Consider the following 72,089-nt stretch of genomic DNA (forward strand, 5'->3'; position numbering starts at 1 on the left):
CAAGCCACACCGTATGTCTTGAAGTTAGGATTATAAAGTGGACCCTGGTCCTGTGTATTTATCTGTTGGAATATGGCTGAGAACACAGAGCTGTGTGGGACATAGTGACAAGGATAGAAGGAAGACAGAGTAGCAGCCACTTTTGCAGCTTCGAGGGAGAGTGATTAGAGATGTGTGGGGACCAGGAAGAGGATAAGTATTAAAACACCAAGCCAAGGAATTTTAAAACTGTTCCTAACAGCAAATCCATACCAGGAAGCACACTTAAACAGTGGAAATAAAAAAAAAAAATTCAAGACAGAATATTTTATGAGCAGAATCTTTCTTTAAAAAAACAGGGAGAAAACTACCATGAGAGTTGATTTTGGGCAAGACATAGAACAATATATATATATGTGGTTTATTTCAGGATACATAATTTATGTAGTAGAAGCATAATTTTAAAAGTCCTACGCTACCAGCTCCTTGAGCAGAAAGAGAAGCAATTTTGTCTATTTCTTCCATTTTGACCCATCCGCCCATCTTTATGACAAGGACTCAAATTGAATTTACCATGACTTTCTCATGCAGACTTAATTTTGCAGACCGGTGGAAACCAATTCACTTTTCATGTGATAATATTATGTTATTGTACACGCAACAGAATGTCCTATATTTGAACAAAAAAAAATTGCAAAAAAACCTTAGAAAATTTTTATCTTTTAACTCTAGATTACTTTTTTCTTTGAAGGAAACATTCATTTTTAAGAAACATTCCTGGCATTAGGATATGTAGTATGATTCATTTCTAGGATTCTGATTCCATATGGCATAGAATATACCTTTGGTCAGATGGCTTTAACTGTTCCTGCCATGTCCCCTCCCAGCTACTTGCAGCCCCCCAGCCCTCTTGCTGTCAGGATGAAATGAGAAACACAAAAGTCCTTTTTGCTGTGCAAGCACTGCTCAGCAATGACTCCCCCCTGCCTGTCTGTATTAGCAACACAGTTCTCAGCACAAACACAAAATATTTCCTCATGCTAACTACTTTGAAGAAAATTAACCCTAAGCCAATCAAAACCAACACAGACTATTACGATATCTGAATTTTTCCCCCAAGTGAAAATATGCCAAAGTCAACAAAATTAATCAATTTTTGGTTTTGGTTCCAAATTTATTCAGTCTTCACTAGGTAGAAGTATCAACAAATTGCTGAATGTTAAATTACTTAAGTATAGTGTTGTTCAGTATTTCCAGTTACTAAACTCATGGAAGTGAGTACATTATTTTCTTAGATGGTTTGCTTCGGGTATTTGGCAACTTTTTGTTTCTCTAGTGTTGGTTAGAATATTGTAGGTTAGTTCAGCTGAGACCAGCAGCTGAGATGAAAAGAATTATTCGGCTTTTGCCTATGACCTTTAAATGTGCACTCAATCATGGAATTCTCTGTACTGAAATAGAGGGAAATTGATGGTAACTACAACACGTCACTAAATGTTGCCTATTACAAGATATGCACTGAGATTTTAAAAAGTTCATAGCAGATATAGTGAAGTAAATCTGAGGCAAAGGAACTTTGTTGTAGCAGTTCTGTTACCATCTTTTTGTGTTCTAAGGACACATTCAGATTTTGTGATCTAGTATCTGGATGGGTGGATGCATTTTCTTTCTTTGGCAAAGGAATTAAGTGCTGCTATATTTTGACATGAAAATTAGGTGTAAATACATTTTCCCGAATGTAACACTTATTTGCATTTCTATGTGTCTCATTTAAACAGTTAAGATTTTCAGAAAACACTGCTTTATCATATCTTTAAATATTGGGTATAGAAAGTTTTCAAGGGGCATTTTGAGTCACCATTAGAAATTGACTAATTGTTAAAACCTTTTACAGACTGATATTAAGCATGCATATCTTTATGCTCAAAGACAGCTCAAAGACAGCTATGGAGCAATTATTTCTTTCTGATAAAGTTAAGTGAAGTCAGATTGTTCTAGATTTCCTTTTAGCTCTACCACACTTTGTTCCTCTGGAAAATACTACTAACATTTCTTCACCTAGGTCTATTACAAAAGTTATTTACCTTAACCCACGTTTTTTTTATCTTCTCTATTTGGCTTGCACTTCTTTTTTTGGAAAAAGATATGGGGTTTTTTTTTCTTGTTTAAGTTCAATATTTGGCAAAATTAAATCCTTCCCTTTAATGGTATTCTTTAAATAAAACCATAATAATAATAATAATAATAAAACCATAATAATAATGTGTTCAATCATAAAGGTTATATATAACAAGGTTTTGTTATATACGAATCTAAATTCATCTTTTCTTATCATCTACTTTATCACATTATCAGCTCTTTTTTTTCCCAGTATTTCTTCACAAATTTAAAAAAGGATAAAAATATAAATGTGGTTTTACAGTTTAGTATTAAAATATCATTATGAGTATTAATATTCATAAATTTGAGTACATTCATATGTTAGGAAGAGTAAAGAATGAAAGTAATGCTTTTTGCGGTTGCACTTTCTGCAGATTTATGAAGTTCAAAAAGTAAGGTGATGCCACATAGTTTTAGAACGTGTTTTAGAGCTCCATAGCAATTCACTTCATCTAAGTAGCAATCAGGGGGCTAGACTTTATTGCTCAGAAAAGAGCTGATACTTTTTTATTATTATTATTATTACTAAACTTTTATCTGAAAGCTCAGATTTTGATTAGGCCTCAGTTATTCCTAAATCTACATCAGTTCAAATTTTGCCATAAATTCCAATTGGAATATATGCGCATAAACTAAGAGATTTTAAATCATGAGTGGAAGCAGAAGGAAGAAACCATCCAGAGTCATCATCTGATCCTTGTAACTAGCTCACATAGTCACATAAAGGTATTCTTTAATGCATCTATTACTTTTCAGGGTGTGATCGTTGAATCTCCATTTTAAGTGGACTGCAAGGGCTTCCAGACAGGAAATATCTTTGCTAATCTGTGCAATTTCAGTATTACAAATAGCATTGTCAGAATGTTATGTAAATGTCAAGCATATAGGTGCAATATTTTTTATGAATAATTATTATTTCTAGTATTTTCAAACAATGTTTTCTTATTTTTCCAAGGAAACATACAATATTTTTTAAAATAAATATTACTGTTTGGATTAGTATTCACCTTGAGAAGTAATATTCATAAATTATTACATGTTCAGCGGTAACCTTTATATTACGAAGTAGTCCTTCGTATAACTTCCACTAAATATACTGATTATATTCAGATTTCTAATTAAAATTCTTTTTGAGGTTTAATAATACTCCATTTGGATAGCTACTTCAGAATGTTAAAATGTTCTGTGATCTCAGCTTCAGTTTAAAAGTGCTCAGACTCTACAATCATGCTTCTTTATGCTCTTTGGACTGCTGCACCATTTTGTCACTTCTAGACATATAATTTGAATTCTGTATGACTCAGCATCTCAGGAATTTTTCAAGGCAACCTATATATCTGAAGTTCCAGATTCTCAAAAAAGACATTGAAACTGCTGATGATAAGAGTCATGGTGGAATCCAAAGAGAAATAGATTTAACTAAACCAAATGCATTACTTCCATTATCTTTGTCATAATTAGATGTGTGAAAATATTAATAAGTAGCAGTGTGGAAAAATACATGGATACAAGTGTGAATATGTGTGTGTAAATATGCACACATATATGCACATATGCATATAAATAGATGTGTAATTTTGTGCACGTGGTATTTATGTGCAATTGCTAAATAATTAAGTTTTTCAGAGACCTTGAAAAGTCTTGGAACCGGATCTTAAAAGAATGGTAATCGTAACCCTCAGCTGGCTCAAATTTGAATGGATTATCTGAGATGGGATGACTCATAAGATTTAGAAGATATCTGTAACATTTTATGGTTTGATAAACAATCATAATTAGAAGAAAAATGAAACAACGGCTTTCTTTGCAAAAATAATATGTTGTTAAATTTATACAGGTAGAAAATATGAGTCTGAAAGCCTGAAGTCACAAAATCATCTTTAATGCACTCAATAGTCTACAGTTAGCATATTTATGAGGTTAAGGTTCCCCAGCACTTAAATCAGAAACTTTAAAGAGGCAGAACACAATCAAATTAGCTAAAAGGATGATGGGGAAAATAATATTCATAACATTCATAATATTAATAAGAATAAGAATAGCAATTAGTAGTAGCAGTGGCAGTACTAGTAGTAGTCAAAATGGTGATGATGATGATGATGATGATATTTATGATGTTGAGGAGCCTGGGGGTCCTCCACAGGGTGCAGGTGAATCTCTGCTCCACCATGGACCTCCATGGGCTGCTGGGGCACAGCTGCTTTGCCATGGTCTGCACCACGGGCTGCAGGGGAATCTCTGCTCTGGCACCTGGGATACTTCTCTGACCTTTATGTCTGCAGGGTTGATTCTCTCACATATACTCTCTCCTATCTTCTCTGGCTACATATACTGCTCTGCAATAACTTTTTTCCTCTTCATAAATGTGCTATCATATATTGGCATTACTACCATCACTGATGATGGGCTCATCTTTGGCCAAGGGCAGGTCCATCTCAGAGCTGACTGCATTCACTCTGGTGGACAGTGTGGAAGCTTCTACCAGCTTATCACAAGAACCACCCTTGTAGCTCCTCTGCTCCCAAAATTTTGCCATGCAAACCCAGTATGGTCTTTGTTGTAGGTATGTGAAGAGATCTCTTCTGTCACTGTGCTTTCTTGAGTGCCTATACATCCTACTGCTCTGAAATGTCACTAATTGCAATTAATACTTGATTGGATGATACAGTTCCTATCCCTCTCTTTTTTTGCTAGGAGAAAGTATGAGCAGGGAGTTGTTAATATTTTAATATCAAAATATTAATTTTTGCCTTTATTCCTTCTCTGAACTGTCACACCTAGAGGGTATTAATGATTCAACTCAGCACTGGATTTTAGTGTATTTGTAACAAACTAATCTAAATTTATGATTTTTAAAGGATTTTAAAAATCTTTGACATTGTCAATATGCTCATTTCTAAGTATGTTCATATCACTCCAGTAAACTAATTTTTTGTCAGGGTAAAGAAAAAAGAGAAAAGGTACACTCTCTGGTTGAATCTTTATATGGGAGAAGGAGGTTGAAACAGACATTGGAGAGACTTATGATTCCTGTGAAGTGTAGAAATAGCCAAAGTATGCACTCCTAGCAGTGGCAGCAAGAATACAGTATGTTTTGACAAGCACAGTGACATCTTTAGCCTGAACTCTGTGATATGACTTTGGAGAGAACAGTTGCTTATGTCCCACTATTAAATATGTTTAATTTTAATAAATTATTAGCCTTGTGTATACTCAATATACTTATACATAAGTATGCAATTTCATTCATTTAAAATGCACAGCTATGGGGTCTTCTCTGCAACAAAACATCTCATACATTTTATGGACCCTGTTAATCATGAATTACTGGGATATGCCAGAAGGTTTGTTATATAAAATAGAGTGGGTTTATGATAGCAGTCAGCTGGCCTGTCACACAATAAATGCATGTCATGGGTAGAGGACATAAGGACATTTTCAAGGATTCTGACAAATCACTCTTTACTGTAAGAATATGATTTTTGAATGCTTTGTACTTTGAAAGGCATGCTAAAACTAAGGAACTCTTGATTCCAGATAACAACCAGGCTATTTTCAAGAAAAGGAAACCAAAAAAACATGAATTAGATACACAAATACTGAAGGGGAGAGTGCTTGTTTTAAAAGGTGATTGATAGGGATTTTTGCACAGGGTACCGGCATTCTCAGAGTGATCAGTTGATGGCTGGAGAGTGACAGAAGTCTATGACCAATATCATCTTCAGCTGGATAGTATGTTCCTGGTCTTTCTGGATGTCCATGAATATCCACAAGACAATGGACACTGTTTGATGGAAGATCTATGAAGTTGCATCTTGAAAACAGGAAGGATCCTGTGTCAGTAATAGCAAGCCTATACACAAATCTCAAGTATCCTAGGACATCAAAAATTGCTCTAAATGTATATGTTTTGGCATTTTAATTTCATTCCTATGCTTATGCATCTAAATTTAATTCTATATAATCTGATACTGAGAAATACCATGAGGTATTCATCTATTATTTTCCTCTGGAGGTTTCATTTAATCTGGACTTCTTTTTTTAACTGTGAGGGATGTCAGGACGAAATGAACCCAGTCCTAAAATGCTGGCTTTCTTTTGCATTTTAGCACTAAAGATGACCACATGTTTTGACAAACAGAGCATTTAATCTCAGAGGCTGTAATTACAAAGGCGAATGTGGCATTACTTATGGCAGTATACAAATCTTTTGCAGATTGTGGAAAACATAAATATTTCTAGACTGCCCTGAAGGAAATAATGTTCCAACACTGTAGTGGGAACGTAGCTCAGTGTACAACCTCATAGGAAATAAAGATGAACATATTTTAAACTTCAACTGATTTCAGTCTCCCACGCTCTCATACCCACAAGGCCCAAGGCATGTATAAACAAACTGTGAGTGTCTAAGCACTAAGATGCCAGTATAGAGGTACTTTTCACAGGTTATTAAGTGTGTTGATTGTGAAGCCCTTCCCCACACTTCTTGGTTCCTCCTAAGGCCTTGCTGGTTTTAAACGTCTCCTTCTACTCTTTAGGAGCTGGCCATGATTGATCTCTATTCTGCCATAATTGTTTGAGTCATCAGGATTTAGTGTCTGTCTCCCTTCTAGAACTTGCTGTCTTGAGCAATTGTAGGTAGCAGTGTGCTAAGATCTTCTTGCCTGGTCCCGTAAATGTTAGCAATGTAGGATGATTTTATAACCTTTATCTCACTCATGTTCTGCTCCCATGTGTTCATATGCACTATCAGACTCTCCCTTGCATTTTCCCTTGGTTAGCTCCTTTGGTGTCACTGTCAGCTTCAGCTATTGTGGATACTCACTTGTTTGCCTCTCCAAGCCACAGCACCACCTTCATTGTTTTTCCTGTAATGCCAAAGGCACCCAACTGGTGCTCTGCCTTGAGGGACACCACCACCATGGTGTGGACACAGGAGTGTGACTACTGTGTAAGGGGAGACCTGGGTCCACCCAGAGCCCCTCAAGCCGGAGCCCGTGGCCGGGCAAAGCCTGGGTGCTCAGAGTGTATTTGGCAGTCTCTCTGCCCATGAGAGGACGGGGGGCACCATTCTGGCCTCCCTTGCCCATTGTGTGTGGGACAGTAGTGCTGACCTTCCTGCCTCTCCAGCACAGGGTCAGAGCTGGCCAGCACCACCACAGCCAGTCACGCTGTGCCCTCCCACACCTCTCCAGCTACTGAGTAATGCAGCAGGTCACACCAAAGGCTGGGTCACCACCAGCTACAAGGCTGGCCATAAAATCTTTACAGATGATCTTAAAGAGCTGGCATTCTTTTTATCTCAGTTCCTGAGTTTTCTCATTTTTACCCTTCTGACTCTCCCCACATCCCATTGAGCAAGTGGCTGTGTCAGATCTTACCATCCTCTTTGTTGAATGAATTCATTTTCTTAGTCAGCTATCATGTCAGCATCTTGTGGAGAGAAGATTTAGTTTTTAGATTTTTAGTCTGATTTTGATTTATCTTGATATTGATTTTTTTTGCATACACAGATTCTAGAAAAAGATTTTTGCCTGTGTGTACACTCCTCTATATAAACAAGTGTGGGGATGAGTCTTTGGTGTACAAGTGTTATTTTCCAAACATTATTGTGATGTATATAAAAACTGTGTCACCCACCTAAAATTCCTTCTGAGAAAATACATGCCATGCTTGGCTGATTGCTTACCTTAAGTCTCCTGTCAGAGAATAAATGGAAATAGATCTTTTCTATAACACAGAGCAAATGTTGCCTCTAGCTATAATACTATGACATTTTATAAAGACCTGTTTTTTCTCCAAGATGTCAGATTCTCAGTGATTTATTATCTGAAGTTTTTATCCCCATGTTCCTTTTCCTTTGTTGAATCAATTAGTATGTATTGATACTCCAATACTTTCATTTACCTAAAGTAGAGAAACCTGGGTTTACTAATAGTAATAAGGAAGAAACCTTAATAGTAAACTACTCATGATGTTCAAAATCATTTATACATGCCTTGATATTGAGAATATTGGATTTTAACCAATCCCTGTTAGCTCAACTACAGTTTAAAAACAAGGGCTTCAGAAATGAAAGATGGGCAAAGATGGTGAAGTCTATTGAAAAATAGCTTTGGCACTGTCACATAAAATCTTTCTAAATCTGGGGTTCTAGAACACTAAAACAACAGTGAAAGAATCATAAAATCAAAAGCAACAGAGCAAACCGTTTTCCTTGATGTAAGTATTAGGCAATGTGACTTCGTTTTTTACGAAGCTGCTAAGAACTCTTGATTTGCTAGTAAAAATGGAAGTAATAAGTGGGAAAGGAAGTGTTATGCAGAACTCAAGGTAGTATCTGTGCTTCTACACCAATATCTGAAATAAGCATCCACAAAAGAAATAAATTATGTAACTTCACCTGGAATCATCATAGAACTCGTTTTGGAGGTATTTAGGCCAGGCATTTCCCTAGTTTCTTTCCAGGAAAATGTTTTGAGATATTTCAAGTAAATGCCCAGAAAGCAATATGATGGCAATAAAAAATAAAAGCATTTATAAGCACTTTGTTTTAAAAACAGGAAGAATTATCTGTTAGAATAACGGGCCTCAAATGGGTGACTTGCTGTTTCATGAATTTCAGCAAAGTTAGCAGTTCCAAATAAACTCTGCTTTCTTGGTGTGACTGATCAATAAATCACTACAGTGGAAGAAATATAGACAAGGACAATATGCTCTTTAATCTCAGGGGAAATTGCAGGAAAAGGCTACTCACAGCTGCTGGAAATAAAGCCAAAATTATATCAGAACAAAGGGAATCAGACATGGCTCTTATTTTAGCTAAGTGGCTACAACCACTGACTGGATCAACCGATTATATTAGCTGACCTAATCAAGCAATTATATGAGCTCAGTGAATCAACCAGCTGTTACTGTTTGTCCTTGATTTAACCAAAATATGATAAATGTCTTCCTGAGTTAGTCAGACCATTGGAGGAGTCCTGCATAAATTATATAGAAAATAAATAATCGACTAATATTTAAATATTAAAGGACAGCAATAGACTTAAGCTGGTTTAAGTTCTTATATCTCTTTCCAGATTTTGGGAAAACCCAACATGTTGATAGTGAGTATATTACAGAGACTGGCAATAAGAATCACATTTATATTGTAAACTAAATATGTATTGCAATTAATATGTTCTGCTACATACAGTTTGTACTTGTATTGTGACTTATGTTCAGTGTTGTATTGCTCTGCTGAATCAAAACGCTATGTAACATCAATTACTTAAAGTAAGCAAATTTCATATTAACCTTTAAATCCTCTACATGCAGAATGTCTAAAAGAATTTGGTAAGAGAGTATTATATTCTTGTATTTGGTTTGTTGATATTTTGTCTTTCTGTGTATACAGCAAGCCTGTATTTTTTTTAATTTAAAATACTTTTATTAAAAGCTTATCTCCATGGTCCATATTTTTTTCACTATCCTGTTAAAGGTCAAATGTAAGGCAGAAAAGGAAGACAAAATTTCAAGAAGATGGAGACAGATCAAGTGAAAGAAAGCATGGCTAACCCATAGTTACAAATGTAGCAGGAAAGGAAGGACCCCTGACTGCATCAGGTGTTTCCTTTTGTATTTCAGTTAATAATTGTTTAAAATATTATCATTCTGAGGGGAAAGAGTAGGAAAGGCTGTGAGCATAATTCTGACATAACTATCTGCATCACCTTTAAAATTGAAAAATTTCATGCTCTTTTCCCAATGAATAACCATAAAGACTTCCAGAAAGGAAAACACAGCTCTAGTTCTTTATGTATGAACCAGGTGCTCCAATATTAAAAAAAAGTCTGAGATTTCGAAATAGAATTTCCCTTGAAAGCTCTCTTAAGTAAGTCTTCACAGCTTCTTGCTTTTTGTAAGTAAGTATAGCAATTTGTTTTTTACTCCTCTGGAGTTATAATGTGGATACCGCTTTCCAAGGTGGAGAGATATTTCTTAATACATAGTGTTTGAAGATGTGGTTTCTTTATTGCATTTAAGATCTGAATATATTTTTTTCCATAAAATTTAGGCCCAACATATATAAGGCAAATAACGCCTTAATCTTATAACCAGAAAAACTCTTGAGGAACAGGTAAAATACACTATTTTGAACGAAAACTTGTCTGACTACTTACTCCAACAGTATTGTCTTTGTATCTTTTAGATGTAACATATACTTCAAATAATTAATTTTTTTAGCTCTCTTTTTCAGCTGCTTTGAAACTTACTTTGGATGTAGCAGTTGTTCTACATCTACACAGTTCCCTCTTGAATTGCCTTTGCTTCACTGCAGAAGCTGAGAGGTTCTTTAATTGAGGCCCAATGCTTTGTCCTCCCCTTTGTGGGAATTTTTCTTTAAAATAATATTATGGCAGCCATTTATTCTTCTCATTGTAGTTGGAATAATGAACATGAATAACCTATGGACTCCTAACTGATAGAGTCTATAAAAATTTATATGAAGGAATTTTAATGTTTTATTAATGCTTTAATTTTGAGAAAAGCAGCAAAATCAAGCGGTTTTAAAGCTTCTGAAAACTGAGCAGCTGCAGCATCTTCCTTTTGAAGATGTAAAGACCACTCTGAATAACAGATGAAAGGTGGAGGAATTTCGTAATGTTGTGAGCCTTTAATCTCTCAGTTAATAATTCAAAACTAACTTATAATAAAATTGACCAGTAAAATATGTAAAGTGCTTGTTTAAGATATATTATGACCTCAATACTTGCCTTGCTTACTCTTACAACATCATGATGTTAATATGTTATTTCATATTCTCGGTCATTAAAAATGATTTTAATTATTTTCTTAAAGCAGTCAAAATAATATAATATTTTAAAACAAAGTATTACATTAATTTCCCCAACATATCAATAGCAATAATAATAAAAGTAGCATAAAATACTTTTTCATTTTCATAATATTTTTCTAACAATAATTAAATAATAGAGGAAAACATTTTTCCTTGGAGAAAGTGAATTATTAAAAAAGTCACAAATTCTCTGTAATATGTAACAAATACTACATTTGATGGAAAGGAAATCCCTTACATTGATTAATGAGGAACAAAAGAACAGGCTATTTCAGTCAGGAGGAACATAAAGCCATTATCTAGTCCAACTGCCTGACCTCTTCAGGGCCAACCAAAACTCGAAGCACGTTGTTAAGAGCAGTGTCAAAATACACCTTAAATGTCTACGGGTTTGGGGCACCAGCCACCTCTCTAGGAAGCCTACTCCAGTGCCTGGCCACCCTCTCGGTAAAGAAGTGCCTCTTTTGTGCTGGTAGTGTTTGATGTGAGCTTGAGGAGCTGTTGACAGCTAATAAAATGGTCATGTTTTATGTGACAGGAAGAAATGTCCCTTTTTTGTCCTTGTCAACTGTGCTAGGTTACCGACAAAACTAATAATGTTTCTATAATGCTGGAGAGGAAGTGACAGAACAGCTGTTGAGCATAAAAACAAAGAAGCATAGGCTTCTTTGCAACATATGGATAAAAATGAATTTAATTTCATGATGCATGTACCTAAAAATATTCAGATGACAGTCATTTTCTTACCAGAGCCAATTTAAGTTACTCAGAAAAATAAATGAGTATATTGACGTAATTTTAGGAATGAAAAATTTTTATATCTGGAAAAGTAGAAGATAGAAATGTTCTCTCTTCTCCAAACATTTTCATTAATATGTCATCTAGATAAATACCATTATGTATTAATTATGATTTGTTCATATGATTGTTGTTCAAGGGTGAAAGAATATGTTCAAGACACATATGACAAGTTTTACTAAAAAAAAACACCCACTGGACCCTGATACGAGATATTCTTCATTTGGAAGAGTAAAGGTTCTTCTGACCAGACTAGCTCACAAGGACTACTTCCCTAAGACAAATTATTGACAATTCACCAATGTGTGGCAGATCTATTTTAGCCTGTCACATGGCCACAGCATTGACTATTTATCTAATGATATCTTTTGTTTCAGAGGTATGCTGACTCATTTCAAACAGGTGTGAAGAGAAGAAAAACATTAATGTGTTAATTCGGGTTTGCTTCAGGAAGTACTGCCTAGGTAAGTTGCCAAAATACATCCAGACTCTTAGTGTTTTTTTGTCTTGAGAGTCATTGGACAACATGTTTTCTTCCTGTAATAGTACTTCATCTTTAAAAGGCAGGTCAAGTTAGGAAGTAGAAATTTTCCATTTACCTTAAAGAAGGTGTAGTCCTGCATAGACAAAATAATTAAAAATTAATTAATTCTTGGAAAAGGAAGAAAGTTGAGTTTGACATTCTAACTATTAATATTTATATATATTTTTAATATTTATAAATTAAAGAGAAGACCTGTTTGCACTAGTGCAAATGAATATCTCAGTATGGAAGAAGGGAAAAAAGTTGCTCTGTCAGAAAGTTTCCCCTAGTTCAGATGTAGAAAATGACATGCAAGATCACTAAAAGAAAAGGATGCAGAGACAAATCAAAAACACTATGTCATAAAGAATTCTCTTTAGATAATTCTGAAGAATAGAAAGAATGAAATAGAAAGCATAGAGTAGAAATAAAAGAGGGAAGAATTTGTTCTGATTCCCTCCAAGGCTATAAAAATGGTTTTCTATATAATCACAGGTATATTATTATTTCTTCAAAATGCATAACAGCATTGAAATTTACCTCCAGACAAACCTTAGTAAGCAACTGGAAAACAAAATTAAATAGCCTTTTATATAACTAATTTGTTATTGGAAATATTCAGTCCTTGCTTCCTTCTTAAATTATATGTCAAAGAAAAATATTGCCTCAAACAAAGCTGTTACTCACCTATCTGCTAAATACTTCAATTTCATGTTTAGCAGGGACCTATAGAGTTTGCTTATGAGTAGGCTATAGCTTTTTAAAATCATGTAAGTGAGGTCACTCCAAATAAACTTACTTTACTATAAAGTGTGAGTGCATATCTAATAACTCATTCCACAGTTTCAGAATGCTTTGAATGCTGTGGTCTCGTACATTATTTACTGATTAATTAATTTGATTATTGTGAGAGGACATGGACCATGGAAATTATGCTCTATACATTAATAATGAAAACAATTAAGCTTCATTTTGCTTGAATGAATCTCGCATTACCGAATCCAGTATTTGTTTTTCTCATATAAGCTGAAGTTGAATAGAACTGAACTATCAGTTTTTTGAACCACAGTTACTGTAAAAATACAGATTTTTCTTTTGAATTCTTGCCACATAAATACTAATGACTAACAAAAAAACCTGCAAAATTTTTAATTAGCTTTCATTGGAATTTCCTACACATCAGATATGTGTAGGAGCAAACCCAGAAAATGTATTTGAAAGAAGAACACAATTTTTAAAATAGACAATGGCCACTCACAGTGTTTCTTCATGCCCAGAGATATTTTTTTTCCCATGATTGTAGTGTCAGAATTTTGTGATGTGAAAATATTTCCCTTTTATTAAAGCTATGGTACAGATTGTATTAATAAATAATGAGGCAGAAAATTGTATAATCTTTTGACTGAAGTTGAAGTACAGAAAATGATTAATAAATGCACTGTAAAATGTGACACAGGAGTTAGAGACAAAGCAACAGACATAACAATTCTAAGGAGTGTTGTAGAATAAAATGCCAATACACTACTCAGAGACCTCACAGCCACCCTTTTCTTGTAGAATTTCAGTTCCACTTCACTGAAGTGTATTTCAGTTTTGATTCCAATTCCTTTTATCTTCTTATTCCTGATCTTATGTGCTTCCAATCTCACAAAGTGCTAGAAATCTTTCTCAAGAGGCATTATGCATATTTTTTTTTTGTCATGGATTGTGATAGTTTCTTTTGATGCAACTTTTTACTGAAATAACTGATCACAGTTTGTTTTTGTGTGATTTTTGCATCACTGAAGAGTACCAAATCTCTGACAAAGGAAGAAGACTCCTGTAGGAGTAATATATTCCAGCTGTAGTTTTCCAGAAGTCTAGTGGGTTTCATTTTTTTACACATGACAAGATTCCTGTATAGCATGGTAAATATTGGTTTGATTAAATTTGCAGCTCTAGATATTGATATAGGAAGAAAAGGAAAGAAGAAATAACTTATTATGCAGCTTTTTTATTTAAGCAAAATGAAGCCTAAATTCAATAAAAACATAACTTCGTTTGTGGTCATGCTCAAAAAAAAAAAAAAAAAAAAAAAAAAAATCTGTCTTTTTTATAAGGTCTAGCACTCTTCCTAACTCTACCATTTTTGCAAAGTGCCTTCTGGCAGAAGTGCAGATCAATACAAATTGCTGGTCTTTAAAAGCAATGTCTCCAATTTAGCCCTGGAGTCTGACACAGACTTAATAAACTGTTTTCTTCAGTTTTGCCTTTATAGCACAAACCCTGGCATTAATTACAGCCAGATATATTTAACATGTAGCAGTTGTCAATAAATCCATGAACTTTTGGACACCTCTTCATGCACCTTAGATTCTAGGTCATGTGAATGTTAAGGATTAAAATTAAATATGGATTTCATATTTTATGAGGATATAACCATAAGAGAAACCGGAATTTCCACCCTAATTTTAAGTACAGACAGGTCTCTAATATGTAGAAAGTAGAATGAAATACCATCCTAACTTTTTGGCAACACAGTCCTGCTATAGGTCTATAGGAATACCAGTGTTTCTCAAAAAAAAAACCTATGTACATTATATAATATATTTTAAAGGTCTATTACTAATCTTAATTATGCCTAAGCAAAATATAAATTTTCATAACATCAATACTGACCCTTAATATTTTTGGGTGTCACTTTAGTCCAGAAAGCACTTAAATTTGTGAAAAAAATCATGACATGTAAAACCTTTTTTCCAGTATTAAATGATGATTCAAAAATGAACATGAGTTTCCTTTCAAACTCAGGGGTTTTTAACAATAATTCCACACATCCATGTTTTCTCCTCAATACTTCAGCTTATTCTAAGTCATATTCTTGTTTCTTTTGGCTGTGAAAAATTTTCTCATGAGACTTTTCAGTGCAATTCATTGCAGTTCTCTCTTGAATAACTACTTTGGTAGCCCAGCTAAATTTTTGGTCTTTGTTTTGACCTTGAAATGGTGACTTTTCTTGTTTACCATGCTTCTTCCATACAGAGGCCTATTGACACCAGATATATCTGCTTAGACTGGTTCAAATCCATCATCACTAATTCTTGTGGTTGCTTTATTCAAAAAGAGAACTACTGGGAGACTGTTAACTATTCCAACACTTCTTGCAAATAAACTGTGTAAAAAAGAAAGATTTGGGTCATGCCAGTTACTCCATTTTGGTCCCAGGATCAACATCTGCTGCTGCCCTCAACCAGCATTGAGGGTTTCAATTTGCCCTTCTCCTGAAATTATCATAGAATCACTGAATGAACTAGGTTGGAAAAGACCTTTAAGATTGTCAAGTCCAACCTATGACCTAACACCTCCTCATCAACTAAACCATGGCACTGAGTGCCATGTCCAGTTGATTTTTTAAACACATCCAGAGACGGTGACTCCACCACCTCCCTGGGGAGATGATCCCAGCACACAATCATTCTTTCAGTTAAGGATTTTTTTTCTAATGTCTAAAATGTCTATCTTTTCAAATACTGAAACGTATTCCCATAACTCAAATTATTTGATCCACGGCATTGTTGGTCTTCTGTGATTACCCTTAGATGTCTCAGTCCTTCTCAACTGCTTTTGCATCCAGTTTAAATTCCTGTTTTGCCATAATTTAGAGCCGCTCACCACAAATAGTTTTGGTCTTTTGTCACAGAACTTAACCAGGCTGCAGCTGCCAACACACTTCAAGGCATCTGCTGATCCTCCTCCTCAGCTAAAGTTGTAGAAAGCCTACAGATCTGCCAGTCCTCATCTTTGGCCACATTTTTTTTTCTTGCTGATGCTGAAAGTAGCACCATCCATGCCACTTGTCTTACACCTAGCTTCTCAAGTCTATCATCTTCAAGAGCACCAACACAGGCTATAACCAAGAGTGCCAGGGCAAGCTGAAACACCTGGGAGCAATAGCCTTGTGTTGAGCCTCAGAGCATTGGGAAATTTCACAGGAGACAAAATTCACCTAGGTTTCTTTAGCTTTCCTTGATCCACACATCATTTCAAACATCAAACGTAATGAGACATATTTTCCCCTAGAAACTATAATCCTAGCCCAAATCTTGACCATAAACTCATTTTTTTTTCCCGTTATTTTGTTCCCTTTGTTTCTCAAAAAAAACCCCAAAAAACAACAAAACCAAACCCCAACTCAGTATTTTTATATCATTTCTGTAATGTTTGACAGTCTTAAAACAGGGACTATTTTATTGTTTGTTATAAATTATTTGGTTGTTAGCCGTTCTTCAATCATTAAGACTGATTTCATTCACTCTCTTTATTCTTTGATTATGTTCATTCTCCACTGAGTTTCACTTTTTGATAGAACAAATCTAGTTTCTCCCACCGAAATATTTTTACACACTGCAAGGTGATACCTACTTTTCAACAGTTATGTAAACTGTCATTGTAAAACACTTGTTGTCATGTAACAAGCGTTTTTCATGAACTTAGCTATTTTTGTTCAGAAATCTGATCAAAGCAAAAATATGGATAACACTAAACAGATTAAGCTTCAGTACAGGTTGAATTTTATGTCTGTCTCTTTTAGGTAATAATAGTGATCCTTTCACTTTTTTGTCATTAGTGCAGAGGGTCTTCTTTTTGTTATTGATACATAAGTAAGAGATGTGATGACAGGTGTCATATACCCAGAGGAAAATCTTATTTTCCTCTAAAATATTATTAGTCTTTTCTAAAAATTAAATTCATCCTTAACTGATGGCCAAGTGGTCCTTTAGACTTACTTTCATATGCATGCCTTCAAATACAGTAGAAGGATATTTGTTTTTTTTTAGTTTGGTTTTATCTTGTCAATTGGATTTTAGCCCATTGAGTATTTTCTATGGAATTAGGATGTTTTAGGGGTAACAGAGAACCTTCAGTCTTAGTAAGAGTCTCCTTGGGGGAAAAACAAAAGCAAGCAATAAGAAACAAATTCAAAATGATGCCTGGCTTCTTGTCTTCGAGGTAACTTATCATCATGTAGCTGAAATGAGAGCCTAAATCTGCTAGCAGGCAATGACAAAGCCTCAGGCAAATAATAAAATCAGTCATGATGATCGTGTTTCAGTCCCACTTCCCTGGGTACTCCCCCTCACCTGTAAGCAGGGAATGGCATGATGTTATCCATTTATTCTTAAGCCAGTCTTAGTTCAAGAAAACTGCAGATAAAAATGAAACAAATAGATAGATAATTGATTTCAAGCCCAATTCTTGATTTGTTTTGCTTTTTTTTTTTACTTCAAAAGCAGCTAGATCCAAGTTGGTCCATCCACTTTGCAGAAGCCTAGGATATCTGTATAATAGTCCATCAGTGACACTTTGTAACACTATTGTTTAAATGTATTATGCATATAAAAGAAAAAGTGAAGTCCCAAAAATAGAAGAAGGTTGTGAAATAAAATCATGGTATTGTTACTGAAACAATAGGGCTCTAAAGAGTACTCAATGACAGAAAAAAACATCAATTTACTCAGATTTTTTTTTTGTTTGTGCACATTTAAGAAAGAGTACAGGATAAAATAAACTAAACTAACTCAGAGACTGGAGAAAACATGTAGTGAAATGTAGTTGAATAAGCTCTAGATTTTTTTGAAAAGTATTAGGAAGTTGTAACATTTAAATGATTTAATTAAGATTACCTACTTCTGCATAGGAATAACTTTTTAAACAGATATATAAAGGACTTCTGTAACAAGTGCTTGCTGAGTAAGTAAATCTAGTTGTCTTCAAAGTGGCAACAGTGTGAATAAAATAATAGCTTTCTGAGGTAATCAGATTGGTTAATCCAAAATGTGAATAGATTTAGTCTTGTGAGAATCCACAGTATTCTGGAGAAGTCAGTATATAGTTGGTGACCTATTCCTTCTACTGTATAAAAAGTGTCAAAATTTCATACCAAGTGAACAAAAAAAAGAAGTACAAAAGGGGCAATTTATGCTGGGGGAAATATATCCAACATAAAGAAAATTTCCTGTACATTTAGTTTCATAATTTCATGCTTGAGGTGCCAATGCATCATGGATAAAAAAAGTGAAGTCTAAGTGAAATGGAAAACTATTTGGACATAAACTCTAGCTCCTTTTTAATTTTTTTTTTAATTTTTTTTTTCCTCTCCTAAATAATGAAGAGCAGTTGAAATTAGAAATATGCTTAATGGTGCAGAAATAATTTGAATGCCATGGAAGATAATATACAATGAAGAGTGAGCTTGTCCTCTTCATTTGTGACTCAGTTTAACTAGGGGATGCTACAAACTGTATCTTATATTTGAGGTTCCTAAGAAATATGAATATACCTATTATTTAATGCGATAAAAGTAGTGAGGCTGAACTTGATAGTATCTATCAGTAAAATAAATCATATAACTTTAATACATGGCAGTGGGTTATAAGCATCTTAATAGAAATTCCTATGTTAATAATGTTCAGCCAATGAGTAGAGGCACTGTGAGATCAATACTGCCCATCATTAAAAAAGAAAAGGACCAACTAACAGTGAAATTATTAAAATCATTATTTTACTCATTAAATGTGTTTCTGGATTTGCAGGAACTAGTCATTGGGAGGAATGCCGGTTGAAATTACGGCTCTGATGTGTTAAGGAATATTTAATCTCATTGCTTAGCTCTTTGTATTGACTTTCAATTGACATTAGCAATGGCAGTGATACTAGGTCAATTGACTAACTCTTTTTAAAATGTATACTGTAAAAATGTGGAAAAATATTATTAATAAATAATATTGCAAAATAAATTTTAGACTCATGCAAACTCGTTGATTTTTTTTTGTTTGTTTTTATTTTTCAGTATTTTTTTAAAGATAATGAATGTTCATGCAAAACACCTCAGATTGAAAAATTCAAAGCTTAAGGTTTCAATAAATAAGCAGTAAATAACCTTGATTTCAGAGATGGAAAACTAGGCTGTTAAAAAAATACAAGGTTTAGCTATCATTAAGTGAATTAAAATCAAGAAAAGAAGAGAGTGAAAAAACTCCAAATTTCTCTAGTGACAGCCAATACTAAATCTTGGAAAAAAATGACATATTAATTTTTGAGAACTTATGGGCCAGATTTATCAACAAATTCAAATTAGTTATATTCAAGAAGAAATTAATTATATACAATCCTTAAGTATATTTTGTTTCTTTGATTTGTGTGGGGTTCTATTCCTGCCTGAACTGAATGCAAGTCTTTAGAATAAACACGATTACTAGGATTGCTAATACATTTTTAAACAACTGACTGGTTCATTATATTTCTGGTTTGCATGCAATCATTGCTGAAGTGATGATTTTTTTTTAATATGATTTTCCTATATTGCTCTTCAAACTGAAAAGGAAACAATTAATTTATTTCAGTTAGGATATCTAACTTTTTTCATTCCCTAAGTGGATTTATCTCATATCTCTCATATCAAGAAATATGAATATTAATAAAATAGTTTTTAAAATTAATTTTATAGGGAAAAATGTTAAAAGGTAAGAAAAATATGAGCAAATCAAGCATCTTGAATGATGAATGCTAAGGCTTTTATAACTACAGAAATAAATTAATATCAAATAGATATTTAATATCAGAATTTAGGCTGAGAAGAGGAAAAAAAAGAAGAGACTAAGAAAAATAAGAAATTGATCCTAATTATATAAAATCAGAAAATTATATCTCTTTTAAGACGTGAACTTTAACAATAAATTTTATCAATTTGATAACATTCATGGATGATGAAATTTTATCAAAGACTGTAATAAAATAAAATTTATCTACACATAAAAATGAAAGAAAACAAGTGCTAGTCACAAAAACTATCTAGACGAAAATGTATAGAATCTACTGCATTTGAAGGATGACCTGGAAAAGAAGGAATGTTTGCTGAGAGAAACTGTGCAATTAAAAGAGAATTGCCAAATTGGCTTCCTCCCGTCCCCCCTGAACAAATATTTAATTAAAATAGAAGTGAAAAACTCCATATTCTGTATTACAAGCCTTGTAGAGCGACCACTCTTGTATGGCTAGTAAGCTTAACACATTTTGTTCTCTCCTTTTCTCTCTGTCCCTACATCTCCTCAGTGGAAGTTTTACATAAGCTCTAGTTGTTATAGCATCACTTTAAGATAGTTACATGACCCAGCTCTGCCCCATTTCACTCTTAGATTATAGGCAGTTTGGAATATGTAAATACTGTGCTGGGATTATTAAGTTAAGAAGCGGTTGCCTTCTCCTAAAACGATTTTATGAATAAATCAAAACTCAGAAAGTCCGTAGCTGCTAAGGAAGAAGACTAGAGAGGGCTTTGGGTATTCCTGGCACATCTGTGTAGCAACAATTAAACTAGCCAAGAGTTAAACAAGAATGACAGAATATGATTTCCTCCAGCATTTAATTATTGCCCAAGCCGTGGTTTGCCATGGTTTAAAGAGTAAAAACATAAACCAAGCTGACTTTGAAGATTACCCCTTGATATAAAAAAAAAAAAAATTAAATCTATCCTGCTCACATCATTCCTATGCTTTAAAACAGTCATTTTTATACAAGTCATGCTTCTGTGTGCATCATAATGAATCACATTTTCTTGCTTTTTTTCCTGCCTTTTTTTCCCTTTTTTCTTCCTTTTCCATCAAGTAATGATTGCATAGTGCTATCTCCACTCGTTATTGGCTTTTTCTAATGAATGGTCTTTTGAAGTTCCTTTCTCTGTGGAAGTTATTATCCAAATGAAATATGATTAATCTTTGGTTTTTAACTTCATTTTCTATAAAATCTCAAAGCCTTTTCTTTGCCCTCCAATATTTATTAACAATCTAATACGGTACTGAACGTGCCTCAGTGTATCACTGTTATGGCACAACATTTGCCCCTTAAAATTCAGTTATCTACTTAGGTTCTTCTCCAATACGAAATCTAATTTGCAGATAAACATAACTGGCTTTCTATCAGTTTGCTGCCTAAGGGTGTTGCTGACACCTGTATTGTAGCTATTTTCATTTTGATTTGCTTTAGAATGTCTTACACAGGAAGAGGTTCCTATTAGACGCATTTTTACCTGAAAAAATAACAGAACAAAGAAAGAGGTTCTATATACACTTAAAAAACGTCAGAATTGAATGTGATTTGTGTATTTGAATCTCAGGTGGTATCTACACCTATTTAATTTTGTTTCCAAGCACATTTTATTGAGTTTCTTCATATTTTCATTTTAAGCAATCATAGGTAGAATCACTTTTACCTATGCCTGGTAAAGACAGCAGAAACAGACAATTCTGGTTTTCAGCAGTTCTCATTTGGTAAGTCCCAGAGACTTTGGTGCTTTTCTACATCATTGTTCATGGCAATAGTTGTGGGTCCTTACCACAGAAATTAGATGCCAATGACCTCTCACACTTCCATTCTCTCTCTCCAGGCTGCAAGGGCTAAGTGAGGGCAGGCTGTTGGTCCCCAACCCAAAGGACTCCACCTTGCCTATTTAAATCTCACTCTACCACTCTCCCTGGCTGTGCAAGTTAGAGGAAACAGAGATGATGTGATTAGCACTGACTTCACTGACATCTAGACTCAATTTTCTCCGATTTGTGATCAAATAAATAAAAATAAATTAGAATAAGACTTTACCAGGCTAAAGTGCTGAGTGAAACGCATGTGTGGCTCATATAATGAGGTAATGTTAAGGGCATATGCTCTGATTTTGTGTGGCTCTTGGACTACACTCAGATCGATATTCAGACATCAGACTTACCTTCATGATGAAACAAAGATAGACCATAACTCCACAGCTGTAAGAAAATTAATAGTGAACACTTTTAAATACTTTAAAAAATTAATCCTTCTTATTTAGGAAAATAATTATAGATGGTTAGTATACATAAAAAGCAAAATTGCTTAATTTCTAAGATACAGTTGCAATTTCTAGAAATTGTATTGCAGCATAGTTGCATCAATACTTAAAAATTATCCCAGTAAGATTATTTTTCTGCAGGGACAAATTCTAAATAATTCAATCATAATCGCTTTGTGCAACATATTGCACGTTGATTGTTCTATTGCACAATTTACTGATTTGACTAAGTCAAAAGAGAAAAATAAACAATGGTTTGGAGAAGAATAGGATTTGTTAGAATGATATTGAATCCGGGAAGGAGAGAAATACCCTTTTAAGATAAAGTGGTTACATTTGCCAGTCTGAAGTACATAAGTAGAATTTGGTGTATCACTTGATATAGTTAATTGCACTTTCGAAATGTTGAAAACAAAGATACACAAAAGCACAATTTCTTATTGGATTAGCTTATTCTTATGAAAGGATTCGCTGTATAAGTGGTTCTTCATTTGATAGAAGTTGAATTTCAGAAATTATTTTGACATTGTGTAACAAAAAGGTGTGTAAATGTCTCAGACTGTAAAATTTAGTTTCCCAGTGTATAAACATGCAACAGACTTACTCAGCAAATTAATGAGACCAAAACAATGGATGTGAAGGAGGAGTCCTGTCCCCTTTTGTTGCCACTCAAACATTTTCATATGGGCAAATAACACTGTTGTTATCCAGTACATGAGGACTAGAGAATCCTTACTGCAATAAGAACATCACAGTGCAGGAAAAATCAGTTTCAAAATTCTCTGGAAAATAACTATTTTTTTAATTTACTGTTTAAATAGATCTTATCAGACATCTATCTAATATTATGGATGAGACTCTTTGATAGTCAAAGATAAGCAAATACTTTGAGGAAAGACAGAGCAAGAGAACATTAATGATATATTTAAATAAAAGTATTAATGCCATGCTAACATTTTTTTGAAAAATGTATTATCCCTAAAATAATTTTCAGTGCAAACCTAGTTAATATTTTAATGGACTGGGAACATTAAATTTTTGTCCTAGTAGGCAGTTTTATTTTGAAAAAAATGAAAAGAATGGTTCTATTACAATATAAATTATTTGTATCCTTGGTATGAAATGCAAATTCTCATATAATAGCACATAGCTGGGATTTCTCTTGATCACAAGTCAGAGCAATTCATCCAGCAAATAAGCAACATGTAAATATAGCAACTTTGAGTTTTATACTAACGCTTTTTGAAAAGTATTGAAAAGGTTACTGTGTTCCGTGCTTTATAACCACAAATTACAAAAGATAATATAACTGGTCTACATAATTTATCTTACGTTTTCATAAGGAAAACTTCCTCAGTTTAGCATAGAAGGAGATCCAGGTGTTTTTTAAATACAGGGGATTTTTTAAATCTTAATTTTGGTGGGTGTTTTGTTTGGTTTAAAGAAATGCTCCATACAATTCGATGACTAATAATATTTTTTTGAATTGCATATGAAGTCTAGCATCAATGTATTTGCAGATATTTATTAATACTGTTCCACTGCATGTATCTTTCCATATATTTATTCTTCTGCAATTTAGAATTCACTAATATTATCCACCAGAAATCAAAGATATTTACCAGGGTTCAAGGAGGTAAAAAAAAAGAAATCAGAGAAATTACTGCAAGTTTTTCTTATAAGTAGAAAAAGATATAAATATTACTCATTTAGAAACTAGTTTTAAAAAGAAGATTGGAATTTTGTAGAAAAGATACCAAGGAAGAGGAAAGAAAAAACCCAAAACTTGCTGTAGTCTTACAGATTTAATGAGGCATAATATATCACATAAGTTGGGGAATTGTATGGCAAAACAAATAAGCCTGATCTCTTAATTTTCAGTCTGACATATTTGTACTTAAAAACTGTGAGATTTTCTGTATTGTGTTTCCTAGTGGGCTTGCACTGAGATGATCTTTTGTAATCACCTCTTAAAAACAACAACAACAACAACCAGACAAAAACAAAAAAAGCAAAGAAAAAACAAACAAAAAACAAACAAAAAAGACCCCAACCATATTTTTATTTTGGAGAGGAGAAAAACTCCAAAATGTTTCAGATAAATGAGCACTGAACTTCTCATTGATTCTACACGTCAGCTGTTATGGAGGTCTGAAAGTAGGGTCAAGGTCTTTCAACTTTCTTGTAAATTGTCCTGTTTACCATGTAGGTGTTTTAGACTTTATATCAATAAGGTTTGACAACATTTTCATAACAACATTGCACAGGAAGAAATGCATGGTTGATTTTACCCTCTGATTATCAACACAGATTGTGGTTTTGGTCTTGAAACTGATACAGAAGTATGCTAGAAGGATGATAACCTAAATAAAGCAAAACCAAAAATGGCACCTTTGAAGCAGTGACATGAAAAAAATTAACTGTGTGGCATTATGGTTTATGTTACAATAGACCTATGAGGTATAAAATTACTTTTTCCATATGAGTTGGAAATTACAGTCTCACATAAGTGTGTAAGGAATGAGGACTTTTATCCTATTCTACCTTTCTTGTGAGACAAACTATCAAAGTGCCTGCCAACAAAAGGATTCTACAACATAATTCTAGCAAAAGAGCATGGTTTCTTATAATGTGGTTATGTGCCCTGCATTACAGATTTGGGGTTTTCAGTGAATAGCTTTGTGATAATCTTAAGAGACAGCCAGTTTCCTAATTGCAGATTACTAGAGCTAATATGTTTTATTACTCAAGTCTTTCCCTTTCCCTTTCCCTTTCCCTTTCCCTTTCCCTTTCCCTTTCCCTTTCCCTTTCCCTTTCCCTTTCCCTTTCCCTTTCCCTTTCCCTTTCCCCCCCTCCCCCCTTACTTCTCAGAAGTGGAAGAAAGACTGAGCAGTGGAGAACTGGACAGACTAGTGCTCAGGTGGCATTCATAGAAGAAGCTGTTGTCTAAAGTTCATGGACTGGTGGTGATTTCTCACCACTTTGTATTTTCAGAAAGAAATTACTTCATGTTTGCTCCTTACGTTTAGTAACAACAGTCTTAGAATGAAGAATTCCTTCTTCTCTCTCTGTTCATGCAATTACTTTTACTTCCTTACCCTTTTTTTCACAGTCTTAATCTATAAGAAGAGGAATTTTTAAAACACTTTTGTTCACTAGTGTTCTGTTTCCATCTGCTATTCAGCATTCAGATTTCCCCAGCTTCTCATTTCTCACCTCTGTGTACATTAGCCCATAACAGAAGAGTCACAAGAGAGTATGGCCAGACCTGACTCCAACTCATCAAGGCCAGCCTGGCCCCAGAGAGACCTGCCTTTGCCCTGCCATGGCCATGGTGACACATGGCATGGGGAAGAGGAGAGGGGAAATTAAGGACCTAATAACCCAATAGGATCCATAACCCACTACTTATCTAACAAAAAGAGACATCTCCACGGGTTTGATTCAACTCAATACATATTTCGTCTAGAAGTTGTCCTATCTGAACAATAGACATGATGTTTAAGATGCAAACAATTAAAATGTTTGATGATCCTGACAAAAATGGCTTCAGCCAGTAACACCTCTCCAAAGTACTCCTCAGACTCCTGACATGGTCAGAGGACCTAGCTTGTCAAAAAACAAAATATACCTTCCCTGGAGACATGTCATGGTAACACTTGAATAACATCTTTTTACTAGATAGTTGGTTTGTGGTTTTGGTAATTTTTTACTTTCACTTACAGGATCATAGAATCCATGTCAGTTTTCTTCTTGGATATGTGAAGATGGCTTTAGAAGTGAAAAAAGGGATACCAGAATATCTGAAAAACTAAAATTAAACTGTGTCCAAAGAAAGAATGTTCAAACCTGAATAAATCTCAACCACCTGCTCAAGTCCCTGTCCATGTCTGAACCCTAGGGTTGGAAGAGCTTTGTAGCTCCCAGATCTAAAGTGATTTGGGCCACAGACAGGCCAGGGGCCAGAGTGAAACCTGGGCAAGTTCAGGACCTCAGCATGTTTGCAGGGCCAGGTGCAAGACAGCTTGGGAGGCAAATCTAGCTCACCTAAATTATAGATTCTGAGGGGAAGTGCAAGAGAGTAAGCAACGTGGCATTCGTAATATTGTCTGCCTCCAGTTATTTTTGTTTATGATTTTGTTCATCAAAATCTAGATGCTTTAGCTTAGTGATAAAAAAGAAAACTTGCACACAATAAAACACTCTATAGGAAAAGGACCTCAGAATAAATGGTAATGTAAGTATTCAATTTTCAGAGAGTCAGTCTGACTGTCACATGGTTATGTATTTTCCTCCCAAGCAAAGAAACATGAGAAAAACAGAAAAAAAACAAATTATCCTTGACAGTCAGCATAACTGTCTTTATCTCTGTGCAGCAAGGGATCCAAAAAGCTATCACAACTAGAATCTCTTGTCTTTTCTAAAATTGACATTCTGTATATTTTTTGACAGAATCTGGGGCAGATTGCCTCAGGAAGCTGTCTGGAAAGGAATCTGGCTCATGTCTTGAGAGAACATAGAAGAGGTAATTGTAGACTTGCCTTTTGTGAAGCTACGCATAAGGAAGGCTCCAACATCCATGCTTCATGGTCTGGAGAAACTCAGAGAATGTGTAACTACAGTAGGATTGGATGCAATATGAATACTACAGGTATCAGAGGAGGAGAAGAACAATACAAAGACCATGTTCATAACAAAAATCCTTGTCCAGGACTGCTTGAGCACAGCTTTTAGCCATTTCTGCAGTCTTCAGGCACCCAAAATTTATGGAACTGAGATCTTGTCCTGTTTTCAGTTAAATAATTTTTTAAAAATCTTTCTTTCTAATAGTGCAGCAGACTCAGCCTACATTGAGTTTACAAAATTATCCTACTATTATTATATATGTATTATTTTTCTATAACTGTTTTCAAAAGAATTGTACCATGAAACCAAGGTAATAAAAAATAATAGTTGAACTAAAGAAACAACTGCAATATCACATGGAGTATCTAAGTCATTTTGTCAGCTCTCATTTGACCTTTTTTCACAGTTGGATTTTTAATAGACTGAGAGACAGTACTGAAGTATTGTGCTGTGTTTTCAGCCAAAGAGCATAGATTTCATGACCCTGAATAGTTCAGATCTGTATCCAGCACTCTGTTCTTCCTTCACCCTTTTAACTTGTTTTTTTTTCATTGCCATGCAGCTTTACTTTTTTTTTTTCGACAATCAAAAAATATTTTTTTAAAACGTAAGCTCACTTCCTTTTTATAAGGGCCTACTAAGTTACAGAGACAAATGTAGAGTATTGAAACTGAGGAATTTACTTTACTTCTGCAAATTTTTTGCGAGTATACATGAATAGGTCTATTAGCTTAAATTAGATTGTTAACGCCCTAAAATTTAGCATTTATTTTAAAAGTAGGATCTTCCTTATAAACGCCACATTGCACATGTAGGTGCACTGGAGTTAAAAATTATGATATAATGGTACAACACCCCAGAAATACTTATCTCTTCTTATGAAGATGATGCTGTGTAAATAGCTGTATGACGTTCGTACCTCTTTGGTGATTATATGCAGATGATTTGCACAGTTACATTAAAAAGCCTTAGACAATTCGTAAAATACATCCTGGTAAGTCCTAAAGTCTTCACACAACAAGACAGAAAGGTCCCCGAATAATTATTTCTGAATAATAAAATAGCCTGAAGATAGGTGAGGATAATGCATGTTTTACTCTTCAGATAAGCAGAAAAACAGAAAGAAATTAGATATGCAGAAAGACTATAAAGATAAACATATCTATATAAACATATAAAGAAAGATAAACAGAAAGAAATTACTGTTGTTTTCTTCTTCAGTTCCATATCTGGATTGGATATCTTTTATTAAAAAAGAAAATGCATACTAATTCTTGTAAAAATAATTTAGATAGAGAGATATAAAATTTCAAAGCCTGAGGAACCTGAGGTTAACACCTGTATCTTCTCTCCCCTTGAGAAACTGTATGCAGCTAGATCAATACACAATAGATTATCACTAGACTTGTATCTGATGTTTGTTTGGGGGTTTTTTTGTATTTTTTTTCCTGTAGTTGTTTAAAATCTACTCCCCACCCCCTTAAAAATTTGCACTTATTTGCTTTTTCCTTAAGAGAAAACTTAATGGAAATTTATTTGATTGTATGCGCCTGCAGGCATCTAGTTGTCTCCACAGCCATCCAACTGACTGGAGACCCCTACTAGTTTAAGTTCATCTCAATATCTTTCTTGAAAATATGTTGGGTTTCTGGTTTTAGGGTGGTTTTTTGCATGGGTTGGGTTTTGCTTACTGAAAGACTTTCAAAATATAACTAAATAGACTTGTCAGGGCATGTGAAGGCTTCCAGCTGGCTGGTTTCAGCACTCTGAGACAGATCCAACTTACATACTTTTATACACCAGCTCCTTTTCAGTAGAAGTTAGGGTGCAGATCTTGGCCCATTTTTATCTCACTCCAAATCTGAAGCAAGTATGAAGTTAGTGTGGGGAAATGAGAAGCAATTTTGGCTCTCTGAGTTAGGTCATAGCTTTATTCAAACAGAAAAGTCTTATGAAATTGGGTAAACCCAGGTGATGTTTCTCATGAGAGCAGAGAAATGGTTGTAAATGTAGAATTGATAATTGACATTTGGAATAGTGTTCCTGTTGTTTTGCCAAGAAAAGAATACACTTTTCTATACAGACCACAAGAAAAACTTCAATGTTAACAGCACAGACAGAATCACATAGAGTTTAACTTTGAATTAGAATATTATTCTAAAATAATGAAGGACAAGCATTAGGAAAATAAAAATCAATACTACTGTCAGACCCAGAAATACTACCCCTTTCAGGACACATCCATAATAGAAACTAGGGGACATCTTTCATCTTTAAATGCAGCTCAGAATAGACTTTTGCAGCATTGCCTCTGGATAATGCTATAGACATCTTGATTGCTTATCTTTTTTTTTTTTATTATCACTGAGAAATATTTTCTATTAGATCTTCCTTGGGGCAAGAGATTTCATATATTACTGAATTCCCTTACTCCAAATGTGTGTATGCCATCATCTAAACTAAGTTTTAATAGAAGCCTTATAGTTAACCAATTAAAGTATGAATAGAAGAAATTGACTCTTTGGCTAACTGGAACTGGAAATAGCATTACAGTTGGGCCCCTGCAGATATTAGTACATGTGTGACATGGACACTGCGTTCCACACATTCCTCCCAAGACAAAAATTCGATGGGAAAGGAAAAGTTGAAACCTTGTCTACTCTGTTTCTGGGTCAGAAACTGAAAAGTACACTGCTTTTTGTCTTGTACGAGTTTGGGTGGTTTTTTTTTGTTGTTTGTTTGTTGTTTGTTTGTTTTTTGTTTTGGGTTTTATTAGGTTTTTTTTTTTTTTTTTGTTGGTTTGGTTCTGGTTTTTTGGTTTTTTTAAATTTAATTTTATTTTTTTTAAATTGTTCTGTGTCCTTGTCTTTTCTAACACTAGGTTATGAAGGCAGAAAGAAAATCACAACTGAGCATTAATTCATTAATTTCTTAGAGTTCATATGCTGTCTCATATTCAGTTAAAATGCTGCAGTAAATTCATAGCAATTCAAGATGTATTTAAAAATCTATGGGATTTGGACTTCTTATGTAGCACCCTGGATGACGAACAACTGTGATTTTTTTATGGAGTACTGCAACAGTAAGGAAGGGTTTTTCAGAAAGTCGATGGAATAGCCAGATTTTCCCTGTTAAAGATTTTTTTTTTCTCTTTAATTGGGGAATAATGGACAATCTTTCATAAACAGTAATTATTTCCCCTTGAGCAATCAGAGCAAATGCACACAGATTACTACATGCAAAACACAGACTATTCAAAGCAGTTAAGTACACATTTCTCTGACTTCCAGCTGGCCATGAATGCTTTGTAATTATCAAAACACCCAAGGTTCTTTTTTTGTAGTCTCTGATTTGGCTTCCAGCTTCCATAAATGCTTTACAAAATTTAGAAACAGAAACATAACAAGATCTTGCTTATATAAAATTTTGGGCCTGCATAAATACTGTTGTTACACAGTTTATACAGCTTAAAATTTTCATAACTATTCAACTCAACTTTTTTCCTTCATGCTGCTTCAAGCCATTTTTGTTATGCCTGGAACATACCACATATGCTTCTACAATCATGAAATCTGCTAAAACCATGGTGCTAATTTTTCTACTGCTGTTAATCACAGATACACGAGTTTTGTGATGGGGCTGCAATTCATCTTGGTCTTTCCTCTGGATATGCCTGCTCCCCTGTCTTAAGTAAGCACATAAGGTGAAAGGGCTTGTAATATTGTGATTTATAAGAAAATTAAATTAAATAAATCCCCCTCCTTCACAGAGATAGAAACATCCTATGGTCCTTTGAATTCTCCTTTGACACTGTAAATTAGATGTAGTCAAGATAGACTGCATATAAAGGGAATGCTAAAAATTCCACTGGACCATTGCAATATGACACCTCTAGTTTTTCTTAAACTAGCAACTTTTAGGATCTCTGGAGAAGGGGGAACCATAGTCTTGAAGAGCATATGTATCTATTCTAAAGCTTGATTTCTGCCATGCTTCTGGAAAACTGAATGCCTGTTTTCCATCTGGGCTATTCAGATATTTTCGGAATTTGTTGTCTTTCTTATTCCAGAGGTTTCTGCCTGGTTTTGACCAGACAGAAGAGAGCCTTCCTCACTATGACCTAGTGAATGCTTTAATAGAACATGCAATAGAAACAGCAGACAAATGAACAGCAGACAAAAAAATATACCATTCTTCACACACAGAAAGTAAAATTCATAAAACATGATGTTCCTGAAAAGGTCTCTTGAAAATCTATGTATTGGTCAAACATATTGATTGTTTCCACTAAATAACTATGAAAGTGAAAACATTCAGTCTCAGAAAGCATTTCATCATTAATGTCTCTTACTATTTTTGTTATATAGCATATTCCAAAAATATAAACATTCCTAATAAAAGCTTAGTATACTTTTTTCTTCTTTTAGGAATTTTGGAGTTCAGCTGACGTATTTGCTGACTTTAGCAAATATTCCATAATTAAGTTAATACATCTCCCTTAGCACATTTCTGTTCCTACCTTCTGGATTGCTAGGAAATAAACTATAAATACAAACCTAATCATATTTCTAAAGAAGTGAGTGGAATTTATAACTCATTGTCTGAAAGTCTAGTGCACACCAGGGTGTAAAATGTCCCTGTACATCTTTCTTGATGGCTCCCTTAGGTACTGGAAGGTGTTATAATGTTACACCTGAGTCTTCTCTTCTCCAGGCTGAGCAATCCCAACTCCATCAGCCTGTCTTCACAGGAGAGGTGGTCCAGCCCTTGCTCCAGCCCTCTGATCCTCTTGGTGATCCTCCTTCGGACTTGCTTCAGCAGGTCCATGTCCTTCTTATGTCACAGGCCCCAGAGCTGAGTGTAACACTCCAGGCAGGATGTCACAAGAGGGAAAGAAAGGGGGAGAATCAGCTCCCTCAGCCTGCTGGCCACTCTTCTTTTGACGTGGCCCAAGATAAGATTGGCTTTCTGAGTTGCAAGTGCACATTGCTAGTTCATGCCAGGGTTCCCATCCACCAACAATCCCAAGTCCTTCTCCACAGAGCTGCTCTCAATCCATTCTCTTCACAGCCTGTAGCTGTGCTTGGGATTGGCCCAACCCAGTTCAGGACTTTGCACTTGGACCTGTTGAACGCTAAGATGTTCACACAGCCCCACCTCTCAAGCCTGTCAAAGTCCCTCTGGATGGCATCCTTTCCCTCCAGTGTACACATAAATATCAATCATTTGGACATAATGCTAATGGAGACATTACAAATTATCTTAATAGACAGGTTTGCTACTTAACAAATCTTTGTGCATTGAAGATCAGTTTCATAATAGTAATGTACTTTTCTATGATCAGTGCTATAGAAATACACAAAAATTAAATGTTCACTTAAAAATGCCATTCAAATACAAATGCACTTTAAATGTAAATATATTATGAAGAGACTAACTGAAACATTAGTTAATATTTAAAGTCAAAACTAAAGTATGGCCAAGCTTCCGTCTCGTTACTTTGACAAAATTAACTTGATAGCAATTTTATGTGAATGAGAATTTAAGACATCAAACTTATACATTGTAATTTTAAATATCCATTAAATGTTTTTGAAACCTCAGAGACAAAACTAAGTAAGCTCTAGTCATAAAGGGAAACACAGCTAACTTTTTCTATTAGAAGGATAACGAAACTGGTTTTATAAAGGTTGATCATTAAAGAGCATACATCCCTAGGATTTTTTTTTCTCTTTTGTAAAATTCTGCCAGGATATGCTGTATTTTAATAATGCATAAATGATTCTTCCTGTGCAATACAAAAAAGGCAACTTCTTGACACTTTCGCTTCACCCTAAATTAACAGAACTGAAGATACTAGAGTGTCTAATAAAAATTCAGCATCTATTTTCACTGTCTTATTCCTTACATGCTAATTTGGAGGTCAAGGTAGGTGGATAAAAGTTTTAATATTTTTAGCTGAAGAAAGTTCTATTATGCATTAGGCAGTCAGCTGAGCCTTATTAGAAACAGTGCTGGAAAAATTTCAGAGTGGTTTTGGACTTGAATAAATTTAAGATAGTAGGGAACAGACACTTTTAAAGACACAGATATATTTCTTCTGTAATTCCTGGTTCACGGGAGATGGTTCAGATCTTATAATTGAGTCTTTCCTTTAGAAATGCATACATCTTGTGGACTCATTTAGTGGTACTAATCTGAATATGTATGGCATTTCACTGTCTGCCATCTATTTCACCAGCTGACTGTTGATCTCAAATTCGGCATAATGGTGACTTTTTCTGTCCTCATCTCCTCTGACTTTGAAAGAAAACTAGCTTCTGGAACTAGTGAAGGTTCAAATCCAGCCCTGGAATTACACTTTCTCAGCACTGCATTTTATTTTATGCTGCTGATTTTGTTTCCTTTTTTCCCCCACCCCAATTACTTAAAAAACAATACTACTTTAAATGTTTGAAACACTAATCTGAGGTTTTATGGAAATGTTGCTAATCACTGCTATTGACAGAGAAGTGTTTGACCAAAGTAATAAGAAAAAGGAAATCAGAGTGCACGCAAAAGTCAAAGATTTTTTTTTTTATTTTAGCTGTGTCCTTCTCAACAGTCAATGCACCACTGCTGCACAGATATTTCATGACTATGTTGCCTGACCTGTGAAATTGCTTTTCTATTTAAGCATATGTTAACAAACATTGATTTATTGTGTCTTCTCTACACTAAATGGGTCAGTGGTAATGCACTATGGATTAAATCCTGTGGTGTAGAGGTAACGAGGTGTGGTGGTGGTGTCTTTTTTTCCCTTTTCTTTTTTTTTTAACAGAATTGTTATATTAATTCAAGGTTTTGCTGTTTATATTAAAGTATGGCATAATTTCAGTATAAATTGCATGTGAATTTTTCATGCCATAACTACAAATCATAACTAAAAATCATGGTAGATTTTTAACGGAGTACATGAAGATATAAAAATCCTATATAGCTAGTAAAAATGACATGAATTAAGAAATTAATTATTGAGATATGGTTATTAGGTTTATAAGCTGTAAGTCAACTTTGCTTACAATGTTTTTGCTTCATATCATATGAAAAATCTTTGAATTCTATAAATTGTACATTATTCATAGTCTAGATCAATGAGCTGAGATTTTTGGTATCTCTAGAACTTAAGAAAGATAGAATGGTATAATATTCCTACATTACAATTGAGCCCAGATTTCCTCTGTCTATAACAAGAACTTGAACTAATCACCAATATTGACACATATATGCAAGCATATTGAAGTTGAACTAAATTCCATTTCAAAGCCTGATGTTGAATTACAGCATAACTATATTTTTTTATAGTCACTGCTGAAAAGGATCATAGCTTTCTTTCCGATCCCATATACTGTTGCATCTTATTTGCATGAATGCAATTAATTTTCTTCATAGAAGCTTGCATGGAGAAATGTTTTGGATTTGTGATGAAAATAGTGAAAGTAGCACACCTATATTATAGTTTTTCTGAGCAAATCTTATGCAGAATTGAGTTTTCTGTTTCTCAGTGCAACCTCTCAGCAAGGTGGCTGGATGTGCACATGTACCTGGGAGCTGACACAGCTGGGACAGCTGACTCCACCTGGCCAAAGGAGAGCTCACACAATGCAGCATCATGCTCAGCATATAAAGCTGGGAGGAGAAGGGAGAAGCAGGATGTTCAGAGTGGTGCCATTTGTCTCCCCAAGTCACTGTCACACCTGATGGAACGCTGCTCTCCTGGAGATGGCTCTACACCTGCCTTGCAATGGTAAGTGGTGCATGAATTTCTTAATTTGCTTTGCTTTCTCTTTTGAAGTACTTTTATCTCAACGCATGAGTTTTCTCATTTTTACGCTTCTAATTCTCTCCTGTGTTCCACCCAGGGAGAGAGAGAGTGAGAAGTTGTGCAGTGCTTATTTACCACCTGGGGTTAACCCACAACAACTGTTGTGATACAATCAATTTGTTTGGGTAGCCAAAGGACTGACAGGGTGTCATTATCTTAATGCAAACTTACTCAGGACACGTTATATTACCTAATGAAGCCTCTATTTTGAAGGAAAGCAAGGATCATGTTGTGTTTGCAGTTAGGGTTACCATGGTTTTACAACTTTTGTAGGAAGAGTCTACCCTTTTTTAAAGGCATGGTGAAACTGACATATTCTCAAGAAAAAGAAAACAATTGTCATAGAGTAATTTTTATTTGCTGCTTGCTTTTCTTTTCACACCTTTTCAAATGTAAGACAGGAAAGGATGATTTTTCTCTTCCAGTTTTGACATATTTTTTCAAAAATTTTAACTAATTACTTATGATGTCTCCCTCTGTATCATATGTGTAGAACCACAGCTTACAATTCAGTTATGTTGCTATTTTATTTATATATATACAAAAATCTTGCCTTTCTAAAGGCAAACAAGAAGGACACAGAAAATTTCTGAAAACTTTCCAACATGTTATGACTCTCAACTAGCAAAAGAGAATACAAAGTTTTCTGTCAGAACATGGTGATTCAAAGTATTTTTGATAGCACATTTACTGAATTATTTTTTAAAAATTTGATTTCACAGAATGGTATTTGTTTGCCTAAATACATCTCAATAATTACAGGAGAATATAAGCCACGGAGAAAAAAAAACAGGTACTTCCTGAGAGAAAGGGCATAATTTAAATTCTTCTTGTGTAAATTGCTCCCTAGAGGTGCTGATTTCTTTCCATGTTTTTAGAGAGACAAGAGTAGTGAGCTCTATGGACATACTGTCTATGACTGAGATGTCTGTACATAGCCAATTTGTGCCATTTGAGACTGCCTCAAATAGCCAAAAAGATCATATATGAATGACAAATATGACAAAAGAGTTAGCTATCTTTATGAACCAGTGGTCATTCCCTGGCATCTCAGTGGGCACTGCACATCTGTGATTTAGGAAGATGACTCACAGCCCAAGTGTGACCCAGATCTGGATTCTGAAACCTCAGTAAGGGTGTCTACAATAAGCACACATGAACATGAATCAAACAACAGATGGAAACTATTGAATACAGGAAATAAAAGATTAATAAGTTGCACATATATTGGCATTTATTGGTATCCAAGGTGCATTCAAGTGGTTTATTTCATCTTGTCATATAACTGATAAATACGTCTATGAGAATTAGAGATATTGGAGACAATTAGCAATCAGTGTGATGGAAGTGTTTAAATGACTTGAATCAGGCCATTTTTGAACTTTAAAAAATCTTACTACTATCGCATTTATTGACAATGTACTTTATGTTAGTAGATCTTACTCATTATCAGTCATGATTATTGTTTATTTAAAGTTGCTAGCCCCTAGAATTTCTATACTCCATGGACCATGAATATAGAGTACCATGGGTGTACAGTACAGTACAGTACTGATAGGTGTAAATTGGCACTTGTAGCTCACATCTTTGAGGATTTTAGTTGCCCAGAGTGAAGTCACCAAACTTGAAAAGTCTTCCACATGGGAAACTTAATCATAGAAAGGCTTGGATAGAAGGAACCATAAAAATCATCTAGTTCCAGCACTCTGTTATGGGCAGTGATAACACAGGAAGGGATTCCACCCACTTGATGAGACTGCACAGAACCCCATCCAACCTGACCTTCGACTTCCAGGAGTGGGACATCAACAACTTCTCTGGGTAACCTGTTTCAGGGCATCACTACCCTCTGAGTAAATAATATCTTCCTAGCATCTGATCTACATCTCTCCTCATCCTCCCCTCATCCTAACACTATCTGCCCATGTAAAATGTTACTTTCCCTCTTTTATATAAGCCCCTTCAAGTAATGCAAGGCCTCTGATGAATTCACTCTGGAGCCTTATATTCTCCAGGCTATCTTATTTATAGGGGATATATTTTTTAATCTTCCCTTTATGATTCATATATCTGTAGAAGCCCCTCTTACTCTTCTTCACACTTGCCAAATTCATCTTCAACTCCACCTTAGCATTTCTCATCCTGTGCCTACGTGGAATTTCTCTGTTCTTCTCAGGATATAAGACTCTAGTTGCACTGCCTGTGCACTTCCTTCCCACACTTTATTTTGACCAGAAGGAGGTGATACTTTCACCATACCTTAAAAAAATGGTAGACTCAGCCTACAAAAATAGTAAAATAATTGTAACTCTAACTGTGAACACAACATGTTCCTTGCTTTCCCTCAAAATAGAAGCTTCACTAGGTATCATAACCTGTCATGAGTAAGCTCGTTTTGATATAATGATGCCCTGTCAGACTTTTGAGTCAATTCCAAATGGCAATTAAGCACCACACAGTTGCTCATTCACTCTCCCCAAGTGGAATGGGGGAGAGAATTGGAAGAGTAAAAGTGAGAAAACTCGTGGGTTGAGATTAAGAAAGTTTGACAGATAAAGCAGAAGCAGCAGAGACAACCAAAGCAAAACAAGGAATTAATTCATCATTTCCCATTGGCAGGCAGGCGTTCAGCCACCTCCAGGAAACCAGGGCTCTGTCACAGTCAACAGTTACTTGGGAAGACAAATGGCATCACTCTGAAATTTCCCCTCTTTTGTTCCCCCAAATTTATGTGCTGAGTGTGATGCCATATGGTATGGAATATCCCTTTGGTCAGTTGGGGTCACCTGTTCAGGCTGTGTCCCTTCTCAACCTCTAAAGCACCCCCAGCCTCCTCACTGGTGGTATGAGGTGAAAAGCAGAAAAGGCCTTAGCTCTGCATAAGCACTGCTCAGTAAGATCACTGTTATCAGCCCTATTTTCAGTACAAATCCCAAATATAGCCCTATACTAGCAACAATGAGAAAACCATCCCAGCCCAAACTTGCACACATAGCCATGCTTGCCTCTGGCCTCCCTTGCCTGATTTCTTGCACATGAAGATTGAGAGCTCTGTCATTCTCAGAAAAAAATGTCTTAAAAGAGCTGTGAGCTCTCCACTGATTCTATCTAAGTTGTTACACTCTTTACTAAAAGCTTATTAGCACTTGCCTTTAATCCGCGATATATTTATACACTTCTAGTACTTTTCAAGAGCTATACATCTTCTGAGTACTAGTTACAGGCTATAAGCAGCCATATGTGATCTTTATTTCTTTTCAGGCAAAATCACAGATGAGTCATGATTATTTGTTCAGCTACCAAGTTTCAACATTTGGTTTTGAAAAGTTCTGAAGTTACTTTTAACGAGTTTGTATATTAACAGCACTGTGCAAGGAGAAAAATAGCTGAGAATTGAAAAAACCACTGAGGCATCCTTAAGAGACTTTTGTAGTAAGAAGCTTTTCAGAGAGGGCTTCCACAGTCATCAAAACCTTCAGAAAATACACCAAAATTTAGCTGTGCTTGTATTTAGTGCTACTAAAATGGGCTGGTTTCATCTTTCATATTCTATCTCTTTAGGTGTGCAGGGGGTAGAATTGGAAAGACGGCAGTAATTCTAGCAGTTGTCTGCTTTTATAAGCATTCATTGCTAAAAGACACTGACCGCTGCTGAGGTCAGCCACTGTTCATGCAATGATTGCATTTTGAAAATCCTCCTGAACTGAGGTTGGTTGTGGTGACAGCATGAAAAGGATTCCTCTCAAAAATAAGAAGACTGCGTGCAGGTGTCTCTAGCAGATAGTCCAAAGCTTTCAAGCATGAATAAGCCTTTTGAACTCATGGCCTGAGTGGAAACTGCATCAAGTGTTATGTTACACTTGAGCAAATCTCCTTTCAGTCAAAGACGGACGATTCTGCCCAGCTGCTTCTCTTTAAATTTTCTGTATTGCAATAGCACCCACGGCTATGAAAAGAGACTCTTTACCAAACTCATTAATTAGCAGTCAGGCTACAATTCCAAGAAAAATAGAGATTAATGGTTTAGATGTTTTTTTCCTTTTTTTTATTATTTTTATGCATAATTTTATATAGCAAATCCCTTTAAAATTTTACTACAGTTACTTATTCACCCAAGGGGAAATATTTGACTTAAGATGCTCATTTTACTTACCTTAAATTAAAAAGAAAAAGCACACTAAATATATTTTGAAAACAAAAGAAAATCAAAACTATTTTTAACGAAATTTAGTATTTATTTTGTGTGATGGAAAACTGAGTCAGCCGCCATAAATTGAATTATTTCAAAGCTGGGCATGTAATATAAACTTATTATATATCATATCATATATCATATCATATCATATCATATCATATCATATCATCATATTATTAATAGTCAGTTAAAATAATTTCTAAGAACTGGTTGATTCTGAATTATAAAATATGTTAAAGGGAAATATGGTGAATTTGGAAATAATTTTCCCTTTACTCTTGCAAGACCATAAATAGTTAATTTAGATCAAACATTAGCTAACATCAGGAGAGATGAGTTGGGTTCTGAATTTTGAGTCCAAACTCACAAAAAAATAACAGCCAAAATAAGATTTAATTGTTGGAATATCCAGATACTCCTTGATCCTTTGATGCTAATATACCAGGACCCTTTTTAGCAACTTTTCAATATCTTGCATCTAAATATAACTATTTGCTGCTGCCTTCTTAAATACCATTTTCAAACTGCTCTTGTAAAATGGTTTGAGGTTTCCAGGAGCTGCCTATGCCTAACAATCATATTGGTTCCATGCCCTACCACTTCAGGGACAGTGGCCACTTTGGACTTGCTGCCAAGAAGTGTGTGCTTCTTGCAAAGATTACTGGGTGTTATGCCAATGTTGTGCTATGAACAAGCTTTCAGGTTGCCTTTAAACAAATCTGAAAGATGCACTGAAGCGTATTCATATTATGCAAACTTCAGTGGTTTGGTGGTTAAGACACAGAGGCCACAGTTACCTTCCAAGTTTCTTTTCAAGAACATGTTTAGGAAAAGGAATGTTGAAATTTGGAGCCTCCTCAGATTATTACTAAACATAAAGAATCAGATTAATGGATGAATGATAAATAATTAAGCATATAATGCCAAGTCCATTATTAAAAATCAGTTTAAAAATTGGAATTTAAAGTTACCGTTTTCTGAATGTTACATAATGCAATTCCTGCACAAATGCTATCACAGAGAAAAGAAAAAAATCAATGAAAAAAATTAAAGTGTTATAAATGATGAAAATTAGTTCCTTCAAAGAACATTTAAATTTAAAAAAAAATTGGCAATAATTTCTATCTATAAAATAAAATTTTATTTAAAAGAATATAAATAGCTACTCTAATTAAAGGGCAGAACTGTTCCTGATAGATTAAAATCTGTGTAAAGAAATCTACTCAGAATTATGAAGATGTTTTTCTGTATAAAGTTTATTAAACCTTATTAATTGTAGATTTAACTTTTACTGCTACAGAGGTCCTGCAAGAAAGTTTACATATTCTTTAAGTGGTGCTTTACTTTTTGATCTAAGATTACCTAACATGAACATACCTGAATAAGTCTATATTTCTTATTTAGGATTCAGCCTCTTTAGCCTCAACTTCACAACACGCTGTTATAGGCACCTTAGGATCCTTGCATGAGACCTGTTGCTATTTAATTAATTGTGTTTTTTTTTTTTTTTTTTTTTTTTTTTTTTTTTTTTTTTGTCCAGCTTTAAGATCAGCAACACAGGTTGCTTCAAAATGTGAATTGATACCGATTTTACCAGAAGATGTAGCTGAACAATCCTATAAAGTGGAGAGAATATTCATCCTTTCAAAGAATTTTACAGCCATCATCCATATATCTTCAGGGTAACTTCGGATTATAAATATGTTTTACATTTTAGATTATCTACAGACGATGCTTGTGTTTGTTGTATTTTCTGCAATGTATTTTAATTCAAATTAATCCTGGTGGAAATATTGGCACCAAAAGCCCAATTTTTTGAGATTTTTTTGGTTTTCTTTCTTGTGTTTTTCGTTTTGTTTTGGTTTTTTTGGTTTTTTTGTTTGTTTTTTTAATTGCAGCCACAAGGGAACACTGCCAATTGCAAAAGTGTTTTTTTAATGTTGCTATTTGGATAAAGGCTACTCTGGTACCAGAGTACGAAGTTTTGCTTTAAAAAATAGCATTTTAAAAGCTGTTCTTACAAAAATACTGCTGACTCTCTCAATAAAGTACTGCATACAGAATAGTGACACATCTCCAGTGTGAATATATCCCAGAGGAATTAATGTAGTACTAGATAGATAAAAACACTTCATGAAGATCAGGCTCTAGCTCCAAGTATACACATACTTTAGGAAATAAAAGTTTTAATGTGTGTTTGGCTCTGACCTTGTAAACACTAAGACATTTAAGCAGCTTAGTGAATGTTTCTACTTCTTAGTGAAATACAGTGTGGAGAATCGCTCATGTTACATACAGAAGCAGAAATATTTTCATTTCTTGAGACAACACTGGACAGGACTCAGTAGCCTAGGTCTGACACTATGCTAACATGCAGCCATGGTTCAGTAGCTCAGCTGACATCCCCCATCAGCCTGGTTAGACTGGAGTGTCTGATCCCTGAATCTCTCTTAATTACATAGCAAGAGTACAACACACTGCCTCTGACTTATTCAATCTTGACACATATGTCTTTTAATGTGCTAATTTTAAATCACAAAACTAAAATAGCCCCTTTGGAATGGCAAAAAAAAAAAAAAAAAAAAAAAAAGTTTAATTTTATAAAGGGTTTGTGACAATGAAACCATTAAGATGGTGATCTATTTTATGGTGATCAAAAACATTCAATTAAAATTCTTCCTTCATCAGTTTCTGTTATTTGTTTTTAGATTAATGATAAGATGGATATTTCTGATTCTTCAATGTATTCTTTTCAGAGGATTTTAAAGGAAACAGGAGGTGAGGTGGAGAAAAATATGAACTACTACTATTATATGTTTACAATACTACACACTTTAATATGTAATAAAATAATAATTGACAAGAACTTCTGCTGTGCTGGGTTTCTGACATCAGCTTGAATGAGTCTTTAATAAGTCATGAAAGTCCTTTATTTGAAAAGCAGTTTCTACAAAAAATAGTTAGACCATTTTCTTCTGCATTTGAAAACTTAAATATATACATTTTCTGTTTTCTGATATATAGAGTGTTATCATTGACATCTTATTTCCATGACTCCTGTTTTTTGTGGACTCTTCTGCTATCAGTGTTGTTCAATATGTTGAAAAGTGAGTGAGTATCTGCTACTACCTGGGTACTGGATAAGTATATAGTGGTATTATTTGTGACTGAAGTTTATTCACAGATTTAACAAAAATGTAATTTTGATACTCATGAAGTTGTTTGCAGAACACATTTTAACCTTAATTTTAAATATGCTGTATATTGCTTAAATGTCAATCAAAATGTGATATATATTCCCTGAAATGAGATCTTCAAAGTCTCCAGCATTAGTAGATGAAAAAGTTTTCTACTATTGCAGTTTTAATTGTCTCTATAATTCCCTAATTCCCTTCTCACCACAGAAAGATTTGAAGGACTTTTCAGACTTACTAATGTATACACAGACAAAATTTACTGACATTTTTGGCATAAATTATGAGATTTCTAGAGGTCTTTCATCTCTACTGAGATATACAAAATCAAGAATAAGAAGATAAGTTGTTCTAAGCACCTTCTAGTTTTTTCTTGAGTTCTAAGCTCATACCTATAGAAGAATAATACATAATATCTGAGCATATTGATATCTTGATATTAAAAACCAAAACATTCTACTATGTAGTTTATTTACTAAAGGCAATCTTTTCTACTCTAAGATAGAAACTTCTTAAGTAGATGAAGTATTATTTCTGTGCATTGATAAGTGATTCAAGGAAAAATAATCCTGTTCTGAATCTTTCAGACAGGAATGAGTCACACCAGGACAGTTCTCAGAGCATCTATTTCTCCAGATAGGTCCAGATAGGGTGGGAAAAAAAAAAACAAAAAAAAAAACAAAAACAAAAACAAAAACAAAAACAAAACAAAACAAAACAAAAAAAAAAAAAAACAAACAAAAAAAACCCAAAAAAACCCCAAACAAACAAACAAAAAAACCCCCTTTAGCTCATTTGGAGTCTTTCTTTGGTCTACTTTGTATTATTAAATAGAGAATTTATTTTTTCCCTATTATTAAAAAAGAGCCTTAATTACATTACATTTTAGTAGTACATCTCACTGTGATCAGTAGTGAATTAAGTAAAATAAGTAAAATTATTCTTATTCTTACCACTCTAATTGGTTTGGAGTGTCATTCATAGTAATGTAAGGGGCTTATTTTTTGTCTTTCTCTGAACTGGAAATAGGAATGCAAGTCCAAGTCCACAACAATCATCTCATCATACTACAGTAATGATATTATGAAAGTAATACGTGAAGAAAAATTGTATTTGGAAATTTACTATACTTAAGGCAACTTTGTTGAGGGAAATATGTCTGTTAGTATGCATATCACAAAAGCATGAAAGAAAACAGTCAAGTCATCTCTATACAACAATATTTTTTCAAAGATAATATTTTTTTCATATTTTTTCATAAACACTTTTCAGACTGTTGGCAGCTAAGAGCTCCCGATTTTTAGTGGCAATATTAAAAATTAATTTTAAAAATTTAAAATTATTGGAATTTTATTTTTTCTCAAAGAGAGGCAAGGTACAAGTATGTTTAAAAAATTACTTCAATTTCAGTGTTTAGTTGGCTGATTTGTTTTTGTTTTGCAAAAACCCAGTTGCATGCAGTTTCCTCAGAGGTATTCCTTTTCTGTTTCCTTGACACTTTGCCTTATAGCTATTCTTTACATAAGCTGTTCTCTTTTTTGATAGTAATCTTTTCCTTGTTAAACTTGAGAGAGATAAACTCTAGGTAATGTTAAAAGGCACTGCCTCTTATCTTTCCACATTTCATTCTGGATCTAGAAGTGAAACTACTCCATTAAGCCAATGATAAATCCTTCATGCTGAATACATATCCAGTTCTTTTCACAGCAAAAATAACAAAAACCTTTATCCTTACAGAGAGACTAATAAACAACTATTTTCACAAAATTGGGTTATTTATTGCTAACATAGACTGTGATCCTGCAAACACCCTAAGATACTATAAATCTATCTCTGTGTGCAGATAGCATTAATTATAGGCAAAACATAGATGAGATAGTCTATGAGAAGAGTCCATTGAATTCAATAAAATTCCTACTGCCACCTCTTTTGCTCAGGATTCAGTGACAGAGCTTGTTCTGATTGCCACTGCTGAAAGAGGAGTTTCAGTTTATTAAAATACAGAGACCTGTTGGGACCATGGAAGTGATATAATCAGTGCCTCCACTCCACCCTGTTTACCAGAGGCACCAATCTCAGCAAGCCCTTATCCAAAAATCTCTTTCCTTATTTCTTTCTGGATACTACATCAGCCTTCTTCACTTTTCTCAGTATAACCTTTCTTCTCTTTGTAACAGTTTGGGCAACTTTCACCATGCACGAAGACATTCTGCAGGCAGGATAAACACAGATTTAAAGTACTGAGTAATTTCTTATGTGCTGATAAACACAGAGAGAACTGAGAAAAACGTTTCACTACACTAAGCATAATGTTCCCCATTCCCAGTATGGCACCCAACGAATCTTTACCAGCTTGGCAGACATTGCTCAGGTGGTGGAAATTGAGTGTCTTCTTGAAATGAAGGCAATCTCTGCTGCTGCTGCTCTGAAAGAATTCCCTCCTTCATTAGAATTCTGTGCATTTTCACATTTTCACTTCAGTGTTCTGTTTGTGCTTTCTTTTTTTTTTTTTTTAATTTAAACCTTGAATTTTTATTTCAACATTTTTTGTCTTTACCAGATTTTTTTTGTCTTGCATAATGTAAATAAAATGCATTCTCTCCAAATTTAACAATTTTCTAAGAATTTACAGGAATCTAGCTTAGCCCTATAGGTCCTTCAGGAGTATTTCTTACAAAACTGGGTTTCTAGGCCAGACAAGTACTTAAAAATACAGATAATTTTGATGCATTAAGGCAAGAAATAAATTGCTTTTTTCCTACTTTCATTTACTTGCTTTGAAAAAAATAATGATAAAGCCATACTTTCCCAATATTGCAGGAGTATGTTAATTATATTTTCATTCCTCTGTTAGCAAGTTAAGCATGACGTTTGCTTGGAGTGCATTTTAAAAAATTGCTTAGTAAAATTACTGAGGGAAATGAAGATGGAAAGCAATATTGGAAAAAGGCAGTGTCAGCAGTCTAATAGTGTCTGGTATTTATCAACTCTTGCAAAGATGTGTTGGTATTAAAATGACGGTATTGTTCTCTGGCGTCTCTTTAAAATGAGTGAAGTGTACCAAAACCTGAACCACAAAAGTACGAGGTAGGCTGGCTCTCCATCAGCTGCACTGTGTGTGGAAGACTTAAGTTGACCTTTCTTTCGTGAGCCAGCAGCCAATGAAATTAATGACAGCATTGCTAGGACTAGCAAAGAGGAATATATGATAACATCATTCTTGTGTAGGGCCAAGTACATGATTTTTTAAGCAGTGTGTAGTTTTAAACAAATCATTGACAAGCCTGAGTTTAAAAAACAAACAAACAATCAATCAATCAAACAAACAAAAAACCCAATGGGAATATGTCTCGAGAAAGAATTAATTTTGCTGGAAATATTTTTTAGCCTTCAGATCATCAGAGCATATGACTTAGTAACTATAAACTTATTCAGGTACATAAACTTGTCCTGCAAAATTTGTGGGTTAAGATCTAGATCTGCTGTGTCGTCAACACAGAGCAGTGAACAAAACCCACGAGACTTTTGCTCCTGCAAATTATCCCTTTATGAACCTCATCAATATTAACTGAAATGATACGTTCTACTTTCTCTTGAAAATAAGTTTGCTACTGATATTTCTATTTTGGAATCAGCTATGATAACTGATATAATAACTGCAGGACCTAAGTTGTAAACCTGTTGTTGATCTGTTTTGAAAACTGACATGGAGTTTCAGAGTGGGTGGGGTGTGTGTCTGCCATAAATCTATAAAAATCAGTGAAACTCTACTATGTCTGGTCATATGTCTGGAATGAGGACTGATTTGTCCCACAACTCCTGAAGAGAGTTTGCAGGTTCTTTCTTTGGGGTTTTGGGGAAGTTTTTAATTTTTTTTTTTTTTTAATATAACTTCATGAATTATATCTTGAGAAGAAGACGAGACTCAGAGAAAGGATGTAATACCTCTTAAATGAAAAAAAGCTAAATCCAAATATTACTACCTGAAAGGAAACTCTGTAAGTTAAAAATAAGTAACTGATGCAAAAATAAACTTACCAACACAGAAAATTTTACAGTTCTTTAAAAAACAAAATTTCTTTAAGATATTCAGATTTTAGATAGCAAATGAGAGATCATTATCTTAACCAAAGATCCAATGGCAATTGTCCAGTAAAATTCAAAATTAACAAGAGTTTAAAAAATCAGTTATGTATAAATATATTTTATATAAATACTGACTTTTGCTAAGAGATTAATTTATCTCAATTTATTTATACCTTAGTATAAAATAAAACCCAACCAAGGAAACAAATAAATATACTACCAACTACTAACCTGCAACTAAGATGTCTTATAAGCCTTTGTTGTTTTCTTCCAACTAATCATTAAAACAACACCACATTATAGTGGAATAATTTGAATTTTAAAGAGCCCAAACCCAAATACATTCAATATTTCCTGCTTCACTACACAGTAGCAATTCGTTGTATTACAGAGTACTGTAATGCAATTCATTCTCCAATCCATGGAGATTAGACTAAAGAATCTACTGCATTTTATGCTCCCTTTACAAGTTTTTATTTTTCTTTTACTCAGTTTCTTTGTATTTATTGTTCAAAAGACTTCGCATATAAATATGCACAATACCAGCATGCTTAGTTTAGGTTCTATGGAGTGAACTTCACTTACTGTTTTTTTGTCATATGTTTCATATTTATTTGTATTTTTAATTTGACATTTTTACAAATCAAATTAAATGAACAGTATTAATTTTTCCCATTTCTTATACAGCTAATATTATATCAGCAGATGAAAAAGTTCATTTACTTATCTTTGAAGATAATAATTTGTTGAATAATTAGCACAGTAGTTCTTTAATTAAAATATTTTCAATTATTGCAAAATATGGTTTTGTTCCTAAATATTCAATTAAACTACATTGACTTTGGTTAACGTGTCTTAATTTATCTTTTTCTAAAAGATTAAAGCAAATTATTCTGGAGAGAGATTTCATTAGTAAAAATTCAGAAAAAAATCAGATGTCAAATTCAGTCTTTGGCAGAAAAACTTAGGAATGGAAGAATGAATTCAAAGAAATTTCAAATTGCACAAACTTTACAAAATCAAAGTTAGTTTTGAGATTTCGAAATTTTACATACTTTTAGAAAGGCTTCTTTGAGGATTTTTCTTTTCTGTGACAACAGTGTTTTAGCTTTCCCTTTAGGGAAACATCATCAACAGATCAGGACAGTAGAGGACAAAGTTTCAAGACAGGAAGATTAATGAATTGCTGTAGGCAAACACACCAGCTAGAACTGGAGCTTTATATCCTATGAACATTGCAAGGAGACAGAAGATGTATCAAAAAACTTGTTTCAATAGTTTTTTTTCCAGATTGCATCAAAATCTGGAAATTACCTTTTCTGCTGATACAAACAGGTGATGAAATTAAAAAAAAAAAAATTCTTGCCACTATTACTGGGATCTTACACAAGGAAGTAAAGATTGTAATCTTCCTCCCTTGAGTCTCTCTGTTTGCTCACACTTCTATCCATTCTGGTTGCATCAGAATTTTCTCAGTCTTGAGTGTCACATTGTCTATTTTTTGTGTAATTATTCCTGAGTTCTCTTCAGTAAGTAACACTATATAAGGAGATGAAATTTTCAAGACGGGTCTAGCAAAGCCCGGAATCAGAACTTTCCATTCCAGCAAATGATACTTGGTCAAAAGGAAATTTTAGTATCCTCTCTCCCTTACATCCTTGTTGAAAACAAAACAAAGCAACTGTAAATTTTTAATGATATTTTTTTCTAACCTCAGTTAAGTTTGAAGGCAGACTTTTTGGATGCGACTATTTAAATTCCTATTGATATTAAAGAAAAAAATAAAGATTGACCCTGTATATCAAATTTCAGCCTGAAATCCCAAGAGTTTTAGACTTTATGGATTCAGTTTTGATCATTTAGTCTTATGTGCATCACAAAGAAATGCAATTCCTTCAGCCACATCACAAATTTCATTCAGGCTCATACAATATGTATTTCCTGGGTCTAAATACATTTATTTGGGTCACACCAAAAAGCATCATTTTATTGCAAGAAGCTAGAACAAAAGGCTTCTCACCTTAAATTTAGAAGATCTAATAGTAACTCACAAAGCTGATGTCTTCCTTTAAGTGCTTTTGGCACTTGCTGTTGTTATGGGAATGGCTCAGGAGTCCGTCTGGCAAGTGTAGATGCAGCTAATAAATTTACATTAAATCCACTGATTTGTTTAAACCTTTAGGTCCATTGCATTTAAGCGGGTTTTAAAGGTATTAAAATAAATGGGTAGCAAATGTTTTGGAATGTTTTGCAGAAGGGGACAGGTTGTACTGGGAATATACATACTTCTTTTTCTTTGCACAATATTTAATCTTTTAAACGTAGATTAAATCTCAGTGCTTCAGAATACAATAATAACAAATTAGATACAGTAAGCTTTAGCCATTATTATTTTATGATAATTCCCTTTTTTAAAAGTATATTTATTGGAAAAGAAAAAGTCCATATTTAATATAAATAAAAAGTTTGTTAATGAAGCAATAGTAATATGATTAACAGAACTGGGTCTGTTTTTCTTGGTTTATTGTGAGCTATGGGCAATTAAATAAACCCATTCTCATCTGCCAATGAAAAGTTCAGTACATTTAACAAAGCCTCAAAATTCAGCAGTAAGGTAAACCAAACATGAAAATATTAGTTTACCCAAACTTTGCTTTCACATAAGTTAGACAATGGAAAACTGGAGAACTGGACCTAAACCAGCAGTAAAATATTCCCTCTATCAACAATTTCCAACACCAATATGCACTAGTGAAGAAAACTGGGTGCAGAAGGAGTAGGGGAAGTTTTTGACACCTTTTCTGTAGATGTAGACCACAAACACTGAATTTACAGGTATGGAGGAAATGGGTTGTTCTGTTTAGTGATTCTAGTTTATTTCTTTAACAGCTAGACTGAAAGTTTAATGTTTATTTCCTCTGATTCTTATGAGACCTTGTTGTGAAGGTGCCCTCAGTGTCTGCTTTTATTCTCAGAAGTCAGAAAGATTTACCACCACAGAACATCCAAATAAGGCTCCTTAACACTCAAATTGTGTTAAAGAGGGCATAATTTATTCAGGCCTGAGGTCGCACAGAGGATACTGCTTGCCTTACCTGGATGTGTGATTCTACAGGTGTGTTGCTTATATAGAATTGCTCTGAACATAGTACAGTTTACCCATTACCATAAACCCCACCCTAAGTTCCCAGAGATTCAGTTCTTTGTTTTGTGTATCATGGCATTCTAGAAACAGATGTCTTCATAACTTCTCACTTTTTTTTTCTGGAAGAGCAATGTTTGCATGCTTTATTTCTCTGCTAAATGTTTCCCAGGTACAGTAAAAATTGATTTAACCCTTTTGATATAATTGTAAGAGAACATTCCCACTTTCATTGTGGAATGAGAGAACATACTTTTAACTCTCTTTTCTTTGATATTTATAAATATCTTTTAAAATTGAATATTATTGGAAGATTGTTCAAATTCCATATGGTGCTGTAAATGTAAAATATTGAGCCTTCATGATAAATTACTTCACTGCAGCCATTTCTTTGGATTATGTAAATTCAGTTATCTGGTAGAATTCTTCTGTTATGAGCACTAGCTGAAAATATTGAACCAACAAGAAGTATATGGGGGCTGAGGGATACTACTGTTTCAATATTCACCCATTAAGATCCTGTAAATAAGTGTTTACTGGAGAAAATCTGAAATGAAGGTATGAAGGGAAATGTTTCACTACCTCTTTAGATTGCATTAAATATTTTAAAAATCTTTATCTTCAGAATGTTGAAAAAGGAAAGGAAAGGAAAGGAAAGGAAAGGAAAGGAAAGGAAAGGAAAGGAAAGGAAAGGAAAGGAAAGGAAAGGAAAGGAAAGGAAGGAAAGGAAAGGAAAGGAAAGGAAAGGAAAGGAAAGGAAAGGAAAGGAAAGGAAAGGAAAGGAAAGGAAAGGAAAGGAAAGGAAAGGAAAGGAAAGGAAAGGAAAGGAAAGGAAAGGAAAGGAAAGGAAAGGAAAGGAAAGGAAAGGAAAGGAAAAGGGGAAAGGAGAAAGGAAAATTGCAAATTATGGGTGATGAGCAACCCTGAACTTAGCAAGGTTTAATGAAGTGTCATATATTTTTCTCCTTCCATATGTAAGTTTGCAGAGAAAAAGAATAGACCAAACCAACCAAAACTTAGAGTGCAAATGAGAATGGCCTTCTGGGTTCTGCTACAGGCCTTCTGGGAACGATACATTGACTCCAGTCCAAATGTCATTAGGATCTGTTGCCATTTGTGAATTAGGGTTAGATCCCAAGATTTTTCAAGTGCATGTAGTAATTCTGGTTTGAAGTGAAACTGCTAGCAGCTTCAGGAAGGACAGCAAACCTGGTGCGGGGGCTAACACCTATCACCATTATCAGGACAGAGTTGACTTCCTTGACCTATCATAAGATATTATTCGATGATAATAAATTCTAGCAGCAGACATTGCTGGGTTCGCTTTTGATAGACCAGCTCAGAGCAAAGCATTTGGACAGGGTTTATCAGTAACCCTAAGTTATATGCAATTTAAGAAGCCTAGGAGTTTTTCATGCATTTCAATAACAGTTTCATGATTGACAAGATATTAACAAGGGATTAGGAAGGTACAATGCATTCATGGATGTATGTATTGTTTGTACATATAAATACAAAAAGCATGCAATCATTTAGCTTGGAAAAGACCTGTGAGATTATTGAGTAAACAAACACATATGAATCTTTCACTATGACTCAGATTTCTGGGAGCTCTGAGAAGTAACAATATGCCATAACAAAGAATGTATTAAGATTATTTTGAACTATAAGAAGAAAAACATTCTTCAGTTTTCTTTAAGATACTGAATCCTAATGCTACTTTAAAGATAATGAGCAATGCTGCCAAAGGGGTCCAGGCTGAGAAAGTGTATTTTGATGATGATTCACAGAATGGCTGTATTAACAAGCTGAAGAAAAAAATAACCCTGAAAAACCAAACCTTCAGTGGGAAAATCAATTAACCATTATATAAAAATCACAAAATGTAACCACGGGGTGAAGACATCAAGTGGGTTGCCTGCATATGATTGTATAAAACTAACACAACTGAGATGCTGAATCTCTTTTCTTCAGAATCCAGTATGCAAAATCAACCACTCTGGTTTTCTGTATTGATATAAAGCTAAATATTACTTATCATTAAAGAAAAATGACATATTTTGCTCTTTGTGTTTAGTTTGATAGACTGCTCTTAAAGGCTTGGTTGCACTTTGGATACTTCACTAGGATTTTAGCTATGCCATTCCTGTGGGTCCAAGCTCTTTCCTCACTTCTTGGGTCGTGCCTTGGTCACAGCACACTGCTGCTCTCATCTGACCCATGTGTCTGGGCTCAGTGGGTGCTGTCCCCTTGGCTCATCCCAGTGATCCAGGGACTGTGTTTGACCCTGCTACCCCTCACTGGGCTTGTTCCTGCCCTTGGTCCTTGCCCATCTCAAGGAGGTGCTCAGTGCCCGGGCTGGGTGTCCTGGTGCCACTGGTGTCCCTGTTTCTGGCTGAGAGAGATGGGCCCTGCCTGCTCCTCCTGCCCCAGGAAGCCCAAAGCAAGATCCCTTGTTTCCCAGCACCATGGTCCCATGGAGCCACAGACCCCCACTGGGCCCAGGCATGTCTTCCTTTGCATTCTGGTCAGGATTTTTTATGGTTTGTGAGCAACCACAAACTTTGGGGGACAGAGTCACAGCCTGTCACTCATCTGGACCAAATAACAAATAAAAATATAATAGCGGTGTTTAAATCACAGCTGCTATGTCTGGTGCAATTTTTTTTCCGATTTTCTTAAATAAGTGTAGGTGATCACAAAAACAGAAGTTTGTGAAGCAAAAGATTCAAGATTGAAGAAAAATAAAAATCAGAACAGACCCATAGCTTGAGGCTGACTATAGTGGTAGAATCATGTACTCTGGGATAAATCAGGTACTTAGAAAAAGTATTTCTCAGTATTTAATTTAAATTTATTGTAAATTTATTGTATAAATAAAAATTTACTGTCAATAAAGATTAAATATATTTAATCTTATTGTATATTCAGCACTTTGGTAATAGTAATGTACCAGTTATAAAGTATAGTTTTCAATATACATGTAATATTAAATCAATATTTAATAATAAACTCTATGCAGTAATAATTTTAAAGGGGTTAAACTTATGGAAGTGCCTTATGTTTAGTACCAACACTTGCTGGTGATTCCATGTTGCTCTTTTCATTCATCTTCCAAAAAAACCAAAACAACCCAAACCACTTTCATTAAAAAAAATAGAAAAATACAATTTTCTGTAACTCTGTATGGTTTAGTTCACCTGAGATCTAGATTTTTTTAATTTTTGAATTTGTGATCAAGTCAAATATTATTTCATTGTAAAATTATATTCTCTACAGATAAAATAGAACTGCATTCCCTTAAATGCCTCAGGTTCAAAAAATATGAGACTCCTGCTCATAGTTGCAGGTGTCTTTTAACTTATGCTTAGCACCATCGATTTATTTTCCAGCACAACAATATTATTTTAAAGAGACATGTAATTGTGTTGTCTTTTGAAAGCATTGTAAATTATGCACAAATCAACAAAGCTGTTATGTGACACTGCAGAAGGTACAACTAATGAAAATGTAATCACCCGACCTTATCATTTTAGCTGAAGTTCTAATTTAATAATGCAGTTTCATATTCCCAAGAGCTTTCTAACATTTATTTATCTTGCCAATTTCCATTATCTAATCCAAAATAATTGTGTTGATTCTCCTAAATTATACTAATAACATCCTGGAAAGGTCTATGGTTTCAAAAGGTTTATGACAATGTACACATATACATCACATTAATATGTCCATGCTGTAGTTTTACTCATTAACAAAGGTTTTTAGAATTTATAATTTAACCTTGCTGATGAAGTCTTCTGTGACCAGGTCACAGATTCAATTGGTTTCTTACCTCCATAAAACAAAGACTGTATCACAAACATTGCACTCTCTTCACTTCAGAAGGAGTCATATTGCTCAGTTGCAATATGATTTTCCATCTCTTGACGTCCCAATGTCAAATCTCAGTTCAGCTTGAAACTTAAGATGATTTTACACTCATAAAGTCAATGGCAAGGATCTATAATTATTAGTAAAGTATTTCATAAATATTGCAAGACTTGACCTTAACTGCTGATGTTATTTGCTGACAGAAGCCTCTTCTTCATGTAACTCCCTCCCACTGCCTGTTGGAGCAAGGAGGGAGGTGAAAGTGAGTGGTCAGTGAGAAAGGCTGACTCTAGTTTGCCCTGATTACACAGAGAACTCTGGTTTGAGCCCCCTTTACCCTCCGTATCTATCTTGAATATTCAGAAATGTGAACATCTCTAAGCTCTCTTGTTGCTACTTTTCATTCTAACCTGAAAACTCCCAACCAAACAACAACCAAGTACCACACAGTCACTCATTCCACACCAGTGGGATCAGCGAGAGAATAGGAAGGGTGCAAGGTACAGAATACATGGGTTAGGATGACAGTTTAATAGGGAAAGCAAGAAGCATGCACAAATGCAAAGCAAAACAAGAAATCAATTCACTATTTTCCATGGATAGGCAAGTGTTCAGCCATCTCCAGGAGAGCAGGGCACCAAATATTTACTTTTAGTAACAGTTACTTAGGAAGACAAACACCATCATTCCAAACATCCTTCACTTTTCCCTTTCCTCCTGCCACTTTATGTACTAAGCATGATGTCATATGGTCTGGAATATACCTTTGGTCAGTTTGGGTCACCTGTTCTGGATGTATCTCCTTCCAATTTCCCATGCACTCCCAACTTCTTTGAAACATAGCAGTACAAGAAGAAAAGGCCTTGGCTCTGTGTAAGTCCCGCTCAACAATAACAAAAAACATCTCTATATTATCAGCCTACTCAGCACAAAGCCAAAGCACAGCCCCATACCAGCCTCTGTGATGAAAATAAATTCTACCCCAGCCAAAACCAGCACAGAAGGAAATGCACAGCCAGTGGAAGCACGGACAGAGAACCTGGGAGTAGTACAGGGATACTGTTATTATGTGTAGGGATGGGGTCATGGAATTTAAGGCACGGAGGTAATGGGACTTGGTAAGGAATGTGAAAAATAGCAAGACAGGATTCTATGTTTACGTAGATCAGAAAAGGGGTGGACCTTCATCAGTTTTGCAGATAAGACCAGGCTGACTGGTGCAGGTGACACAACAGAAGGAAGAGAAGCCATTGAGAGAACCCTGGAAAAGCTCAAGAATTGGGTGCATGAGGACCTTATGAAGTTCAACAAGTCCGGGTGCAAAGTGCTGCACCTGGGCGGAGGCAATCCCAGACATGAGTACAGATTGCAAGAAGAGCTTACCGGGAGCAGCCTTGTAAAGGAGGACTTGAATGTTCTCAGGAAGAGAAAGCTGTGGGCTCACACAGTCCATGCTGGCAGCCCAGAAAGCTGAGCGGATCCTGGGCTCCATAAAAAGAGGGAAAGCCAGCAGGTCAAGGGAAGTGATTCTCCCCCCTCTATTTTGCCCTTGTGAGACTCCACCTGAAATGCTGCATCCAGCTCTGGGGTCCTCAGCAAGAGAAAAACATGAACCTCTTCGAGCAGTTCCAGAAGAGGACCACAGAGATGGTATGTAGGCTGGAGCACCTCTCCTGAGATGCAGACAGACTGAGAGAGCTGCCGTTTTTCAGCCTGGAGAAAAAAAACTCCAGGGAGACTTCATCATGTCCTTCTGGTACTTAAAGGGGGCCTATAAATAAGAGGGGATCAATTTTTTACACTGAGAGATAAGGATAAGGGGAAAGGGGTTTAAATTTCAAGAGATTTAGATTAGATGTAAGGGGAAAAGGTCTTTACTCAGAGTGTAGAGAGGCATCAGTACAGATTGCACAGGGAAGTTGTGGATGCCCCTCCCTGGAAATGTTCAAGTTCATGTTGCACAGGGCCCTGAGTAACCTGCGCTAGTGGGTAGCATCCCTGCCCATGGGAGGGGGCTTGGAAGAAGGAGATTTTCATAGTCCCTTCCAACCCAAACCTTTATGTGTTTTTTTTTTTAATTATGCATAAAACAAAAGTTTAATTTGACAAAAGAACTGCTGCAGAGAATAAACACAAATAATTCCACAGTAATAAAATAGCAACATTTATTCAAGTACTTTGAGGTATTTTCTCTCAAGTTCTAAGCAGTAAATTTCATTCTTTATTTGTTATATTGCTAGTCCCTTTTCCCCATGCTGCAACATCCTCACTCACTCCCTGTTACACAGAGATGAAAAATCCAAATAAGCCATCACATCCTTTTCTAGCTTCTAAGGAAACTTCCTTCCCATCTATCTTTGATTATGCGCTAGTTAGAATCTTCGTCAGTATAGAATAAGAAGATTTTCATAAATATTTTCTGTAGCTTGAAGAGGAAATCCAACCACCACTCCAAGCTGCGCCACATACAGTTCATCACCTCCACAGTATCTACTAAGTCACCAGAATGACAAGAGCTTTTTAGAGTACAACCAAAGCCCCAGATCTTTTTGCCTGGCACAAATACTAAATGCCTCTGTTCCTGCTACGCACCTCCACTGCTGCTTGTGTCTATGTGATTCCCTTGTGGCCCCAGGGAAGACAACACCAGAGCAGATAAACACATTGCAGCCTGTGAAGTTTCCCATTATGGAGCAGGTAAATATTTCCTGAAGGGACTCTGTCCTGCAGAGAATGCATGCTAGAGCAGATTTTCCTGAGGAGCGCTGCAGCACACGTGGAGGAAATAGCTGAAGAGAAAGATAGCTATGGCTTGACTACAGCCCCCAGCCCCCAGTCTCCATCTGCATCTGCTGCCTGATATGAGGGGAGGTGGAGGAATTAGGAATGAAGGAGTAAAGTTGAGCCTGAGAAAAAGGAAGGGAGGAGTGGCATTATTTCAGTCTGCGTTTCTCACCATTTTAATCTATTTTAATTGGCAATACAAATATCATCTCCAAATCCAGTCTGTTTTGCCTGTGACAGTTGGTAAGTGGTCTCCTTGTCTTTGTCTCAACCCATAGGCATTTACATCTTATTTTCTCCCCTGTCTCCTGTCAGGGAGGGGGACTGAGAGAGCAGGTAAATGGGGTCTGGCAGCTGGCCAACCCAGCACAGCAGTGTATCAAAGGTTGTGCTGCTAGAAGTCACAGCAATAACGGACTGTCTTTAGAACTCTTAAATTATTAGTAACTCTATTGTTAATATTTTGGAAATGGTTAATTTTCTAAAGTGATGCTTATGTTCTGAATCCCTGTTATTTTCCTGAGCTTCCTCTATACAGAAGTAGAGCCCCTCAAATTGATATTTTCTACGTGAAATCAGTTAAAGAAGTTGCTTATGTATATGTCCCCCTTGAAATATAAACTGGGGTTTGAAAGAGACTTAAACTCTTTCAATAGATCAAGGAATGAACAAGGAGACCACAGAGTTACTTAACAGATAGGGCAAGGACCCTACACAGAGATACACAGACCACAGTCAGCCCACAAAACCCACCTGACAAGCAAAAGGAGACAAGATTAAAAACATTTAAGAACTTGATGTAAATAAGTCTTCTACAGCTAAGTTAATTGGAACAAAAACTAATGGATGCAGCAAAAGCAATCTATAGAGGAAAACCTTTTGGTTTTGACAAGCTATTTAATAATTTTCTAGTACATGAGTCCCTGAACATCTTATATTCCAGTTACATGGTTATGATAAGAAATAAAGTACTCATAAACATATGATTCTTTGATCTATTGAAAGAGTTGTTTCAAAACCCAGTTTAAGTTTCAAGGAGATCATATATATTAAATACACACTGCTGTTATAACACAGTTTTACTTAGGATTCCTTAATACAGCAAGGTATCAAAAATTAGAGGAAAAAGCTCATGAAGGAGGAAAATACATCTGTGGGTGCATCCCTGCAAATAAACTTTACACACAAATGAGGCTTCTTTGTCTGAAGACTACTGACATTGGATGGCTCATGTTCTTACAGCAAAACTCTCCTTTCTCCCTTCAACTGGAGTGGCAAAATACATGTTGTGTACCAGGTTCTGTCCTCTACAGTATTTGAGGGTTTTTTTAGGACAGTACTAGCTGGTGCAGGCTGAAACCGTAAGGTCCACGTCAATAAGTGAATAGTAAGGGCAGTTGTGATCCAGTGCTCAAGCTTAAATCTTGACAAAGCTTTATTTACTTGCAAAGGCGCAGCACGCCATCCTTTCTGCAAAATCAAATTCTCTTCTCCAGGCTGAACAAACCTCTATCTCTCACTCTCTCTTCACAGATCAAGAGCTGCAGCCCTTTTATCAATTCAGTACTGAGAGTACTTCTGCAGCTTCTGTTTGTATAAAGAAAACAAACAAAAAGCTAGCTAAAGAGCAGACCAATATTTGCAAACATTCATAAAATTCTGTCTTAGCTAGGATTATGCTCCCTTGGGTTAACCATGTTAGCAGCTTTCCAGGAAATAAAATTAAATTGTACTTACACCATTACAGAACTACAGCATACTATGATAAAATGATGATTTTTTTTCCCTGTTTCACACTAATGCTTCTTAGGATAAACTTAGTTTTGTTTGTTTCAGAGTTTGGTTTTGAGGTTTTTTTTTTTTTGTTTTTTGTTTGTTTGTTTGTTTGTTTGTTGGTTTTTTGTGGTTTTTTTGTTTTTGTTTTTGTTTTTTGGTTATTATTTTAAGGTTTGGGTTTTTGGTTTTTTTTTGTTTGTTTGTTTGTTTGTTTTTGTGATCTGCTGAAATATATTAATAGAGATAAGGTGAGTAGTTGCAGATGCAAAAATATGAAAACTGGCAGAAGATACACTATCTAAGAAAGGATTCTTTAGTTTTCCTTCAGTATTCCAGACAAGATGTTGAGACTGGCAATTAGTGATTTCTTAGACATAAAACAGTTCCTGTGCTGTTCTTTATTTAAAAGAATCACCTTATTACAGAATGGGTCTGAACAATGGGAAATCATATTTTTAAGACCATTGTTAGTGGTTGAAATGTAAATAGTCTACATTTCTGTACCACAACATTACATCTAGATAGAGTTATCAGGAACTAGAGAAATTGGGTTGAGAATTAGTGAATAAAAGCAAATCTGCACGACTTGAAGTTCTTTTTTTTTGCCTACCCACTTGACCTGGCAGTCTGTCAGTCACTTTTTCCTCTTGATGTATCTTAGATTTCCCATACTCTTCACACTTCAGTTCTTTAGACTCTGAAGTAATTTCTGAACTGAAAGATGCAAAGAAATTAAGTACCATTCCCAATCACAAAATCTTGTTTTATACAAAGATTTAGCCAATGGTATGTTTGATTTGGTAAAGTGTTTGGAGAGGAGGAGAAAACATTTCATATGACTTGCTCAGGTTTGGGTTCTTTTAGCATAAGGAGTGGTTTGCTTATTTGTTTGTTTTTGTATGTTTACATCCTCACTATTTCCCTAATTTTGAATAGATTTTTCATTTTTCTTTCTTGCAACCCAGTATTTCAATATTTCAAATCTGCTTACCTATCCTATCTGTTTTTGAGTCAGCTAATAGATCTAGGTTGCAGTATTTAGCCCTAGATGATGGCTTAAATTAACCTACCTATCTTAAAAGTAATGAATATTAAATTTATTGAATTGTTTTTCATTATCACTATCCTAAAATGATCGCAAATTACCATTATCTTGCTACTTCTGTAAAAGAGAATTTAAAAAGTCTTTATAAATACATAAGAAACAAAATCCATTATTGGATGCAGAGGGGGTATGTGAGACATGTGAGGGGATGAAGGGTGACAAAGAATGAGGAAAAGGCTGAGGTGCTAAATACTTTCTTTATCTCAGTCTTTAGTAGCAAGATCATTTCTTCCCTGGGTACCCAGCCCCCTGAGCTGAAAGACAATGACTGGAAGCAGAATGAAGCCCCTGCAATTCAAAAAGAAATGGTCGATTTCACATTGCAGCAGTTAGGGACACACAGATCTGTGGAACTGGAAGGGATCCACCTGAGAGTACTGAGGGAGCTGGTAGAAGTGCTCACTGAGCTGATTTCAGAGAGTCACAGAATCACAGAGTGGGTCAGGTTGGAAAGTACCACAGTGGGTCATTTGGTCTCTTTGCTCTAACCATCACAGAGCACACAGCACAGGATTGCATCCCGATGGTTCTTGAACCTCTCCAGTGAGGGAGAATCCACAGCCTCTCTGATCAGTCTGTTCCAGCGGGTGGTCACTCACACAGTGAAGAAGTTCTTCCTCATATTCAGGTGGAACTTCCTATGCATCAGTCTCTGCCCATTGCCTCTTGTCCTAATGCTTGGCACCACTCCATCTTCTTGGCATCCTTCCTTCAGATCCTTATAGACAATGATGAGGTCCCCTCTCAGTCACCTCTTCATGAGGCTGAACAGCCCAGCTCCCTCAGCCTTTCCTCATAAGAGAGATGCTCCTGTCTCTTAATCATCTTTATAGCACTCTGCTGGAATGGCTTCAGAAGCTCTGTATCTCTGATACCGAGGAGCCCAGAACTGGACCCAGCACTCCAGATGTGGCCTCACCAGGACTAAGCAGAGGGGCAGAATCGCCTCCCTCACCCTGCTGGCAATGCTTTTCCTAATGCAGCTCAGGATCCCATTGTCCTTGTTGGTTCCAAGGACACAGATAGCATGTTAGAAGGACACTAAGGTCCTTCTCCACAGAGCTGCTTTCCAGGTCAATCTCCAGCCTGTGCTGGTGCCTGGGATTATTCTCCTCCAGGTGCAGGACCCTGCATTTGCCTTTGTTGAACTTTAGACTGTTCACCTTTCCAAACTGCTGAAGTGCCTCTGAAGGGCTGCACAGCCATCTGGGGTATTGGCCACTGCTCCCCAGCTTTGTGTTGTCAGTGCACTTGCTGAGGAGGCATTTAAACCCTTCATCCAAGTCACTGGGAACTAAGTTAAACAACACTAGGCCCAGTATTGAAGTCTTAGTAATCCTATTTGTGACAGGCCTTGAAATAGACTCTGTGATTATGACCCTCTAGAATCTGCTGTTCAGCCAGCTCACAATCCACCTCATTGGCCACTCAGCCAGTCCACACTTCCAGAATAAATGCTTTCAATCATTTATTAACAGTCTTAGCTAAATGAGAAGGTCCAGGTGAGTAGAAGTTGGTAAATGTGGTGCTCATTAACACCACCAAGAAAGATATAGGGAGCTACAGAGCTGTCAGCCTGACCTTGGTGCTAGGAAGGTCATGGAACTGATCATCTTTTGTGCCATCATGCAGTACTTGCAGTAAAGACAGGAAATTGAGCCCAGTTGGATTTATGAAAGGCAGGTTCTGCTTAATCAACCTGATCTCTTTCTATGAAAAACTGACCTTCTTTGTGGATGAGAGAAAGGATGTGGATGTTGCTAACCTGAAATTTTGTAAAGCCTTTGACACCATTTCCCATGGCACCCTCCTGGAGAAACTGGCTACTCACAGCTTGGACAGGTGTACCCGTGATTGTGTGAAAAACTGGCTGGATGGCCAAGCTGGACTAGTGATGGTGAATGGAATTACATCCAGCTGGTGACCAGTCACAAGTGTTCACTCAGTATTGGGGCCAGTCCTCTTTAATAACTTTATCAATGATTTGGACAAAAGGATTCAAATCTACATCCCTTTAGACAGGATGGATCAATGGGCTGAGATCAGTTGCAGGGTGTTCAACAAGGTGAGGTGCACTTGGTCCTGCACTCGGTCTCAACAAACCCATGCAATGCTGCAGTGCATGACTGTGGATTGCCCAAGTCCTGCTACTTGTGTATGGCATAGGAGTACTGAGAAAGACATAGTAATATCAAATTGAAAAAGCTTTGCTTTAATGTATAACCAGGGGACCTATTTTGCCCTCAAAACTGAAACAAATTCTTGGTGAATTGATATTTCTGTAACCTGTATTTTGAAAACTCATACCTTTAAAATCATATCTTCTCAAGGCTGAAAACTGCTGCTGTCACAAACTAAACTTACATATTATGCAGTGACAGCAAAAAAGTTGTGTTTGAAAGATCTTAAAAGTTCAGCTATGGCTAGATAAACCTCCAGGAAAAAAAAAAAAAAAAAAAAACTAAAAAGGAAAAAGAGCAATTTGAAGATTCTGAGGGGGGAGTATTGTCTCAGAATTTGTTCTAATTCATAGTGGAAAGTGGTTGAAGTGTTATATTTAAGAACAATTATTAATATTTAATTAACAACTAGAAAAATAACAGATTTATTAATAACATTCTCATTGAAGAATGTTACACCATTCATCCACTTTTGCTATATCTGTATGGTAAATAAAAGAAAAACAACCCTATCTCTGCTTTCAGTATATTGTGTCATTCATCAAAAATAATGTATTTTAATCAAAGTTGTGCTTATTTAAAAATCATTGATTGAGTAAATGCTTCATTTTGAAAATGAATTAGAATTTCTGTAGTACTGCATTCTGCTCACACCAGCACCAACTATTAAGTTCATGTTGCCCAGTTTCATGCTTTTGGGACTTGAAAATTTCCCAGGACAGAGAATTACAACTCCTCAAGGCAACATGCTCCATGGTTTAACGATTTCTTTTGTGTATTTTTTTTTACTAATATCAGGTCACAACCTCTCTTGTTTCACCTTATGACCTTTTTTTATTCATCTGGTATTCTATTCAATTGTAATATATAAATAAATTATAGTGATCTATAGTGATGTGATCTTTTAACACTAAAACTTAGCAAATAACTCATGAAGTAGTTTAACTGTATAAGCATAAAAATCATATGACATCCATAGTATATATTAAGTAGATCACGCCCTTTTACTCAGTTGCATTTATTAAAATGTCAGTAAAATAAATCGTTAGGCTAATGTTCATTAATGATTAAGCAAAAAATAAATAAATAAAAATTAGCCCAGAAGGTGACCAGTTTATCTGCTTAAGGTGAAAATCAGCTTAATTTCTGTCTTAAGTCTTCCATGCTATTAGATTATAAATTGAATTTCAACTAAGTATATCAAAATCGTTAAATTTCATTACTGCATATTAAAAGCTATAGTCTATATTTGATCTCTATGCAAAAAAAGGAGAAAATTCTATGCATAGAATAGTAATGACTTGAGCTGACTGAATATATAACAAAGTGAGTTGAGACTTCATATTTATTACGGAAGGACAAAATTAAATAAAACTGTGCATCTGCAAAACTTTCTGGATTATATAAAACAGCTATAAATATAATTTAAATATTAATTTGCAGGAAGGAAGGGAAGTAAGCAAATAATCTTTCTCAAAATACTGTCCTGGTAGCAGAAAGCTTCCCCCTCTCTCTGCAGCATTAAACACCTGTGGAACACAATCAGGAACTGTGGGTATAACTCATGCCTTGTATTAGCACTATACCTTTTTTCACTAATCCTGAAAACTGAGCTAATCAGAGAATCAGAGTATGGAAAATTTGAAAATATAGCAAAAGTGTCTCTGTTCATGCTTGTTACTGTCATTAATATCTGTTGCAGTTTTTAGATGCTGATGGGTGTTTTTCCAGGAAAAGCTCTTACCAGCTATGTTTTACTGCAGAGTATAGATTATTGAGGAGAGTTTATACACCTACAGAGACAGGTGGTAAGAGGACAATTGCCATTTCTCACATCTGTGTTGACTATAGAGTTCACAGTAAATTGCTACCCTAAAATGAGCCTTTCAGAGTCAGAGCTGATGATTTTTTACATCCTTACATAACATCAATTCTGCCTCTAAAGAGATAATTGTTACTGTCTCATCTCATCTTTTGTAGAACAAAAGCCTAGAACTTCAAGAGCCTGTATTCTAATTGCAAATGTAATTTTGGAGTACGGTAACTTGTGTAAAAAACAACCAATTTCTGGCAGTTCTACTTGGATATAGCATGAGAATAGCCACTGATTTACAGCTGTAACTAATATCACTGGCTTGGATTTTTTGTGGCAGGGGTTTTGTTGTGTGTTTCAGCAGCATAGAAATTGATTGTTTCAGTCCTGTAGATGACTTCTAGATGTCCCAGTTTCTTAGCCGTCTACTCATCCAGGAGTGAGCTATTTATGCTGTACCAGTCAGTTGTAGCTGCGCTTTGAGATTAATGAATTAAAGGATATCAATTACAAATTGTCAGTAAGAAGAAGATTTAAGATTACTTGAATAGTTCAGATAATTCTTGTTCTCTGTATTTGTGCATTAAATGGATAGTCAAAAATGCCCTGCAAGCAGTTTAGTCCCTCTCTCTTTGCTGTCTTCTGCCTATATGAGATACCAGTGACCAGGGTCAATTTAGTTTCATTTATTTCTTTGTTCACTGTAGTATTATCAAAGGGTATGGGTCTTAAATCATCAAGTTTTGAGCCAGTGGTACCAGAAATCATTTTAACCTATGCTTGTCAGTAGAGTAAAAGCTATATTCAAAGATATTCTTCAATCTTTAATGAATCTTTTTATATATAATATTTTGTTTAAAATTACCTAAATGTCTCTCCCTCTTGGATTTAATGTTTAACGGGTAGGAACTATAAGATATTACACAAAGTGGGTATTTGAGAATACAGAGAGAAAGGGTTTTCAGGTCGCAAATTCAAAATTCCTTGGTTTTAAGAAAATACCTTTTAATTCTCACCTGAGAATATTTGGAAAGAAATAATATCTATCTCCAGGCTAATATTTTTATTCTGTAACTAGAAAAGATTTTTCTGTATTGTGAATGTAATCTAGTGTACCCGTGCAAAGGTAAATTCTTCTTTGTCTAATTATTTTGTGTGCCTCAGTTATCTTTAGCTGACAGCTCTTTTTCTGCAGAATTGCTTCCATCACTGCCATTAGAGGGAGCACAGACCATTGGATTTTACTAGACAGAAATAAATTAATATAACAGCTAGATTTTATAGTCTAAACATATTTTTATCTCATTAATTAGCAAAGAGTAGTTAATTAATATTAAACAGTCAAGATTTTAAAGCTGTTCAGTTATTATGGTCATTCTGAAAATACTAGTGTCACTTTTATGAAATTTTAAGGTGAGATGCCTGCAAGTAAGTCTTCTGTAAGGAAAAAAAATACTGCCTGACATTAGTAATCTGATGGAGTTCTTATAAACAGTCCTTTAAATCCATTTGAACATAATCCAGAATCAGTCTTTACCTACTTAACCTTTAAAATATGCAATAATTTTACTCAAAGAAGATAAGCAGAATAAGGAGAAATTTAGTATCATAATTAATATTTCACATAGTGGTTTTCCTATTAATATTTTTCAGTGAAAATATATTTTTGGTTTCAATATGTTGAATTTATATTTTTGTGGGAACCACAATTTTTGAGTAACTTAGAAATTGGTTCTTAAATTAAAATATACTTTAAAATAACATTATCTTTTTTCTCCTGTATTTTCTTAACTTGTATTGCAATGAACTTTTATCACTCCTGTGCATTACAAGCTGTCAAACAGCAGGGTGTCTTATTTCATTGGCTCTTAGACAGCTTCATTTTATGTTTTGATTTTTTCTATATGTTCTTGCTCTATTAAGCTTTAATCTTTCAGTCAGGCAAATATTCCAAAAACAATAGTTTTTGTAAGAGTTACAGCTATTTGGAAGTTCTCAAGACATATAATTTCTGTAATATTTAATACTTTCTAGCATTATAGCAATAAACTAATGCAGGTTATTTAATTGGTGGTGAATTTTTTTTGACTAGTAATTAATCATGGCCAACCCCTGAATAGTCTATAAAAGTTATGCTAGGTATGGCACCAGCTCCCAAGTCATCCTCTCCCTGTTAAAAGTTAATGGCAATCAATCATAGATTATGGTTTAATTTCAAATGAAGGATCTGTTTGGTCATTGTTTGTTGCTTTTGTTTTGTTGGTTGGTGTTTTATTTGTCAATATGTGCTATAAAGCATACACATATATTAATTTTAAGGTAATTAGCTTATCAACAAACATTTAATAGGCAATAATTCTGAGATTTTAAAGGTAAATAATTTCAAAATTGGTCTTCTGGGGGATTCTCAGCATAGCCTAATATAATTTGCTACTACTCTATTCATTTTAAAGAAACCTGGCTTTTTCTGTTTCTTTCTTGTACAAAAACAACCCCCAAAAAAACCACCACATGTCATTTTTTTGCTAGTATCTATTGACGTCGATATGCACTTTTATATATGTCTCTATACTTTTATTTCTACGTGCCACTTAAGAAAGTAGTTTACTGTAGCTTCTGGGTCAAACTTTAAATTAGGACACAAAACTAAACCCCTTGTTTATACTTGTTTAAAACCAAAGGATGATGTTGTCATAGCTGAACCTTTTAACTCTCAACATTGTTTTTGCTCCTGTTGCCCAAAAACTCACTTAATTCTTTTTTAAAGTCTGGCTGCTACCCTTTGATTTGTGTCTTTTTGCTTTTGTCTATAAGAGTAGGAAGTGGTATCTAAGCAGACAGCAACACTCAACTTCGTCTATTTCTGTCCCAGCATATTTTTCCAGAAAAATGCAATCAAAACATTGGCATTTACTTATAAAAAAGAATGTTCTCTAATATTTCTAGGGGTCTGGGGATTTGTTTCCTGCCCTGTGGACACCCACTGTATTGTGAGCTTGAGCACTCACAGAGGGCACACCATAATTAAAATCCTAACCTTGAAATTTTTCTCAGTGTGCGAAAATGATCCTTTCCCCTTCTAGGGCCAACCTTTCCCATAATGTCTATGTGAATATGATTTCAGTATATTCCACTGGTTTTAAGCTCTATTTTGAAATGTCGTTGAAGATTAAAACCCAGAATATCTATGTATCTATGAAGATATGTGTACACTTATAAGTATTTAAAATTAAGCACTACAACTACAAGTTATTTTAAATGTTCTTCTATTTGCTTTAAAAGTATTCTGATGTTACATAAACAAGTATAGCTGTAGAGACTTATATTCCCTAGATAACTTTCATCATAGACAGTTAAACAACTGAAGCAATTAGTGATCTAATACTATATATTATAATGTCTGAATGCATTTAGTTAAAAAATGTTTCATTAAAACAGCCATGGAAAATTGGTGTCTCATTTATATATTCCCAACAAAGTTGTTTTATAGTTTTCATTTTGATTCAATTTTTTTTATTACTTTAGAAGACTAAAGATGTCCGAGTGAAAGTCTTTTTTCCAATCCAAAGCAAAATATTTTTCCTTCTGTAAATACTTGTTAGAAAAGATAAAATTCCTTAGTTCACATATCTGAAATGATAAGAGCTAATCCTTTCCCCTCAAAGCTGAAGATTGGGGAGAGAGGGAATAAAAATACCTCCAAAACCAAGTAATTCAAGTGGGAAAGCGATATAAAGCATTATCCCCATTTTTCTGATGAAGAACTGGAGCATGGCTTTCAATTAGTTTGTGTACTGAGAGGTCTAAAGGATGAAATAATGTTGACATATGAGAGACTGAGGGAAACTTCTTTATGTGCTTTTCTGTAGTGGAAATAATACTCTGAGAACACAGACAAATGCTTGCAAAAATGCAGCAGCAGATTTCTCACTCTGTTTTCCTGCAAGAAAAGCAGAAGAAAAAAATTTTAATGTGCCTGTTGGAATGGAAAATCACTTAAGAAATACAAACAAAACTCTGACTGGATCACCATTCTTCCATAGATGAAACAACATTTTATAGCATTAAAAGCATATTTTATAGGGTTTTTCTATTTTTTTGGTACAATATTCACTTTTCCTGTACTGACATGTTTCATGCAATGATTCTCAAACTATGATTTTGTCATCCTAAAATTTCCTGTTAAATAGATGTATTCCGCTTTTACATTTCTGCTGTTTCTATCTAACACTGCTTCACTTTTATTTTCTCATTTTTCTTCTATTTCTTGTGCTATTACCTAGAAATTTTTGCCTATTCCAACGGAAAGTTTTCTTTCTCACCTACCAGCCTAATTTCTCCAAATAAACAAGAAACAGTCAACTGGTCCTAAACAACATTTTTGTTCAGTGGTTTTGTTAATAAAATATATTCCTTTTCTGTGAAAAGGATTAAAATGAACTTCAGCAGAAGAGCCTCCATTGTTAGAGACATAGCACAGAGTCAGAAACACCTCAGCATCAGTTTGAGGAATTTTGTGCAACTTTCAGGTAAGTGACAAGCACATAGTTCATTAAATCATGTTTCTCCTAACTTTTGCCATAGTTGCTTTAATGGAATGGAATTCATAATGAACCTGAGGCCTGTAGAAATCCAACTACAATCAAGTAATTTCCGTTAAATTTCCTCAGAAATCAATAGTAGTTTAATATAGAAAAAAGTGGTAACTCCAGTGCCTCTAATAATCTTCTTTATGAATGAGCCTTGAAATGCTTATACTGTTCTTGTCACTGATTGAGAGTTTGACTATTAATCTTAGTAAACACAAAATCAAAGAATGGTTTGGCTTGGAAGTGACCTTCTAGATCATTTAACCCCACTCCTGTGCCCTGACGTGGGGAGGAATATATGACATATTTTTTCTCTGCTCATTCTACACCTGTCAGAGGATAACTAGAAAGTTGACAGAATTCTGCTGTTTTCCTTTTTGTTTTGAGAGTTATTAAACATCTGAACAAGAACCACTCTAGTCTTGGAAATCTCTCCCCCTCTCCATCTATTCTAAAATATAACAGTGTGTTTGCAAGGTGGGCTTGATAGCAAGCTTACTGAAATCAAAATAAGCTTTTTTTCCCACCATCTCATTAATGCCAAAATACTTTGCTTTTGATTCTAAATTTAAGTTTCTCTCTTAGATTTAAATTTTATAGGCAGAGACCTCTGTTTCTTCTAGGATACTGAATTAAAGTCTAATTAAAGATTTTGCTGCTATTGCTCTTTGTTTACTGAAATCCTTTTATACTTTCTTGTAGGTTTGTCAAGACTGCTATATGATTGCAAGTCATTCAGTAAGTCATTGCCTAACTCCCCTAATATAGTGGCATTCATACCATACTGACCTGTAGACTTGTACATGCAAAAAATTTCCTGACACTTTCTTATCTACTTTTATCAACAGTTACATTGACCTTGTGTTCATTAATTACTAATTCTCAGAAAATTTTCATCTTTTCCTGAAAGGACTTAAAAAAAATAAGGTAGAAGTTTAGTTATTTTAGAATAATAAATGAGTTTCTTGCACTCATGAATACCATGTTTGTTATCTCTACCATCTTCCTTGCTTCCTAAACTTATCTTCTGTTTTTTTAGTGAACACTCCCTTGTTTATTTGTTTGTTTTTAATTTCCTTCGCAAGCATTAATTTAAAGAATTATCATAGAACATGATCTCTGGGATTGAGAGCATGGACTTAGTAAAAATTATCAAAACATCCTTGATAAAGTATTTATTTTGTGCACCTTAGATTTGTAAATACATAGAGACAATGAAACATTAGCATCCAGTTGTGTCTATCAATTAATGGGATAGGATGAAGCACACTCTTAATATTCTTTTGGGCCCAATTTGGCCAACCTTAATCAGTGTAAATGTTCAATGTGAATAAGGTTTGCAAAATACACCTCAAGTGATTATGGCTCTACCTAATCTATGAATGCTTTATCCCTACCACCAGTACTTTCCCTCTCTGCCTCCTCCCATATTTCTTTGTAGAAATCTAGGCAGACTACTGATATTCTACTGCACATCCACTGCACAAAGTAGTAGCGTCACAGAAACAAACTGAAGAGCTGGTAATTTATTTGCTGCTTTTCAGTTTCCTCTGTTGCTCTTCATTGCACGTTTTCAGAAGAATGATTCATATACCAGACCCATGCTCACCTTGCCTGAAGCACTCAGCTCTTCTGCTGTTTTTCAAGATAGAATTTTTTGTTTTATTCTCATCCACACTTTTACTCTTGCAGTGACAAGATACAGTGGTTTTATTTTGATGGCTACCTGTGCAATCATCTACACCTTTAGATAACATTATTTTTTTTCAGCCTTCTCTGTGGGCTGAAGTCTGGTTTACATGGATGAAAGAGATGATTGCCCAAAGTGTTTTCCTATCAGTGAAACATTGATGCACTTGTCTCTTTCATATATAGCTCACTGTGTATGTAATCATAACAAACCTTCATTTTCACCTCCTTAAACTGTTTGGAGTCTGTTCCAAAACAGAACTCCTTATTAGTCTTGGGAAATCACACTTCTTTTTAAAAATAATGCTTACAATCAGCAAATGGAGAGTTGAAGCCTTCAGGAACATATGTGTATATTTATACATTCTGGCTCTACTGAGTGAACGCTGTTGACAGATCTGACAGCACTTCCTTAGAGTCGCTGGAGTAATAGTAAACAAGATGGCTGGAACTTGTATATTATAGTGGTTTTGAGTTGTAACTATAATAATAAAATATGTCTCCTTATTTTTATATAATTTGGACTATTTCAGTGAAACAAGGAGTCATTCTAATTTAGATTCCTTCTAGTCCATTTTCTCAGCGATCAGAGACATCTTCAACTAGAACATGCTGCTCAAAGATCCACCCACCCTGACCTTAAACAGTTCCAGTGACGGGACATCCACAGCTCCTTAGGGCAACATTTTCACCACCATCATAAGGAAGAATTTCTTCTTGATATCTAATCTAAACCTACACTCTCTTCGTATAAACTGTTGACCCTTGTGCTGTTGCTACAGACCTTGGTAAAAAGTCTCACCTTCTATCTTATAAAAAAATAAAAATAAAATTAAAAAAATCACAACACAGAAATATAACAAGATTCATTGCAAGTTTTACCAAAGTAATCACTCTACAGGAGTGAAAGAAAAAAATATATTAAATTGTAGATAAAGATACATTTCAGTGTCACAGAGCAGAAAAGTGGTAACAGCTGCTGAAAGGAAATAGTCACAAATGCAGAAAAGAGTCTCAAATGATGTGATGTTCCTTCTTTTTGCATCTATGGGATACTTTCTATTTTCACTGGACCTCAAGAGTTGTGAAATTTTTGTAATAAAAATTTGGTTTAAAAATAAATAAATTAGCCATATTTCTAAAATTAGTTATATGTAAATTTTTCCCCTCTTTATATCAATCTCAGATGAAATCTTATAATTTTCCTATCTATAATACTGAGAAACTTTATTCCTTAGACTTATAGACTGAGTCATGCATCCTAACTTCCCTCTCTCTCTCAAGCACATAAAGAAGCAAATAAATCAATAAAATATTTCCTTTGTCTAATCTAAACATTATCAAGACTAATTTCTCAGGAAACCTGATGATATTGCTTATTTTGTATCCTAATGCAAGTATACCACATGCCTCTTAAATATTCTTTTCATGCTCTTTTTAGCACTGGATAATTTTATAAAGTGGAAGTGCAATTTGTGTTCAGAATGGAGTTGCTTAAACCTATCAGTGCACCCCATAATACAGAAAGAGTGAAATCATTTTGACTTTTTTACTTCCCTAAAAGTGGAAAACTTTTGAACTCTTTGCTGATTTCCATTTGTTTATAATAGTAGTGTTATAGATGCCACACAATTTTATTTTGTATGACAGGAAAAATAATTTTAGATGGCTGTGAGAGACTGGACTGATTAATAACTCAAACAATTTCTCAGGTGCCCAGGTACAGTGTTTACACCCATCATAGGAAGCTAAAACTGGATGTTGAACAAGATAAGGGAAGAGGCTGACAAGAGGCAAATTCTGGGACTTTTTCTTTTATCCTGCCAACGTCCTCTCTTACATAGTGGCTCAGCAGGGAAAACTCACCTCCACAAAAGTACTGGGACATTCACAGGTGGTCTGAAGGTATTTACCCCTTTGATGGGGCAGAGTAGACTCAGCTGTGCTGAGGTGAGGGGAAGCTGTGTCATCCATCATGACATCGTCCAATGCGAAGCACCCTGCCCCAGCGGAGTTACCTGAGTGTTCCCACCTGAAACTGGGAGCATATAGAGCATGGAATTTAGGTTTTGTGAGTTCCTCCCACCTTTGATAGATCAAGACTGTAACCCGATCAAGTCTGCCAATTTCATTGACAGACACTGAAATTGCAAAAAACAAGTCTTGTCATGGGATCCAGGGGGTGGCAACTGTATATCTTTCTGCTTATTCATTCTGGGTTTTTTTCCCAATTTATTTCTATCTCTCTCTACCTCACATTTACTCTTAGCTAAAACTCAGTACTATTGACTTTGGTTTATGGTCTTATTTGTGCCTAAGTTTGGGCAGAAACACCTTTCTAATAATTTTAATAACTGGATCTTAACAATGGCAAAACGGAAAATTCCCCTTGAGGAATGTTTTAGGAGATGAATACATTTGAAGTTGGTCAAGCTAGATTATTCTGGTGTATGTCTATTACGCATTTCACAGGAATATTAGTATTAAACCATGTAAATATAGTTCCAACTAACAGACACTGCAATGGAATTACAAGATTAGTTTTCAGTTTGATTAAATTAAGTCTACTTCATGTAAATAAAATGGAAGTTTTTAGTAAACAAACCAGTGAACAGGGATGAGGAAATGAAATCACCATTTTTTTTCTCTTCAGACAATACATTGTGGAGACCTCTTAAATTGAGTCACTTAATCAATTGGATAACATATTAATGTCAAGCCCTGCAATTTAGTGGCAATAATGTTTGGTGATTTATAGTTATGCAATTATGTAAATGCACTCAGAAGCACACATTGACTCTCACACACAAAACTGTATTAAAACAAAACATTCAATGCCAAATTGTCCCTATATGGAAGATAATTTACCACTCAGTTTCTTAGTCCCCCACCCTCAGTGGAATGAGGGGCAGAATCAGGACAAAAGTGAGAGCACCTTGTTCTTGAGATAAACACAATTTAATAAGTGAGGAGAAAGGATAGAAAAAACATCAAGTGATTCAAAAATTAAACAAAACCTCA

The sequence above is a fragment of the Sturnus vulgaris genome, chromosome 2, assembly GCF_052056855.1.
Source record: "Sturnus vulgaris isolate bStuVul1 chromosome 2, bStuVul1.hap1, whole genome shotgun sequence".
Lineage (NCBI taxonomy): Eukaryota > Metazoa > Chordata > Aves > Passeriformes > Sturnidae > Sturnus > Sturnus vulgaris.